Here is a 72,089-nt window from a genome sequence, read left to right as displayed (position 1 = left end):
TAAAATTTTTGGTCAATTTTAATGGGACACTTTACTTTCCAGAAAGTTATTGGTCAAGTAATCATTCTCTAGAATTATATACAGATAGCGCAGGGTCATGTAAGTTGGGATGCGGGGCGTATTTTGTTGGAAAATGGGTGTACTTTGCCTGGCCAAGACATTTGCATTTTAAAAATATTATGAGGGATATAACATGTCTAGAATTAATACCGATTTTGCTGGCAATTACATTATGGGGACCTGCATTATGCAACAAGAAAGTGCTCTTTCGAACTGACAATAAAGCATTAGTTCAAATTATTAATTCTCAAACTTCTAAATCTAAGCGCATAATGTTTTTACTAAGACCACTTATCATGAAATGCATGGAATTTAATTTCTCGTTTCGAGCGAAGTTTATTCAAGGCACAGTTAATAAAATTGCTGATTCTATTTCTCGTAAACAGTGGGGCCGTTTCCGTGGGCTAGCACCAAAGGCACAGAGATTCCCAGATCGAATTTCAAAAGAATTTCTTCAGCTGATATACGACAGGAAGTTAGCAATCTGCTGACCGCATCCATATCAAAGAACACGCAGGAAACGTACACTACGGCACTAATTAAGTTTGACAATTTTAGATTAAAACAAAACATTGAGCCTTCCTGGCCGCCAAAGTTGTCAGACATAGTAGAATTTATAGCAGCGTCATCTTTGGAGGGATTGGCGTATTCCACAATACGCACATATGTCTCAGCAATAAGTTTCAAGTGCAAGTTAAACAATTCTGATGACCCCACCCACAATTTCATTATATCTAAAATGTTAGAGGGAAAAAAGAGAATAAGCGCAAAGCCTGACTCACGTTTACCTATAACCTCAGGAATTCTTTCAACAATTATCAATGGACTTCATTTGTCTTGTAGAGATTCCTATGAAACGTTATTATTTACTTCAGCTTACACTTTGGCATTTTTTGGTTGTTTTCGTGTTGGGGAAATTGTCTCATCAAATAAACAGACTAAAGGCATTGTAGATATTAAAGATGTTAAGATCCAAAAAGATGTCTCACTTAAAATAATGTTGAAATATTGTAAAACAGACCAATGTGGGAAAGGGACAGAAGTTGTACTTTCCGCCATAGGGGGGCCCTTATGCCCAGTAGAAAATTTACATCGATATTTACTGATACGCCCTTCCTCCGCAAGGGGGCCATTGTTTTGTCATTTTGATGCTTCTCCGCTTACAAGACATCAATTTACAGCCGTACTTAAGAAAACGCTTAAGCTTTGTAACATAGAGTCAAAGCATTACAAAACACACTCATTTAGGATAGGGGGAACAACCGCATTGGCAATTGCAGGATATTCAGAAGACGTAATAAAAACATCCGGCAGGTGGAAGTCTGCAGCCTATAAGTCATATATAAGAATACCATCTACACAAATTCCTTCAATAGCATAGAATTATCTTAATTTTATTTTGTGTTTTATCTTTTATACAACACTAGCTTCTCGTGTATGGTGTGTGGGTTCTTCAATCATCAGATGGGCTTTTATGTCATCAGTATTAAGATCGGGTGGACAAAACCTTGGATTAGAAAGGTTAGGTATTCAGAAATGGTGGCAGGGATATTCAGGCCTTAGGTTAGGTACTTTAAAACAAAAACTAAGTCATATTTCACGTTTTGAAGGTATACCTGATTATCTTATTCTTCACTGTGGGGGCAACGACCTCGGAAGCAAACCACTTTATGAACTCAGAAATTTAGTTTATTCCATTGTTGAATTTATTTTGAAAAAGTTCAAGGGAACAAAACTTATCTGGTCACAAATTTTACCAAGAAACAACTGGAAATTTTCAAAAGATACTCATGCTATGGAAAGAGCTCGTATTCGGCTTAACAGTTTTGCAGCTAATTTAGTTTTGAGAAATGGGGGGATGTATATAAAATATAATGACATTAAGAAAAATCACAAGGAACTATTTAGGGAAGATGGGGTACACTTGTCAGATTTGGGTAACAGTTTATTTTTAAACACGTTACAGGGAGCTTTGGAAAAGTTTAGTCAGCGAGGGGGGCCTGTTTACCCGGATAGTTAGATACTAGGTGGGCACAGGCTAATATAAGGTGCCACTTCCCCACTTAGGTGGCGGTGGACATCAAATAGTTTAGGTTTGATGTCCATGTGGCGGATTGCGTGGCACCTTTATTATTATCAAGAAAAGAAAATGAACATTTGCAAAAAACTCTATGACATTTATCAAACTTTGACCGCCGTTTCCCGGGGTCAAGGTAACTTAGAGTAATTTACGTGAAATTGTTAATCAGCGTCCGCCGTTTCCCGGGGTTACGCTGATTAAGGTTGCTTAGTTGTTGAATAATGTTGATGTTGACTGAACAGTTGAAGTTCAGATATGTGTTGAACAGTTGAAATACAAACGTGTTGAAGTTTGTAATTTGTATTGAACAGTTGAATTTGAACATTGAGTTGATGTTGTGATGTTGATATGTTGTGGCTCGCCCAAGTTGAAATGGCAGCCAAATTTAAATTTATAATACAATGCCGTGCCCACTTATACGCCAGAGTTAGGGTATATATAATAAATTCAATAAGTATACAATGTTTTGTGTTGTTGTCTTTTCTTCGATAATGACAACATCTATTAATTTAAAAAATAGATGAGTTTATTGAAGAAAGACAACAGTGATGGTTTTACAAGCAAAGGGTGATAACTTGTACAACTAGCTTACTTAACGTCAGTCTTCGAGTAGGCGGGGAAAGGTAGTGTCATATAACGCGTTCTCAAACTAAATTTCCCTCTTTCTGATAACACACAGCCCTCGGGAAAGTTGATTTCATCACAAAGGAATTATAAAGAGAAGTAATTTAGACAAAAATCCCCCCACACCCACCCTATACAAAAGAGATGATAGACTGTAGATAAGGAATTAGATGAGTAGTCAAGGCCGTACGTATAGGTAAAAATTTCCCGCCAAATTTGGTATAACATAGGGTAGAGCAGGGGGTCGGGAAATTGATGTCCCCCTGGGGATATACGGGTAACTATGATGAGGGGTCCCTTGCATTAATTTGTTAACCCCCGGGAATTCTTGGGAGTGCAATCAATTCCCGCCATTTATACACACAGATTTTTTGAGGGTAAAAGGCTACTGGTTTCACATAAATGAAATGGAATTATGTAAATCAGGTAACTTTCGGCATATTTGGGTACCATCGTCGGAACAGGATTATTGTTTGGGGATTCAGTAAGTTCCCGCCTTTTATTCATACAGAATTATTTCGGATACTTTTGTGTGAAAATAAACAAGATTCAAACCCTAAACATTGTCAATGAGACGCATAGTAAATTAGATGTAAAGATCAGATTCTATTGTAAAACACATCGGGGAATTCATTAAATGTAAGCAATGGTGAATATTTCTTAAGTACAAAGATGTAGTATTAAGTTGGATCACTACTGGTATCCAAATAAAGAAAAAAATAATCTATCCGATGACTGCTTTAAGTATTTCAGGTATAATTGATTATAAGTGAAATGCTTTGTATTAAAGTAATTTATTTGCTAATTACATCAATTTATTTACAAAGGTTATAACTAACGTAAACTACATCCCATATGGCACTGAAACTTGTCCTTGTAACACACGTTTATCAAACACAATTTTATAGTCTTTTTCCTCGACTTTGGTGATGATGTTCAATGTTTCAGTATTTCTTGCAATTTTGTGCCGGTCAGTAACTGTTACTTTAGTGTCATTTTGGTCGTCAATGTTTCGAACCATTTGTTGGATAGTTTCAAAATTAATTTTCTGAAGATTTGCGTAACTCAGGGTGATTCCTCGTACTTTACATTGCGTAAGCTTCCCATCAGATCCGGAATTTTTCAAAGTGTATGCATAATTTTTAGGACCACCGGTCACAAACACCTCAATTTCATTGTCAGGAACTTCATTTGTTAAATCCCCAAGATAATCACCCAGTTCTGGTTCCCATTCTCCGAGTTTGGTGGTGAATACTATTGAGTCAGTGTCGGCATAAAGTACACGTCTATCAAGTTTTTCCAAGTAAGAATAAAGTTTGAGTCGAGCTTGTGCTGTTGTGTAAGCTGCGATGATAACATTCGTTCTTCCAGTGTTTTCTATAAAGTCATCGTTGTTAACCCACTGGATTCGTACCATTTCGTCATTAACAAAACTGACATCCAAAACATTTTGCTCATCACTCGTAAGTAAGTCAAAATATTTGACAGGTTCAGTGAGATACTGAGTTTTGGGTAAATTTAATCTTTGTCCAAATTTTCCCCAAAAGCTGTTTAACATTAATTTTGCAAGTGCTCGTAACCCTGGATTAAATGTGATTTTGTCGTATTCCAGTTGAATGCCCTCTTTGCAGTAATAATCATGGATATAATCCATTTTGTCTTTCTTTGTCTTGCACCAATCAGGCCAACCACTGGCTTCTTGTTTGACCTTGAGGAAAGTGTTTACATAATCTGTAAAAGTACCTCCTGTTTTCGTTTCTGGATCGTACTGAGAAATATTTTCAAAATGCCAGACCTCGTATATTTCGGTTATTTTGTACCCCTTTTCAAGCGCCTTTTTCAATTCATCTGAGACCCATGTGCCAATGAAGTATCGAGCTTCCTCCGAATGTGTACATTTGGACATATGTTTTGTTTCCATGCATGTCTTGCAAAGTCCAAATAGTAGTTTGCCATTTACTCTTGTTGGTAAAACTGGAATGAAGAGTCCCTTTGGGGGCAACACTTTACATTTAATAAGCCCTTCATAACAAGAAATGTCCTTAAAATTTTCGGTGATAATGTGCGGGTGTCCAATAGGGATTTTCCCAGTCTTGTTTATGTAAGGATAAAGTGACGTGACGTCATAGTACTTAAGAGTTGTATTTTCATCTTCCTCTGCAAACAACTGAAAGGCCTCTGTTCTTCCACCAAAGAAAGCATCCCGAGGTACAAGTGGGGGCTGTAGGTTTAGATCGGTTATTATTTTCCTCAATTCTGTATCCGTGGTAACTTTCAAATCAAAATTTTTTTCCCATTCACAGATATACGTGTATCCATGGTTTTGCAAATATTGCTGTTTATCCATAGTTTCTTGGTAGAGTTCACCCATTGTGACACCACGAACAGGATTATATGTGTCTGCTGAATAACATTCTGGATTTCCGTGCCAGAAATCCCCATGAAATTCCAAAACAACTCTTTCCCCATCCTTTTCATAGAAACCATCGACTTTATAAGGTCCTATGACCTTTTCTCCTCCATTTCGGGCATGTTGGATTTTTACATCAAGTTTATTTGTCATGTATTTTAACCACTGGATTGCCTTGATTGAGTGTTTGGATTCAGGTTTATATCCATGAGGTGGAATGATTCCTATGCAATTTTCCTCAAGGAAATGTCTTCGAAAGACTAATTGACATGCTGAAGCGATTGTAATGCAACGTTGAAAAGGGTCAATCCCTTCCTTGCCATCAACTGCTGTCATTTCTTCGAAGAGTTCTTTAAATTTTAAACAACATTTCCGAAGTATATCAACATCCGACCTGCAGTACTTCAGAAGTTCCATTTGGAATTCAAATTTGTCATCTCTGTGTTCCTCGTACCATTTTAAAAAACTTTTTCTTTTGTCAGGTTTCATTCCATCAGGATGATAATATTGTACGTCAGGTAAGTGTTCCATAACCACTGTCTGGTTTTCTGTGGTATTGAATAAATGAGGAAAGTATCCCTTCGCCATTTCTGTGAATCCAAAAGTTTTAGGCATTTTATCTAATGCCATCGGAATGAAATTGATCGAGTCAATAAATCTGATGTTGCACTTAGGTACATCAAGGCACATCAACTTTGAACCATTCATTATGACCTCGGGGAGAATTCCGTTTTCATACAAATAGTTCATGATTGGATAACTGTCGTACCCCTTAAAATTGTGACAAATGACTTTGGCATCTTTGTTGTCCTCTGAAAACAACCATTTACAAAAATTATTTCGTGTATCTGGACCATGAAAAACATGTTCATTTTTGCCACAACTTTGGCAAATGCTGTCACCATCCACTTTCTTAGTTTTGCAATCGTTGCAAACCCTTTGCACAACACAGAGATTTGGTGTGTGCTTTTTCGTTCCACACCAGGTTTGTTTACAGTTCACACAATGTTTATCTCGGAGCGACTTTAGGTGCCCTTTGCTACACTCTAAAACTTGATCCTGTGTGCACTCAAAATCAAAAAATATGTACACACTTGGATCCTCTTCATCGGAGTCATTTTCGTTGTATTCCTCTGTACTTTTAAACTCTGTGGTGTACTGGTCTTCATCCTCGTTAGGAAATTCAGTTACATCTGGTTTCATAAAACATTGATGATTTTCGTCAACATAGTCCTTACATGTGTTGCAAAATTTCTCGCCGCAAATGTGATCGCTTTTGTGAAGACTTTTGTTAATTGATCTCGTGCAATGTTGACACTTGAAGTAAGTTTCACATGTACTGCGACCTTTTACGGGTTTGACTTTGTGCAGATCAAAACACGTTTGATTTTTAAATGATCTGTTGCAATCAGGACAATACTTCCAATTTTCTGACACATCTGAATGCAGTTTATGACAACACCTGCACACGTTGTTGCAAAAATGCCTCTCTTTATGGTCATATCCTTTGTTACATTTGGTGCAAAAATAACTTCGACTTAAAAATCCTGCCACTTTTGTTACAACATCAAAATGGTCGTCATGATGGTAAAGGTATATTTTCTTTTCCGCATCGTGACCTTGGTACACCAAGGTGTTGAAGGTGTCTTTTGAAAGTACGTTTATTTGAAAATCTGGAAGAACTTTCTGAAACAGATGTAGATCTTTAACGGTACATCTTCGCAATGGTATATCAGCTTTTCTATGAAGTTTAATGGCCAGGTCTGTTTGAATTTTACAACCGTGTCGAATGCTTTCCCATTGTGCGTGTTTATCAATGCGTGCCATTGCAGTGACTATCGCTCTGGCACAACAGAGATCATCTGAATTGTTAATGCGGATGATTCCTCGTTTTTCCTTCAACATTTTAGCCAGATCTATATACTTGCATCTTTTTCCAACTCCACCAGATGGAATTCGAACGTGGATAATATCAAAATCAAGGGACTCATCTAGAACAAACTCTTCATAAGATTGTAGAACACGTTCTACTTCCGACAAGAAAGTCTCCGATGACAACTGAGATAAACGCCTGAATGGTATAGTAATGGGGAAATCCAATTCCGGAGACTGTACTGATAAACGCACTAGATCGTTTTTATCCATGTATTCAGTTATATCCTTTAAAATTGACATGAACAGAATTTTCAAACTTTTTAGAATATTTGGTAGACTTCGAATTTCCAACCCATGAAATGTGACCTTGTATCTCATGGAACGGGTATTGAACTTTGGCATGTTTTGTTCATCCACTGCTCTGATGGTGTAACTATCTCCAGGACTATCATATTTAGTAATCCGTCGTTTGACTCTTGTTGAAGGAATTTGGTCTAATTTTCTTTTGGATCCCCTTCCCTGTTGCAAATGCTGGTTTTGTTGATGTAGGTCTAAATTGTCTTTTCTCCCAAACACTTTGTTGCAAACATCACACTCATAATATATGTTGTTTCTGTGCTTTTCTCTGTGAGTTTTAAGGTTATCTTCCCGTGCAAATTTTTTGTGGCATATGTCGCATTCGTGTACATCTTGGTGACCCCATATTCGTTTGTGACTCTGCAGTTTGCTCGGTTTAGAAAATGATGCATTACATTGGCTGCATCTATATCGTCTGTCCATGTTTACTCTAATGCTGTTGACTGTAAAAAGAATACCTATGGTCTGTTAAGTCACATTTATAATACGTACTATAACATGATTGGTTAATATTTAGGAGATACTTAAAATGAGAGTATATAAGAAACAAAATATTGTATTTGAATTCATTTTCCACGAAATCAGTTGTTTGGCAACATGTTGATAACTGAGTGCCCCAATTGTAACAAGAAATTTAGCAGACGAGATGTCATGTTAAGACACTACAGAAATAAACATTTAAACTTGGAATCTACTGGGACATCCGTTGGATTGCCGCCGCCGCCCCCGCCGCCGCCGGCGGCGGCGTATGAAAGTTTATCACAGCCGCCGCCGCCACAATCACAACCGCCGCCGCCGCCGCCGCAGAAACAGCAGCAACTACAGAATGAAATAATACCGCCGCTATCTAGATCACAAGATTCAAAACTAAAACCATTTATGATTTTGCCGACAGATGACGAAATGGATTTAATTGCAAACAAGCCAAAAAATGAACAAATTGTCACTTTAATTCATCCCTTCACTATGATGGTTTCAGGTCCTACAGGATGCGGAAAAACTTTTCTTCTGAAACAGTTTTTAAGTAGAGTCCAGGATTTATGCAAACCCTCTCCTCAGCGAATTGTTTGGTTGTACAAACGATGGCAACCTCTGTATGATTTGATACTCAGTGTTGTTTTGCCAAAGGTCGAATTCATCCAAGGAATACCAATTGATCTCGATCAAGATTATTTCTTTGACACTAATGTAAACAACATGATTATTATAGACGACCTAATGTCACTTTCTTCAAAGGACCCAAGAATCACTGACTTATTTACAGAAGGAAGTCATCATAGAAACCTATCTGTAATTGTTCTAAACCAAAACTTTTATTTTGGAAAGGATCCGACCCAGAGACGAAACTGTCAGTATTTGGTGCTGTTTAATAATCCTGTTGATAAACAACCTATTTCAACACTTGCTCGACAAATGTATCCCGGAAAAGCAAGTTACTTTATGGACTTATTTCAGAGAGCGACAAATGAACCTTATGGTTACATGTTTGTGGATCTTAAACCAACTACAAAAGAAGTTCTACGATTGAGAGGAAATGTATTCACTTTGTCACGTGACTCTATGCAGTCTTACAATGGTGACGTCACTCCTGTCCCCACCAAGGATATAAAAGAAACAACAGGGATAGAAAACCGTCAGTTTCTATCCGAAAGTTCGCCTGTTAACACACCTAAACACCTATATTTTGACGACATGCCTTCTTGTGATGATTGTGGATTAGTATTTGACAACATACATGATGTACAGAGACACATCAAAGAGAACTGGTGTCCTGCTCGACAGAAACGACGGAGGGAATCAGACGATGAAGATGATGAACCTGTTTACCCAAAGAAAACTAAATGGTTAACAATGTCAGATGTTTACGATTCTGACCACACATCAGACCCAGAAGACGATGACGTTGAAATCGAGGATAACACGGCTTTCCGGGACATGTATAACAATGCTCAAAACCAGAATGAAAATTTGTGGGAGAAAAAAGCTAACAAATATGTTGAAGATGGACTGTCCGAAAAAGAAGCCAGATTGCAGGCTGATGAAGATATTCGTGACTTTGTCAGACGGGATTTCTTCAAAATGTATACCAGAGCGTTGGAACAAGAACTTTCACTGAACAACACTTTGGTCCATAGAGAAATATTATCTAAAACCAAAGACCTGATCGATCAAAACGTAAGCATTACAAAAGCCATTCGGAAAATAATTAAATCATACAAGGACGACTTTGATATCCTGTTTGACCAAGAAAATGATTCTGATGATGATGATGATGATGACACAGATGAATCAGAGCATGAAGACTAAGCTATAAATTATACATGTTTCCTTGGATGGAGACAGTAGGTTCTCATCACTTGAAGGGGCAGTATCATGAATTGGGAGCAACAGTTAGAAAATATTTACTATAATCCATCGCACCCTGCAAGTTTCAGTGGAGCCAAAAAATTGAAGTATATTTTACACAAAAATGGAACAGATGTTTAGCTCTACAAGATACAGAAATGGCTTCAACGTCAAGACACCTTCAGTTTACAAAGACAAGTCAGAAGGAAGTTTTCAAGAAGTCCCGTAATTGTGCAAGGAATCGATGACCAATGGGATGCCGACTTGATGGATATGACAAAATTTTCTAAATACAACGATGGAGTAAAATTCATATTAGTGGTTATTGACATATTTTCAAAATATATATGGCTTAGACCCATGGAAAATAAACAGGGATCGTCAGTTGAAATTGCTCTGGGAAATATTTTACAAGATGATCGTATTCCAAACAAAATTCGAACGGACAAAGGCCAGGAATTTCGGTCGAAGCGTGTGGAGTCCCTTCTGAAAAATTACAACATCAAACATCTTTTTGCTCAAAATACGGAAATCAAAGCAAATTATGCTGAAAGGGTCATAAAAACGATCAAAACCAAAATTTACCGATACTTAACTTACAAAAACAATTACAGATATATAGACAAGCTTCAAGGATTTGCTGACAGTTACAATAAAACTTTACACAGTACTATTGATGTTGAACCTATAAGTGTTACTCCAAGAAATGAAGAGGAAATTCGAGTGTCAACATTTTTGGCACGAGAAAAAAGAACACGAAAACAACTCTCTGTTATTAAACAATCTTATAAATTCAAGATTGGTGATAAAGTACGTGTGACCTACATTTCTAATCTATTTACTCGTCAGTATGACATGAGATGGTCAGGAGAGATTTTCATTATTTCGAAACGGTTCATGAGAAGTTCTTTACCGGTTTACAAACTGAAGGATTTCAATGACGAAGAAATCCAAGGAACGTTCTACCAATCGGAGCTACAAAAGGTCGATACAAGTGACGACAAATTATGGAAGATTGAAGAGATATTGAAAACAAGAGGATCCGGTCGTAACAAACAGTATTTTGTTAAATGGCTTTATTGGCCCTCTAAATTTAATTCATGGATTAAAGCAAGTGATGTTATGTCCTAAAATTTATCACACTAAATGTCTTGTTCACTTTAGTTTTTTTTTTTCATGTTAGAAATCATTTGTTTATGTATGTTTATTATTATTTTTGTAACTATATATCACCTATGATTAGTCAATAAACACCTTAAAAACAACTTATCCTTTTTATTTATTATCGTCTTATCTACAAAAAAAGCGACGTATAAATATTTCACCTGTGTTACGGTTGAGTAGTGCGCGCTACTGCATTTTTGAACAGCTGTTAAACAAGGGGGTCCTTCCCATGCTATTTCCAGGCGCTCACCTCTGAGTGCCTCAGAAAACCCCATCTTTATATAGATGACCTAAACTGACTGTAAAAATTCCTCAATTTCATTGGACAAAATAAATCACGTCACACAAATTATTTTAACGCTTGGGTCCGTCTGCAGTCAAAGGAGTCTACAGTCAAATCGTAACGTCCTAAAAATTGACACGATAGCAGCAGTCGTGACGTGGCGTTCCAAAAATAGACACAGGTTGCCGTCTACAGTCATATTCATCGACATTAGATTTCAATTCATTTATGGTTGGTTCTTCAGTACTATGCGTGATGCATTGAAGGGATTCGTTTTTCTTAATCAGTTGTAGTATTTTTCATTAAAACACAAAGTGAAACTCACACACACGCACCCTTTTTTAATTTGCTCATGGGGTGTTTTAAAGGGAGGTTACTGTGATTTATTAAAACGGTATTTTAAACAATACTGACATGCATATTCTTTAAAAATAAATTACATATCAATATGATTAAAATTGTAACTACACAATTATTTATATTATTTAAATTTTAATTTAAAATTTTTTTCACAAATATTGTTTCTTGACATTGGGTTTTTCATTTCTTTATTTATTAATTATGAAATCCATAAAAAGTTTTTAAAAGATTTATTAACAAATATCACCTTGAAAAACAAAAGAACTGATGAACAATATTATGTAAGAATTAACAAGGAATTGAAACAGTTACTGTCATTAGCTCCGCTGGGAATGCAAGAAGAATTGTTCAGATTACTAGTTCATGTTTACATTAGCGGACATCATACAAGACTCTTTATAACTATCTCAAACATCGCACATATAATGTTACGGCATTTGGTGGGAAATCATCTATACTTGTGGACTGACCCTAACTGTTATACACCGGAGTTAACCCCGCCCAATGCCCCATGTAATGGTACTCGAGTATCCCACCTGATACACTTAGTCACCTTCAACAGTGGTTAGGTCTCTGTGATATCAATAATCCTAAAAAACTACCTGAAATTGTCCACTGTGTATAAATGGCGGGAATTGATTGCACCCCCAAGATTTCCGGGGGTTAGCAAATTAATGCAAGGGACCCCTCATCATAGTTACCCGTATATCCCCAGGGGGACATCAATTTCCCGACCCCCTGCTCTACCCTATGTTATACCAAATTTGGCGGGAAATTTTTACCTATACGTACGGCCTTGACTACTTAGATGCATTGTGTTCTTTCTCTTGCTGCTGCTTCTTTGGCTCTTTGTTTCAGATGAAGTACTTGAAAGTCTGTTTTCACTATGAAGAAATTGGCACGGAACTAAAGAGACGAAAAGGATCGATTCCACTTGGACGTTTCATTATTCGTCATGGGTATTCCAGCGACTTCTATTTCTGATGATGGAATTTATTCGCACGGGATATGCGGATTGCGTGGCACCTTTATTATTATCAAGAAAAGAAAATGAACATTTGCAAAAAACTCTATGACATTTATCAAACTTTGACCGCCGTTTCCCGGGGTCAAGGTAACTTAGAGTAATTTACGTGAAATTGTTAATCAGCGTCCGCCTTTTCCCGGGGTTACGCTGATTAAGGTTGCTTAGTTGTTGAATAATGTTGATGTTGACTGAACAGTTGAAGTTCAGATATGTGTTGAACAGTTGAAATACAAACGTGTTGAAGTTTGTAATTTGTATTGAACAGTTGAATTTGAACATTGAGTTGATGTTGTGATGTTGATATGTTGTGGCTCGCCCAAGTTGAAATGGCAACCAAATTTAAATTTATAATACAATGCCGTGCCCACTTATACGCCACAGTTAGGGTATATATAATAAATTCAATAAGTATACAATGTTTTGTGTTGTTGTCTTTTCTTCGATAATGTGCATTTAAGACATCAGGCCTTCAACTTTCAGAAACAGTCATTGTCACTTGTTTGCTTTGCTGCAAATGTTAACTGTGGGACTCTGAACATGTTGAAAAATGCCATTTTTCAAACTTAAGGACGTGTTGCTATGGTAACCATGACACATAGCAACGAATTTTTGCCTGATTTGAGTTTACGGTATCAAAGACTTTTATCATAGAGAGTTTGGAGAAATTCTGAGACTATGCGTGCCACAGCTCCTATATAAAAGTTCAAGTCATTACAGAGAATGACTCTTAATTCTACAGAAATCTATTTATCGTCTTTTTTCATGCATTAAAACTAATAAAGTAAATGTATTTTAAAGAAAGATCTCCTGTTTATTTTTTTTCTTGCTTGATATTGGGGTGATGTAATCAGTTTTGTTTGAATAGAAGACTTTCAGTGACGAAAAGACACCGTATTCTACTCACAGTTGCATTTATTCTACTAATAATTAAACACAGAAGAGAATTTACCTTTCAATCTATACGTCACTTTTACATGTAGAAGATTGTTGATGAATATTAAAGCATGCATACATAAATTGTGCATTTCTTGTATATGTATGAAAACTGCTCGGATTTTGTTACATGCTTAACATTTAATGGTCCGTTCCACTATCTTGTATGTCTTAAAACCGAAAATAATCTTACATTTTACCATAGTACCTGTCATTCAGTTACTAATGGTTACTGGAAGATCACTAAAGTCTGCTTTTCAGTTTTAAACTGAAACTAGAATTTCTGAATACTCGGTAGTAAATCCTCTTCAGTTTATGTTAATCTTATCATCAGAAAAACCTCACCAAACTGTCTTTACGAAAATTATAAAGCTTCCATTGAACACAAACGAATCTAAATTCAATCATTTCTTTATCTTTCATTCATTGGCTCTTTTATTGCCTGAATTAAGCTTAATATGCTATAATAGAATAAGCCGAAAATAATAAACTATAGCTTAATAAAAGAAATATTCGTTTTTCTAAAGCATATAAAAGAATACATTTTATGTTAACAGAAGGATGGATGCACCGAAGTAGGCTATGCTGACAGGAAGACAGAAGTTTGCACATATGGTAAGGATATATATATATATATATATATATATATATATATATATATATATATATATATATATATATATATATATATATATATAGTTGTTTAGTTGTAACACGTCATTTTATTAGATAATAGATTTCGTTTATATCGTATAACATAAGTTGCCTACGTCACAATGAGTTACGTCAAAAATGTATTACTCCGCTTGACGTTACTTATAAACGCAATGCCTTTTATTTAAAGGCCCTTTCGGAAGTGCGGCACTCTTGCGATCATGCGTTCCATGGTATGAATACTCGATCGAGTGCATTTAGGCGACATCCATCAGCCACGCAATTCTAAATTTAGAGAATACAACACAGTGCTCCGATTTTTCTTATTTCTTCTAATATTGTTATCGTTTAGAATGTGCGTAATTAATTATTCACTGTATTGTTATGACAGCAAAGTGTTTCGGCGGTTTGATATCGTATTGGTGTATATATATAATTTATATGGTGTATATATATATAATATCTGCATGGCAAATTGAAGCTGATGAATCGTGCAATGATAGTAAAACGTTGCCAGATTACATAAGACAAAAAGGGCCTTAACGTGTTTTATATTCAATCCTTTATTTCGATGGTAAAAAATACTAGATACTAGACATAAGATATTAGATTTCCTTATACAAACTCACCATAATTTCCTAGTCTTTGATAGGACATTGTTTTTCATTTATCCTTTCAGATCAATGCCATGATTGCAACTGTGTATCAAATCATACTAAGAAGTCTGGAGTGTATAGCATTGTGTTGGCGGGTGATCAAAAGCATGTTTACTGCTCATTTGAAAGGGACAACTCTTGGACTGTAAGAAATAAAAAATCTTTTTTTTTAATAAAAACAAGAAAGATTCATATAGTCCAGAGCAAGGGTCACTCAGGGCCCTAATTGACCCTATAAATTTATCAACGGTTCTCAGTTTTACTGGACAAAATTATAAATTGTACCCCATAAAGGTGCATACATGTTTACATGTAATAATCATATCTCTTTATGTCGCCCGCGTGATGAAGTGGTTAGAGCGTTTGCTCTAGAGTCGAGGAATAAGTAGTTGATCCTTATGTCGCAGGTTCGAATCCCTCTGCGGGATGTGAATGAGACCGTTTAAACCGAGGTCACGTGTCGCAGTAGATGCTGGCACGAAAAAGATCCCTCACTGATCAATGACCCTGAGTGACGAGTATTGGTCTAAAATTTGCAGCAAGTGGCGGCGTCTCAATATGAGCAAAAAAAAAAAAAAAAAAAAGGGACGTTAAACAAGCAAGCAAGCAAGCAAACAAACAAACATATCTCTTTATTATCTGCAATATAACGCCATGAATTGTGTCCATGCATCAACGTTTCCATTTCATGGGATTTCTACCATATATTCGCCAAAACCATTATTATTATTATTATTATTTTTTAACAGGACAACGTCTGCTATAAAAATGCAGAAGAAGTGTGCTTGATGTTTATTTAAGACAAGAAGTTTTATATTTAAGAATGTATTCAAATATACTAATTCTTGCAATAATCATAGGGCGACGATTGATTGATGGTTGGTTGATTGTTTGGCAGGATCATTTTGTGTATAAATTTACCTATCTGCAACTCTTTGTCGGTTTATCAAACAGATTTTTTCTACAGGTTTTACAAAGACGATCAGACGGATCTGAAAATTTTTACAGGAATTGGACAGACTATGATATTGGCTTTGGGAACCTTGAATCAGAATTTTGGTTAGGTAATATTTCTATACCCCAAAACTGTTTTGCATATTCTTTTACATTTTAAAACTTATTTATTTTTTGAGTCAGTATAATGAAATATTTTCAACAACATTTTATGTGTTATAGCGAACACAAGCACAGGCAGCTCTATATACTAGCGTGTAAAAACAGAGTTAAATTCGAAATGAAATATGTACGAGGGTTGATCCAAAGGTTCGTGGAATTTCTTTCTAAAATTGTGTTGTGATGTGATAAAAGCAAACAAAGGACATATCTATAAAAAAGAGCCCATATGCAACAATTCTGGAAAATTTCACCACATTCCCATTACCAGGAAGGTCACATGAGCTTTCTAAACATGGACAACTGTAAAATCCTGGGAAGACTTTGACGTACGTAACGTCAAGTTTGGTATGTAACGTCACATTCTAGGAGCATCTCACCCTCACGTTCAAATAGTTTTAAAAATTTTGCTAAACACTGCATTCGTTTCTCCATTTCTGCCTTCGAGGAAAGCCTGGGTACCAATCTCGCACCCACTTTCTTCATATTACGTTCATTGTTCAAAATACACTCTCTTAACGTTGTTCCATATGATGTTCCGAATTCAGAAGCAATGTCAAGCACAGTGCATAAGCTATCCACGTCCTTAGGGTCCTCAATTTGCCAAGGAGGAAAGAATGACATTCCAATAAGGCAGATAGACCTTTAATCATCATTGGAACTTCCGTTTTCCTTAAATTTCTCACGGTAAAATACATCCCCTCCTCCCCCCCCCTTTCCGTGTTTCTGTTTGTTTGAATTTCATTGCCAATGCATCAAATTCTTTTGAAATAATATATTTAGACAGAAAATGACTTAATGTTGATTTACTGGGTCGAGCGAAATGCATGAAACCTGCAGAACACCTTAACAAATAGAAAAAAGTAACACTCTCTAAAATTATTTATGCACAAATAATTTAAAAATTTAGAAATAAAAAAACCCTCCTGAAAAAAGCAAATCATAACAAGGCCAATGATGTTATACATGTATCCACACAAATTTTCTGACCATGCCAAGAAATCCCGTTCATTTTCAACAGCGATGGAGTCAGTAAAAGTGTAATTGATGCAAATCACCCATATTCCCCTAACGCTGGCGAGACAATTAACGGCAGCAGATTTGAAGGGGTGGATCCTACGTTTTCCGTTTTCTTCGTAAAGGAAAAATAAACTTCTACGCCAGGAAGTAGCCTCCTATGCCCTGGAAAAAAAAGTTTCTGTCAAAAACCTTTATTTGTTTACAAAATATGTAAAATGCACCAGACACAGGTACCAAAATTGTGAAAAATAGACTGAAAGGAAATAAAAAAATCAAAAGGAAAAAAAAAATTTAATATGTATGGAACTACAGTTGAACTACAATGAATAAGTTCATTTTCATTGGTCAATTACCGGTATACCTTAATAAGGCGCGAGACTTCCACAACAACCAAGTTCATCGTGCCCGATGTTAATTTATACTAGGAAAAAATATTTGATATGGAAACACTGAAAAATTTGAAAGGCGTCTAATTTTTACTGAACAATTAATTAGTTTGCTATAATTTATTTCAATTTCTTTTTTAGTTTTTTAACATCATATACATGGACCCCCCCCCCCCCCCCCCTCCAAAAAAAAAAAAAATTAAAAACGGGAAAAAAAGGTGCAAAGGCTTCTAAAAATAAGTATTCTAGCTTTAGTTTAAAACCAGTAAAACTTAAGATCCTTCCCTCAAAACTGCTGACATTAATTGCCTCGCGCACATCTCCCTGGGGAAAAATCACAGATTAATGCTAATTCCGCTTTTATTGAGTTCGCTATAAAACTAGAATGCGTACTTTTTCTAGGCATGGTCAATTGAAAACCAGTTGCCTACTGCACTTTTGTTCTGCCTGTTCGTAAGTACATGCGTCTGAGTCGGAGTGTTCCTGAGGTTTGCACAAAACTTATTAACTGACCGAATTTCGACAAATCATCAATAGAAAAACTAAATATCTAGTAAAATCGAATAAAACTTTCACACAAAAGTTTATTAGTAATCGTAATTATGACATCATTTTCGTTTTATATGACACTTATCTCTTTTTTTTTTTTCTCAATCAGTATCAAGAATTGAAATGATAATGAACAAAAAAAAAAATGCCTCCCCCGCATTTTCAAAAATTCGTTTCTATGGCAACTGCCAAATTGTTACTATCATGAATTTTTAAAATGTTTTTTTATCAAAAAAAATTCAACAGTGTACATATTTTCACCTGTAACTTTTAATAGCTTCCATTAAATAATAAATAAAATATAAAGAAATTCCACGAACTTTTGGATCAACGCTCGTACATTCGTCAAGCAAATTCTTATGTAAAACCTTCCTAGAATTTTTTCGCTACCACACTTCCATACGATAAGGGCGCGTAGCAGTATTCCAATTATTGTGATGATCTACTCTAGAATGCCTTTGATTAAAAAGGTTTGCACTATTACACTCCCTTCTGACCGTCATAGAAGTGTAACTAACATGCAAAGTCATGTAACTTCACAAACTATAGACTGGGTCTCGTGGTCTTTGAAGAGGCAGATCAAAGTTAAAAGTGTGAGCTATGTAAAAATGATATTATCTAGTAATATTATTATTATACAGCTGGACTTGCCCCGACGGTAATGGTTGTTATGATAACATTTTTTGAAAAAAATCGTTATGTCGAATTTTGAATGTCATGGTTCAGACCAATTGTAAAGACATTACATTACTACATGTACACTAAATCGAGACTGAAGGCTCACTGAGGGTTTTGACTGGTCTACAGGGGAAATGTTCTCCTCCTAGACACATGGCTTCGGAGCCACCAACTTATAACAATCTCAACTCAAATCTCAGCCTCAAATCTTAGATTTCTGCCTCAGCTGAAATTTTTCTAAAACGCCGCGCCACCAACATTTCTAAGAATCGTCTCACGTAAGGTAAGGGTCGAAAAAAAAATTCGACTTATTTTCATTGTTATATTTAGATGTAAGAGATTTAAAAGATCATATTTTTCTTTCCTCATCACAATTGTACAACTTTAAATAGAAATGGTAAACTGAGTTTGAAATCTAGCAGGGACTATATTTTTGGCGGAATGGCGGCGTATGAAAATATCTTCTTTTCTGCCTCTCAAAATAATTATAGAAAAAATGAATTTAGTTATAATTTTTACACAATCAAAGACTTGAAGAAAATTTTAAAATGTAAGTTAAATTAATAATAAGGGACTAAAGTTTTAAAATATGTCAAATAAATACGATTTTACAAACAAACTACAATTATGTTAAATTTTAAAAGCTTCCAATCTAAGTTCAGATTTGATCCAAAAATCCGTAAAAAGTGATTTTTCTCTCTTAGTAAACGGTCAAAACTTTTTATTTTTATATCATTTTGTATCTTTATGTGACAACTTTACTATATGTGAAAATAAGAAAAATTTAAATATAGGAAGCATATAAAAATAACTAAAATATCTTAAAAATATCTTAAAATTTTAAGAAAAATAGAGAAAATTCGGATTAGCCAATACCCATTTTAGTTAAATTATTTATGTCAATTTGATAATATTACCTTATAGACCTTATATGGTTATATCTCTTTATGCAAAAAGAAAAATATTTAATTTATTGAAATAGAAGTAGACATCGCATGATTGGCAACAGTATTTTTTTTATTCTTAATGTCCAGGGAAAAGGTACTGACCTTGACCTGACCTTGCCTCTAATATAAAACGGTCAAATTTAATCTAACTGATACCATCACTTAGTGATATTGTCTTCTTGATTCTGTGAAAATTTCATTGATTTTTAAATATAAGAAATATGTATTCTTAAGAGAAGAATCCCTCCTTAAAGCCAAAAAAAGAAAAGAAAGAAAAAAAACTGAACTACAGACGTGTACAGGGAACACGTTAAATAACAGATCATGTTTCTACGATCCCCTGGGAGAAAATGTCCCTGAAATTTATTATTCTTCTTTTTAGACAGTCATACATTGCCGATGTATCGATGAATATAAATTTCGGTTTCTTTATAATTTTTAAAAATTTTCTCGTACATATCCATAAGACCCAGCCCGCCTCATAAATACTGCATAACAAGAATGATCTAGTTTTGTGAGAAATTAACATGAGACTACTTCATACCAATCTCTTTCTTAAAATCTTTTCTTAAAAATTCTTAGATTTTTTTTTATCGAGTCGGAAAAACGCTGGTGGGAAGCACGTCTGAGAAAAATCTAAGATTTGACAAAAAACTCAAAAGACAAGTCTGAGTTTGAGAAAAAAACTACTTGGTGGCACAGTTTGATGAAAAAAATACTCAAAATTTTCTGAGAAATCTCAGATTTGGGAAAATCTCAGTGTTGGTGGTCCCAAAGCTAGATCTCACCTCTGGTCTTTCCATAGCTTCGTTTTTCCCTGTTCCTGATTGATATTATTTATGTAATTGCATCCATACTTTAATTTTAACAAATTCCTTGATTTACTAATTTAACAATAAAGGAAACAAGTACATCCATCAACTGACGGCTGACGGACACACCATATTACGTATTGAACTAGAGGACCATGATGGCAATACTAGGTACGCTGAATACGGCAGCTTCAGCGTGGAAGATGCAAGTGACAGCTATAGGATTCAGGTCTCAAATTACTCCGGGACAGCTGGTAAAATACAAAATTATTTTAAATTCATGAATAAATTTAATGAGATGAAGACATGAGATTACAGAGCACGAAAATCAATAGTTAGCATACTGAGAAATTGTGATAGATGTATGTGTAAAATTGAATATACTAGTATATAATGCCTCAATTTGCATTAAACAGTGTTCCTCCGCACTTAAACTCTAAAGCTATTTTTCATTAACTTCTGACAGTGACAGAACATTTTTTATTCGATTTTGCAATCTTAAGGTGTCTGAGCCATTAAATTTCAGAAAAATCAGGCTTATTTTCTTTGTGCTCGCAAAAGATATTCGCACGCAAAGGAATTTACAGTTATACTATGATAAAGAGAAAGATCCACGTTGTGGATAACTGTGAAACACATTCACACAATGAGTCCATAGATTGTTTAATTCCTTTAAAAAATGTGAACATAAATCGTTGGAATTGTAAATACAATCAAAGATTATCAATTTTTATGGCTTAGAACATTTTTTTTCTTAACTTAATATCAGGTGACAGTTTTTCGGGAATATGTATCCTTTGTAACAATGGGATGCCTTTCACCACTTACGACAATGACAATGATAACGCACCAGGGAATTGTGCAGTAGTGTATAAAGGAGGATGGTGGCATAATATGTGTCATAAAAGTAACCTGAATGGAATTTATGGAGACAACACATACGGACAGGGTGTGATCTGGAATGAATGGAAGGGGTTAATGTATTCCCTCAAATCATCGACAATGAAACTCAAGAAAACTGAAAATTTCTAATTTTGATCCCCAAAAAGTTCAATTACTACAATAAAGCAATAAATTAAAATTTAAGAAAAAATCATATTTTGTGTATTACAGTACGAATACAAAAGGAAGAGGTTGCTTTTGGGTTTTTAAATAAAATCGTTACCCAGTCCTTCAGGACAAGCTTGATCCCCAAAATTGGAATATATCCTTTTTAGTACATATGATGCTTTTTTGTCTTAACATTATATATACTTATGAAAAATTAATTACTGTATCACATGCTGCTAGTTTCTACGTTTTACTCCAGTGTCTATATTGTATGTAAATTACTTTAGTGTGAACACTGTTTTTTAGTCTTTGAGATTAAGGGAGACGTGAAACAAATCTTCTAATGCAGTTTAAAGTCCCTTGATGTAATGATGTCATTAGAATGAGTAGAATTTTTATCCATACAGATCATTTTTGCTGTTATAGAGGGGTTTGCAGAGTTTAAACACAAAGTAATTTATCTACAAAATCATCGAAATCTTTTTATACAATCAACTTAGCTATTTTGTTGATTAAATTTTACTATCTCAGCAGAAGATCACTTTGAATCATTTTCTCCTTTATTATGTTATCCCGAATGAAGTCGAACCTACAACATATTGCTATTGTTTCACCCATCTCTCCATTGTTTCACCTATATCAGATGCATCTTAATCATCTTTTTTAATACTGTTTCTTATTCGTTAACATTTCTGAAATAATATTTAAAAATTATTAGTTATCTTCTAATTCTGTCATACATTTATATTTTCCTTTATTCCTTTTTATTTGATTCATATAAGTATATCAATATTATAATTTAGTGCATTTTTCCGTTATATTACCTGATCATGACAAGGAGCACACTGCGGGTGTGATCGGTCGGCAGGGGATGCTCACTCCTCCATGGCACCTGATCCCACCTCTGATGTTTTAGAGGTCCGTATTTGATGTGCTCCAAACTTTGTATTGTTTAATGGACTTTTGAGCTTGAATACTGTTCGTTATCTCCACATATTTCATGTAACACTATGTTGAAGAAAATGCAACGTTTTACGGTTTACTTCTTAGTAATTAATTAGCATAATTTATTCGATCGTTTATGTAAATCACACATCACCACAAGAGGCCAGACTGACCGGACCTACCTGGAGGTGGTTTTGTACACATACAGATATTTAAATTGACAAGCTCAAGAAATATCGCATACGAAATTATTAACCAAGATATATCTTTTTTACAATGTCAAATGATGATTTAATGTGATTAAAGATGTACATTTGTTCCACACGAGTTATTTAGGCTATCGTTCTTTCTTTTCGCAAAGCGTTAAAATTTCTTTTAAAGAATCAATAGGCCAATTTCATCTAATGTTTCACAAAGCATTTTTAGGTCACCTGAGTCACTCAGGTGACTTATTGCTATCTGTTTTCGTCCGTCGTCGTCCTTTGAACATTTTCAGCTTCCTCTCTAAAACCGCTTAACCAATTTCAGCCAATTTTAGCATATGGCAACTATGTGTAAAGGGGAACAAAATTTGTGAATTTCATGGTCCCTGCCCCCTGAGGCCTGAGGGGTGGGGCTAAGACCACCAAAATTAATGCAATCTTTAAAATCTTCTTCTTTACTCCTGGACATCAAGCAGTCAAACTGTTGGCATGATTGTAGTAAGCATTGAGCTCTCTACAAAAGTTGTGAAATTCATGGCCCCAGGGTCAGGACTTCTTGTGCTAGGGCGGGGCTATATAAATCATATAATGAAAGTGCATTACATGTATTTCTTTGAAAATCTTCTTCTCTACTCCTGGGTATTATTGAAACAAATTGAATACATAGTTATGATAAGCAAGGATGACTCTACCAAAATTGTGAAAATCATGGCCCTAGGGTCAGGGGTTCTTGTGCTAGGGCGGGGCTATATAGATCATATAGTTAAAGTGCATTATTTCTTTGAAAATCTTCTTCTCTACTCCTGGGTATTATTGAAACAAATAAAATACATAGTTATGATAAACAAGAGTGACTCTACCAAAATTGTGAAATTCATGGCCCCAGGGTCAGGAGTTTTTGTGATAGGGCGGGGCAATATAGATCATATAGTTAAAGTGCATTATTTCTTTAAAAATCTTCTTCTCTACTCCTGGGTATTATTGAAACAAATTGAATACATAGTTATGAAATTCATGGCCCCAGGGTCAGGGGTTCTTGTGCTAGGGCGGGGCTATATAGATCATATAGTTAAAATGCATTATTTCTTTGAAAATCTTTTTATCTTCTCCTGGGTATTATTGAAACAAATTAAATACATAGTTATGGTAAGCAAGGATGCCTCTTCCAAAATTGTGAATTTCATGGCCCCTGGATCAGGGGTTCTGGTGTTAGGGCGGGGCTCTATTTATTATATAGTGAAAATGCATTATTTCTTTAAAAGTCTTCTTCTCTGCTCCTGGGTATTATTTAAACAAACTAAGTACATTCTTATGATACGCAAGGATGCTTCTTCCAAAATTGTGAATTTCATGGCCCCAGGTTCAAGGGTTCTGGTGAAAGGGGGGGGGGGCTCTATTGGTTATAAAGTGAATAAGCAAAATTTCTTTGAAATATTCTTTTTCTCTTCTGGTTAAAAAGCAAAGAAGCTCAGTGTACATGTATGGTTATGATGAGCAAGAGTGCTTCTTTCAGAGTAGTTAATTGCTTGACCGCTGGGTCAGATGTGCTGGTGTAAGGGTAGGGCTGTTGATAATATAGTGAAAATGCATTAATTCTATTAAATAAACATGCCTGCTCCTTAGTGTTAAGCAGATAAACTAAGTGATTAGTTATAAGCAAACTTCTGGTTCTAGGGTCAAAGGCCCTGGTGTTTCTCTTGGGGGGGGGGGGGGGGGGGGCTCTATTGAAAATATAGTGAAAAAATATAGCGAATCTGTAGTTAAAATACATTATTTCTTTAAAAATCTTCTCTGCACCTGGGCATATCAGAGGCAAAAAGAGTAAAAGTTTTAATAAGGAAGGGTATTTTACCAGATTTTTGAACATCTGGACCATTTGGTCAAGTGTTCTGGTCCTGGCCAGGGCTCTATTAATTTGTATTCTACTGACAGGAGTTATTCCTCTTTGCCATTTACTTTTGATAATTTTAAAATCACTGTAAATAATGTACTTGACAGTTAAATAAAATAAGAGAATTATGCAAGAATTTTTATTGTATATTAATACAAAATTTACTTTCACAGTTTTAATGATCAGGTAGACTTGTAAGTAATAGATAAATAAAAGTGAGACAAAAATAACTTGTCTTATTAAATGTTCATCAAACACCAAGAGAGGCCAATGTAAGAGATTTTAATAAGGAATTAAAAATAGTACAGAAGCACTGATAGTTTGTTAATATACTTTATTATATACCCAACTGTTTGTCACTCAGTTTTACTGTTGAATTTATGCTTCGCGTCTCGTTTGATCTGATGATCCGCGCCTGTCAACTTGACGTGATACGGCTCTTCGGATCAAGTTACTGTTATAATAATATATATGTATAGTGATAATGATGAATGGGGAAGAGATTAGAACCTAATTTATGAACTGTTAATGAATACAAGACTAATTATTTTGTTGATCCTGATCACCCTGATCCTGATCACCCTATTTTTCTTGCATTTGGGCAACAAGGCTTCACCTTTCAGTTCATTTTATACTCTATGGATCCTCTAATAAAATTAATTGTTGTGTTATACTCAGGTGACCGTTAAGGCCCTTGGGCCTCTTGTTGTTTTTGGTGTGAAATCGAATTCAACCAATTTTTCAGAACCCCAAACAGAAACAGTTGACACAATATTGAAATTTGGTGTAAAAATTCAAATATGAACCACAATACCTGAAAGGACAAAAGATTTGATCGTTTCTTAATATGGTGAAGATTCGAGTTTATTAAGAATCTGGGGACAGGAATAGGGCCACACAATGGGTGGAATGCTTCAATGAAATATGTAGGACAATCTTTGAAGTTCGTCTCAAGAATCATTTAAAAATCATTGGACACTCCCCACCCCACCCAACCCCATCTCCCTAAAAAAAAAATAAAGGGATATACTCGTAAAATGTAAAAATCCATATGACATCATGGTGTCATCGTTATACAGTGTAGAGCTTTGACCGTCACAGTAGCTCAGTCGGTAGAGCGCTCGCTCAGTCGTCGGAGGGCTGTGGGTTCAAAGCCTGGTCGCTACTGACCTAAGTCGATAAAAAATAGGTAGTAGATGTCATTTCGCCAAGATCTTGGCACTTTAGAGTGGAAGTTGCAGGTCTTTCGGATGAAAACTAAGAAACCGATGCCCCATGTCATGGCAGGCGTTGGCACTCTAAAGATCCCTCACTTATCAAAGGCCTCTAGTGCCGAATAAAGGTCTAACTTTGAATTCCTTTCACTGGTATATGGTGAAGTCTCTATATAAGTGAAAAAAACTTCGAACGGGACGTAAAACAACATATAATCAATCAGTGCAGACTTCAGCAAGAGAGGTAAATCTTCATTTATTATTTGTATGAGAATCACAACTTAAAATACTCTAATCAGCTCTAACTCTAATCCTCATGTAGAATAAATCTGATGGCCTCATTACCCGTTGCATCAAGAAGAATTTTAATGGGGCACTGAAGTTTTACAAAGAATAAGAAAAAAAGGCACAAAATGTAACAAATTAACAGTTATGCGATGGTAAGGCCCACATGATTTCTAGTTTCATCTGTAAAAGAACAAAATGAAGAGGACTAGTAGAGGGCATTTTAAGCAATGAAGGCATACAGTATGAAATATTAAGTCTTTGTTTGCCACTAATAATATATAAAATCAATAAATGGAGAGGGTTCAAAATTTTAAAGAGAACGTTTTTCAATCAAATCAAGAAAAGCACAAAGTACATTTCTTTGTTTGAAATAGATTTTAAATAATCATGTAACGTTTTACAATATCCGCAAACAAAATAATATTGCGTAATAATTAACAATTAATGTAATTACATGAGATACATCAGCTGCTGTATTTGATAAAATCGGCAATAAAGATCTTCTCCTTAAAGCACCTGTTTATTTCTCATTTTTTATTGTCTTCTTTTATAAGCACTATTAGATTTTACTCCTTTTTTTTTCTTTTCTCCTCTTACAAGAATGGTCTTATTTTACTTTTACGAATTAACAATAGCAAATGTGTTTTATTCCGTCGTGTGAAAAATTAAACGTTACAATATTTAACTTAAACGAAATCCTTGTTTGTTTCGAAAAAAAAAATATTATTCAGGATTTATTTTTTGACAAACTTAAGTATTTTGGAAAAATTAACAGATAACAAAACCATTTCTTAATTCAATATAATTGTAATTATCAGTTTATATGGTCTTGTTTCTTCAGTCTTTATGACCTGAATGCCCCAAGTTATGACACCATTTTTTTTAATAACACCATCAAAATCAAGGTTGATCGGTGCGGAAAAAGTAATTAATCTGATAAAATACGTGTTAATGAGTTAAACATGTTGTATATTTTATTCAATTATGTTGAAGCAAACCTCCAGCAATCATAATGATCTACATGTATTATTCTAGATTTTGGCAATTCAATTTAAAAAAAAATCCAAAGAATGTTCACTGGCTGTTTTGTGGTTCGATGACACTTTAATACGATGAAGTACTTTTGTCTACAATTTATCATCGCATGTCACGTAAATAATTGTTTACTTAATACTTTTTCACATATCAAATTTATTAGTTATGAAACAAATTAAAATTTTTAGTTATGAAACATATTCAAAAATGCTAGGTCAAGGAGACAAAATGCAGAAGTTCTCAACAACATAAGCTATTTATATATTGGAATTTAACCGGCAACTTTGGGAAAGATTCCAAATAAATCCAATAGTTTGTATGAAATGGGATTTTAATTTTATATTTGGCAAAAACAAAGATTGATTATGATTTATGTTTTCTGATTAAAACGACACCGTAACGCAAAACAGTAAATTGAAAAAGATGGAATTTTTGCATAACACGTGCAAATCTTTCTTAATTTGCAATTCTTGAGAGCATAAGATTTCTGAAAATTACAGGTTTCAAAACCTAAATAAACTGCTTTTTTGGGAGAAAAATTGGTTTGCCATAATACAAAAATATTGCTTAATTTCTTTCTCGTAATTGTATGCGTGCGCATAAAAGTTAAGTAACCATGGTCTCAAGTCCCAAAAGTGAATGTCGGTGGATCAAGGATTTTGAAACAATCTTCAAAAAGATTGAAAGAACATATTCCCCACCAATTCAATGTTGTTTTCACATTGCCATGGACGATACAATCTGTGTTTTGCCGGCGCTTATATCTGGCATTTTCCCTTGCTTTTCAGTTCAGAGGAACTTTTCAAAACTCCGTTTAGCTCAAATGTTTCATAAATCTTTCGCTTTATGACACAAATATCTTTGAAACAAAAAACATTTTTTATGTAACTTGTGTAACTGAATTCAACTTACACATCAATACTTCATTCAATACAATACAAATTCTATCATTAAATTAAATGTCAATTTGAAGGCAATCTCAGATTATGAAGAAGTATGTGCATTTTAAAGTTATATATATATATATATATATATATATATATATATATATATATATATATATATATATATATATATATATATATATATATATATATATACGAGGGCCGTTCAAAAATTACGCGGACTCTGCTATTATTTACTCTTATAGACGTCATATAGAATTGAAATTTTACAGGAACATGTTTCTTCAAAATTCCAATAAATTCTTGGTAAATTTTTTTGATTTTATTTAATATCTCATAAAATTATTGCCGTTTTGATACTGCTGATGGTGATATACGGAGCACGACAAAAATGTTGAAAACCAAACATTCGGTATCCAAAATTTTATTCATTTATTTTCTATATTTCACGATATTATTCAACAATTTTCTCTAAAATTTCTTTTTATTGTTTTATTATTAAGTATTTAGATTTCTGGCGTAATATTTGAAGTACTAACAGAAATATTGTAATTTTTCTCCGATGTGACCCCTACGAAATCAACTGCAAAAATGACGTCTCGTGATTTGACGGAGCAGCGCACTTTTATCAAATCATGAATCATGCTGGGAAAACGCAAATAGAGACCCAAAATAATCCTAATGAAACATGTAGTAAACCAGAGGAATATCCAACACATCTCTACAAAATGTAAAAAAAGAATTTTAGACTGTTAGACCTCGGTCAAAAGGCAATCCGGGAGGGATGGAAGAAGTTCATCGACAAAACACTGATCTGGGCTGTTAAGAATATGATTGAGATCGACTGACGTCAAACTTTACTTCAGAAATATCTGCAGTTATGGGGTTTAACACAAACTAAAAGACACAATAATAGTTTTATAGTTTTTAAGCTGAATCGGAAATGGTATATGGATATTTATTCTGAGTGGATAAGGTAACCCAAACTATACAGTATCAAATACTAAGGGAAAATATTGAGAAAATGAAAGCTCCCATTTTTAAAAAGGCCCGTAACGTTCAAAGTTTACTACGCCGTGACTTCATGACATGTCCTGTTAAATCACTTGAAATTGATACCAATTTACAATATTTTTATATGAAATTTTGATGATCATATCTGAAAAGATTCTTTTATATTATTTATGACTTTTTGCTTGATTATGTCGTCAAATATATTTTCTGTGCAACAAGTCCGCGTAATTTTTGAACGGCCCTCGTATATATATAATTATATATATATATGTCCAAATAACTGTATCTCACTTCCATTCTCAATGACCGTGTAGTGTAGGACAGCGCCGCGAGAATTCCATCGGCATCGAAAGCAAGTTTTTTAAACTTGCCTAGATGGCCGAGCGGTCTAGCGCGCTGTTCCTGTACTGCTAGGAGACAGATTCCGTAGGTCGAGAGTTCAACCCCGGGCTGGGGCGGAAGTGGGTATCCTTATAAAAGTGAATTTCTTTGTGCTTTCTGTATTAATGTTTCTTCACTTAGGGCAGTTATGTTAGTTTAAGAGTTGGTGTAAAATGTGCTTTATATATATATATATATATATATATATATATATATATATATATATATATATATATATATAGTTTGTATATCAGAATACAATCTAAGCGGACATCTTGATATTTGTGGCCGGGAACAATTTTCTGATTTTTCTGTTTTACCATCTTTACACAGACAAAGTAGTACAAAGCCAAAGACAAGAAAAAGAAATACTTTATCGAACTGTTAAAACCGTCATTTAATAGTTCACTATAGACACTTTCATATTTAATGTATAACATTTGTATGCAGCTACATTGCTATGTTCCTTTGACTTATTTAATAGTTTCCTCTATAAGTATTGTGTCGTCATTGCATTGTTAACGTTACCACCAGGCAACTGCCTTTTTATATATACTAACTTACTTATGACGACATAAGTTGTAATGAATATGGCAGATAAAATTTCTGAACTTTCTGTGTGTTTCTATTCATTTTCAGGAGTTCTAACAAATCTCTAAATACAAATAACAAGAATAAATTACTACATCCTATTATCCAAAAAATATTGCAATGTCAGAATATTTGCAGGATGCAGCCTTAATTTACCATGGTATGGTTTTAAATGCATTTTTACGAAAACAAAAGTCGCCCGCATGGCACAGTGGTTAGAGCGTTAGCTCTAGAGACGTGATGTATGGAGTAGATCCTTGCGTCGCGGGTTCAAGTATGCATTAGATCCTTGCGTCGCGGGTTCAAATCCACTGCGGGACGTGGAGGCCGGTCCTTCGGATGAGATTGTATAAACCGAGGTCCCGTGTCGCAGTAGGTGCTGGCAACGAAAAAGATCCCTCACTGCTCAATGGCTCTGAGTGCCGAGTATAGTTCAAAAATTTGCAGCCCTCCACCGGCAAGTGATGTCGTCTCCAAATGAGTGATAAATTCTTGAGACGGACATTAAACAACAAACGAAAAAAAAATTTAAATAGCCATGCAAAATAACTGATCATTCATTTACATTAAAAGTCAAAATATAGAATTATCACTCTACTTTTTTTTTATCATGTATAACTGAGCAGTGTTTTGACAGAATTGCACAGAAATTCCTTTTTTTGGTAAACATGGCAACATCATTTATCAAATTGAAAAGAAATCTTTAACCTGAATTCTGTATCTTAACATTGTCTACTTATTTGAAAAGTGTTTTCATAATCAAATTAAAATTATAGATCTGAAGTACCATTTTGCAAATAGAACAGAGAGGCGGATGGACATTTCTCCATCGCATAACCTCTTCGAATCTTTGAAAACTAAAGCTGAAATTTCATATAATTTATTAGGAACTGATCTTGCAATCAAAATTCATATATCAACGAGCAAACCGTACGAGACAAGCTACTGATAGAGAAAATTGATGACACAGGGATTTCACAAAGGGATTTCAACAACCTTAAAGTCAGCATTTCGTATATTCTCATTGTACATGTAATGACATTGCTAGCAAACCCAACTCTGTGTTGTATTTTGACTGACATATCTCATAACAATTGTTAGGCCTTTGTTTTAACTACATTTGACTACGGAATGTTCCGTAGTCACCACCTTCCAATTGAAACAGGTAGATGGAATGGTACTCAAAGAAGTGAAAGATTCTGTAGCTTATGTGATAGTAATCAGATAGGAGATGAATATCATTATATTTTAGAATGTAGTGCTTTAAACCAAGCGAGGAAAATTTTTTTGAACCCAACATTTTGTTCTAAGCCAAACACTATGAAGTTTTGTGAAGTTATGTGCCAAAATGATGTTGATTCTTTGAAAAAATTATGTACATTTATTACTAAGATTAATAGTATGGTCTGTTCTCCCTAGCTAGCTTAATTAATCTCACCTTTTGCTTGACCCACTGTATTATATGTATATATGTTTTATATGTTTATGTACCTCATGTAACCATTTACATGGTTTTTGAGTGAATAAATTGAATTGAATTGAATTGAGTCACCTGATAATAACAAAGGGCTCGCGGCGAGTGTGACCGGTGGACATGGGATGCTCCCTCCTTCTAAGCACCTAATCCCACCTGCAGAATTTTCAGTCCATGTTTTATGCCCTGTTCAAATTTTATTGTTTATAGTTTTTTTAAGATGGATCTCTGTTATCTTCACTTTGTTCGTTCCCCTTCGTATTTCATGTATTTTTCTCTCCATCTTTTCTTGCAGTATGCTTCAAAACCAACAGTTGAAAATCAAAAAGCTCATCTGTTTACTTTTGGGATCCATAACTTGAAAAATATAAGCACTTATATATTTATATTATTGTGTAATTTGAAGATATTGTTCATCATAATATTTTAAATAGTTTATCAATTTGACATTACTCATACTATTATAATGTCATGTATGTGTTACATTCATATATGACATGCATGTACTTTTAGCTTTTCTTACATAAGGGAAACAAAAAATGCATTCATTTGTAAATAAAAGCGAAGTAAAACAAAAGTCCTGATTAGTAGCAGTAATGCTAATTTATGTTATTTTTGCATAAGAAATAAAACAATTACATATTATTTATTGAATAATACTGAAAGAGTAATGTTGCAAACAACTCTTCAATGTTTTCAATGAATGTATAGAAAAAGATTACTTAATATAATAAGCGTTATATACACAAATACATAACAATAATTATAAAGCACACAAACAAAACAAAATCACTTTTAAAAATGAAAAATCAAATGAAATAATGAAAAATCCGCAAAAAGTGAAAAGATTAACAGGTATTAAGTTTTTATACTGATATATGTATCAAATAATAAAGAAACAAAAATATTCTATTCATTCTCAATCAATATTAAGGAGAAACAAGAGGCCCATGGGCCACATCGCTCACCTGAGCACAGTGGATAGGCAAAAGCACAAATCAGTTCAGTATTGAAAAGATTCGGGGGGGGGGGCTTGAAATTTAAACTACCTGATGATGCTTCCATGTCAAAATAACAAATGGCTTTGTTGTACTTAAGAAGATTTTAAAAAATTTTTCTGATATATTCCTTTGTAAAAATTTGATCCCCCCTGGCTCCTCCCTATCCCAGGGGTCATCATTTGAACAAACTGGAATCTACACTACCTGAGGATGCTTCCATATCAATATGACTAAACATAGCTTTTCTGTTCTTGAGAAGAAATATTTTTTCTCTATGTTCTTATGTAACATTCGATCCTCCATTGTGGCCCCGTCCTACTCTCGGGGGTCATCATTTGAACAAACTTGAATCTACACTACCTGAAGATGCTTCCATATCAATATGACTAAACATAGCTTTTCTGTTCTTGAGAAGAAATATTTTTTCTATGTGTTCTTATGTAAAACTTTCTATCCCCCTTTTGGGCCCCACCCTACCCTCGGGGGTCATCATTTGAACAAAATTGAATTTACACTACCTGATGATGCTTCCATATCAAAATGAGTAATCATGGCTTTGCAGTTCTTCATCAGAAGAAATCTTCCTACATATTTCTATTTCAGACTTTGATCCTCCATTGTGGCCCCACCCAACCCCAGGGGGGCAACATTTGAACAAACTTGAATCTACACTACCTGAGTACACTTCCACATAAATATGATCAATCAGGGCTTTGCTGTTCTTGAGAAGAAGATTTTTAAAGATTTTTCCCATATATCTCTATGTAAAACTTTTATCCTCCTTTGGGGCCCCACCCTACCCCCAGGGGTCATGATTTGGACATACTTAAATCTACACTACCTTAGGATGCTTCCATATCAATATGATCAATTAGGGCTTTGCTGTTATTGAGAAGAAGATTTTTAAAGATTTTTTCTATATATTTCTATGTAAAACTTTGATCCTCCATTGTGGCCCCGCCCTACCCCCGGGGGTCATGATTTGAACAAACTTGAATCTACACTACCTGAGGATGCTTCCATATAAATATGACTCATCATGGCTTTGCTGTTCTTGAGAAGAAGATTTTTAAAGGTTTTTCCCATATATTTCTATGTAAAACTTTGATCCTCCTGATTTGAACAAACTTGAATCTACACTACCTGAGGATGCTTTTATATAAATATGACTCATCATGGCTTTGCTGTTCTTGAGAAGAAGATTTTTAAAGGTTTTTCCCCATATATTTCTATGTAAAACTTTGATCCTCCATTTTGGCCCCACCCTACCCCCGGGGGTCATGATTTGAACAAACTTGAATCTACACTACCTGAGGATGCTTCCACATGAGTTTCATCTTCCCTGGCTTTGTGGTTCTTGGGAAGAAGATTTTTAAAAGATGCTATTAATTTTTCACTAATTCTTTATTATCTCCCCTTGAAAGAGGGCGTGGCCCTTCATTTGAACAAACTTGAATCCCCTTCACCCAAGGATACTTTGTGGCAAGTTTGGTTGAAATTGGCCCAGTGGTTCTTGAGAAGAAGTCGAAAATGTGAAAAGTTTACAGACAGACGGACGGACAGACGGACAGACGGACTACAGACAAAATGAGATCAGAAAAGCTCACTTGAGCCTTCGGCTCAGGTGAGCTAAAAATATGAATTATCAAACTTCAATAAGAAATGTGATACTTTCTTAATCAGTATTTTTTTCTTTACATTGTTGATTAACAGAAATAAGGACTTATTTCATGTACATGTACATAACATCATTAGAATATTTTTAAAAATAAAACAAGCAGCTCTTCTAAACTCAAATATGTATTTGTAGAAAAATATCATAATGTCATTATGAGAACAGTTTAAGAAGGCATATATAATTAATTAATTTGTTTTTTTATTTGCACAATAGATTGGATTTTTCAACAGTGGACTTACAATTAAACCAAACATTAAAAAAACCTTCGCTATACTTCGTATTCTCTCAGTAGATAATACTGCAAGAATATCTAAATGTAAACACAATGGAAGACTAGAAACATCAGATTATAGGTAAGACAGATCTAAAACATGCAAAAACAAGTGAACAAGTCCACACATATAGAGGTATATGCAGATAGAAAAGTTAACAGCTACATAAATGTCAGGATACTGCAGATTATAAAAGTAAGAAATCGTAAAAAAAAATTATTTTAGAGACAAATTGTCCACACAAATATATAGCACTAAAATCTTTTCACACACTTTTCCCACCGATACTTCTGCATGATTCTTCATCACTATAAAAATTTTCATCTGGATCTACATTTTCATTATCATATTTCGCTGTCTGAGTACTTTCAAACCAACCATTTTGAAAGTTAATTGAAATCATTTTTTCCACAAGCACCTCACTAGAATCATCTGTGGGATCTATCACGCTAGGAGGGTGGAATGTAGGATCACTATGATCCTCTGGACTTGGACAAGGTCTAGGACCTGGATAATCATCTGTTTCGGAGTCACCGTAGTATCCAATGACTTCTGTTATACTGTCGCCCTTAACTTCACTTTGGTAGTTCTCCTCGTACATTTTTCTTATCGTCTGCTTGTCATTTTCAGGCAGGCTTTCAGCACTGTCCAGCCCAGAATCATTTGAACTCTCTGAGTCCATCCTTCTTGGAAATCTTGCTTCGTGTGCTTTAGCTTTCTGTATCTTCTCATCTAGCGCTGCTCCCTCAACTAACTGTTTAAAGTCATTTACAAATGCCAATCCGACATCCTCCATTTTGGTCTTATGCTGCCCCAATTGGTGGATGTGACATAGGAATTCTTGAAGATGCTTCATCAGTACATATTCTCCCCCAGAATTAAGTTCCGTAATGGTGTGTTCTTTTTGTGTGTATTCAAAACGGACCATTATGAATTTTCTGTATTCCGACGGATTGTTTAAGCGAATACAAGTCTGATTTAATATTGGTATAAACAAATCTGCTAATGGACTCCCTTGAAAAATCTTACTGTGTTTAATATCATTGGATTTCCAGTGTTGAAATTGTTGGTAGGCTGTAAAAGAATTAACAACCACAGTGTAGTCTGCCTGGTCCATGGAATTAATCACCCACCGGAATTTGTCCTGCATGATTTCCGACATGCGCCACGGTGCGAAGATGACATTACAGCGACAGTGTTTCTCCATGAAGGATGCAAATGCTTTGACGACTTCTTTGTGGCATTCATGATCCTCAGCATACGCCAGAAACACCGTCTTAAGCGGCAAAACACGTCCATTGACTGTCAAAAAAGTATTTGTATTTTCATATTAAACAACATTACAGAAGAATATAGTCTGATTTCCATTAAGGAAAGGAGTTCAAAATAAACATTGGCTAAAAATTCCAATTGTAAGCCTAAATGATATTTGTGGCACTGTTTTTTTTTTTAAAAAAAGGTTGCGTGCAAAATATAAATTGCGCATATTATTGTAAAATTTCTTTCTTAAAGTTATTTGTATGAAGCAGTTAATGGTAACTATGTTAAATAAATATTGCGACTTTTACCTTTATTAATTTATAAAATATGGACAAATACAAATGGTGTCCCCGTTTTTTATGTATATCTTGTTTATTCATTCTTAATTGTAATAATCGTGTGCATGAAAGAAAAAAATAATTGAAAGACAGTAATTGGAATAAACTGTACAATCCCTTTCACAAAATAGATATTGCTACATTAATGGAAAATCTTAATGCTATTTTTAGAATGATTGAAATTAGTAAATGATCTTTTTCTGGAAACTGTATTGTTTTTATCAATTTATTCCGCGTAAAAAATAATCTTGGAAATAAAAAATATACTTTCATCCCCGCCAGCTTGGTGTAATTATATAGGAAAGTGATTCAGAGATACTGAAACCGTAAAATATTTTGAAAAGCTTATGAAGGATGAATGATGGACACTCGGCAGCAGCACGAAGAATAAAGCCACTAAGATAATTTGTCATTGAATGTACCTCTAAGAATTTCGTAGTTATCCTTTCTGAAAGTAGGGTTATCGTTGCCATTGATATGTTGTGGTTGCAAGTTTGTATATATTTTTTCAGTGGTTTCAGTATTTCCTCCTACAATAAAAAAAAACAGAATTCACTACATGTATTACAAATAGAAATATCGCACAAAATCAAGGTATTAATTCCAAAAATTTAAATGGCACAATGTTTAAATTTTATTCTCCTTTAGCACCTGTCAAATACAACCAGAGACACCTGTCGTTTACAACTGTAGAAAGACGTCTGATCTATGGTGATGTATAATACATAAAATTGAAACGCTCTAAATCAGAATTAAATTGTTGATTTCCTTTTCATCCAAAATTGTTATTGACAGATTTGTGTTTGTATGTAACAGGTGTCCATGCTTAGTTCATTTCAAATTGCTACAGGATTTTGATATTATCAGTGACTTGTGAAGAAGATCACGTTTTATTCTAATAATTTGAATAATCAATGTAGTCTATATATGCTTTAATGAAAAAAAATATCATTTTAACACAAAAAGTATCCTTTTGATCTGATATATTATCTATCCAAATTATACTACTTTCTTAATGCCTATCGAAATAATAACATCATTCAAATAGAGAAAAAAAATATATTTTTTAACATCATCTTTACAAACAGACACACTCTACATACCTGTATATTTCTTTCTCCATTGGATTGTAAAGAAAGCAATGATAAGAACAAGGATAAGGCCTAACACTGATCCGAGGACAGCTGCAAGTACAGCATTATCATCCGAACTTGGTGTTATTGCTGTGGATTCAGTATCTGTTAAGGGAATAGATTCTGTTGTGACTGATGGAGCCTGTACAGCTACAGAGAGAGCTGATAAGAAAGCTTTAGATAGAAAGAAAGTTCAAGTGCAAGCACAACTTTTATGAACGTAATCAAAGATAGTTAAACAATCATTTTTCTTATTAATTCTTTACATATCATGTCCATCAACAAAAACGACGAAATGATTGATTTCAAAGTTCTTGGTAACGATCAATGAACACAATCAAACCAAATAACAGATACTTATCAATCGATGTTTCAATTACTGTTGTTCGATAATGAGAAGTATCTTGGAATTTTAATAGATTCAAATAATGTTGATTATTTCAAAAATTCAGTGGAATAAGATGTTAAGGGCCACAATATGTTAATGGTCTTTTTTTAAAACGAAAACTAGATATGGTAAACCTCATTCAGTGAAAATATGACAAAAATTCAAGGTTATCAGTTATGTGTCTGCATCTCACTTTCCCATGAAGAATATAAAGCAGAATTAAATTGTTGATTTCCTTTTCATCCAAAATTGTTATTGACAGGTTTGTGTTTGTATGTAACAGGTGTCCATGCTTAGTTCATTTCAAATTACAACAGGATTTTGATATTATCAGTCATTTGTGAAGAATATCACGTTTTATTTCAATGATTTGAATAATCAGTGTGATGTATATATATGCTTTTATGAAAAATTATCATTCTGACACAAAATGAAAATATCCTTTTAATCTGATATATTTATATGATATATGATTGGCAATACTTGTAATCAAATTAATTCGGAGGAAAGGAATATACAGACATGTGAGGACATAACTTTTTATAGAAATTGAAAATAAAATTACTTACTATGTCCCAGAGTAATTTCCTTTGTTACTGTGGTGGTGCAGGCTAAACAGGCTTGAAATTCATTTCTGCACAGACATAGATTCCTATCGTTGAAGTGTTTATCGTATGGTATAACCTGTTTTACAAATATATGAAAAAAATCAGTTCTGGACCCGATGGCATATTTTGAATTCTATAGAGTTTTGCAAATACCAAATCTGGTGTTTGTGCCTGTCTAGTATGTAAAAGTTGATATTTTCCTTTATGGCTTGCAAATTCATCTATCTGATTGTTAATTATAAGATTTTTGTAAATTGCTCAACATGTACCTCGAAAGAGATTCGAACACCAATTAACTAATATATCAAACGTAAACAATTCTTTGGGAAAATATCTTTTGAGTTCTTTATTAACATGATGTAAAATACATTATGCCACTAACAGGACAAATTACAGTGTAGATAAAAAGTACATGTACGACTTAGATCTTTACTATAGACCCTTGTTTCAATAAACATTATCTGGTAAATACCTATTTTAATTTTATGTATCAAGTATAATTACATGTTTTTTTTCTTACTTTAAATATTATATGTATGGGCAGGGTTAACTTGTGGGAAAATGAGAAAAACAATCACAGACCAAATACCCCTTACCTCAAAAAAAAAAAAAAAAAAAAAAAAAAAAAAAAAAAAAAAAAAATTCAGACATACTTCTTTTACTGCAAGTTTTGAATGTATTCTGATCGTTATAATGCCCTTTTTATAGTTCGGTCGTATTCTGACTGTTATGATTCTTATCAGACGCTAGGCTACTGTTTTATATTAAGTTTGACTACATATTATTAAGTTTGCCTGATTATTCTAGAAGGCTCATGTCAGGTATGACCCGGTCGAGAGGGGATGCTTACTCCTCCTAATTCACTTCAGGTGTCTCTAGGGGGTCAGAATTTTTGCCATCTATGATTTGTATTGTTTACAGGATTAATGAAATTGATCACTGTTCATTATTTCTCAATTTTTCATTAATATGTAACACTCTGTATGACTAACCTTAACTAAGAAAATTCAAAGTCAGCGCGAACTTATCATTAATATGGAGACTAACAGGCATGGACTTCTCAGTACTGCTTACCTTTATTACATATTTTCCAGGTGAAAGTCCTTTAAACACATGGTGTGGTCTCTATAATAATAAAAAAGAAATCACATTCTCAATTACAAATTTCATTTTTTTCCGGTACAAAATTTAAATTTATTGCCTTTAAGACAAATTTTCAAGACTAAGCTGACTTACTTCCTTGGGTAAGTTGAGAGCAATAATAGGTTTGGAGTTATTGACTTTATGTAAGCTGACAGTGTACTCATTAAAATTGTACTCCGGGGGTCCCAAAGCAAAACTCATCTCAAGGTTATTGAAAGGTCCTGAGCTGTTTGTAGTCGTTTTGTAAAATATTGTTGTTACCCATTGACTTGATGGTGTTACAACGCTACCTGAAGTAAGTAATATAAATTGCGGATTTGAAATACAAATGTATGCCTTTGTATACAAACTGAAAGCAAAGGCGTACTGACAGACAGATTGAGAGAAAAGCTTAGTTTGAAAATTTGTTATACATTACCAAATCGCATATTAATGAAATTTAAAATACCGCATCCTCCATTGGGAACACAGACGCTAAACTCCCCGTTTTGGACATTTTCGGTTACGTTGAGGTATCGGTCATACTGGGAAGGTGCAGGGGGAAGGCTTCTACTGACCAGAAAAACAATGGGCGGATCTGCTGGGGACATTGGCCAAATCTCAGTCCAAAACCCAGTCTAAATTTTAATGCAAGATTTTATCAAAAAAGGTTACTTGCTTCTCTCCAAAGCATTTTATTTACAATTCAAAGCACAAAAGGAATGGTTATTTTAATATCTTGTTATATTAAAATTTTGCATGGTTACATTCTTGTCTGTGAGTGTTCAATTTATAATATATATTAGAGACAGAAATACAAGCGGTTTTTATTATACTCTCAATCATGCATCAATGTTAATATATCGATAAAAAAATACTTGATTTTTACTTGCCTTAACCACATCATTATATGTCAATTTCTGTGCAGACAAGTCAAATATCAAACAGCCGTATTTCATATCTGTATTATATGTGTAGATAAGTTCAAATCCTTTCAAAACATCAAAGCTTCCTGAAAGTTCCAACAGAACATAAATATTAATTGATCAAGAGGAAAATGAATCACATCGCTCACCTGGGTCATTAGGGTCCTGCTGTTTTTCATCGGCCGATTTATTCACTATATATTCCTGTGTAAAACTTTGATCGGCTATTTTGGCCCAAAACTACCTCAGACGGCAACGATTTGAACAAAACCTAGGAAGCTTCCATATCAATATAATCATACCATGCCTTTGCTGTTTTTGAAAAGATTTTAAAGATTGTTTTTTTTTTTTTTTTTTTTTATAAATTCCTATGTAAAACTTTGATCATCCATTGTGGCCAAATCCCATGGGTTCATGATTTGAACAAATTTGAATCTACACTACCTGAGGATGCTTCCATATCAGTATGACTAATCATGCTTCTACCGTTCTTGAGAAGGTGTTTCTTTTATATTCCTATGAAAAATTTTGATAGCAAATTGTGGCACCGGGTGTCATGATTTGAACATTAAATTTTGAATCTACACTTACTGAGGATGCTTCCATATCAATATGATTAATTATGCCTTTGCTACTCTTGAAAAGATTTTTCCCCCTTTGTATTAAAATTTTGATTGTACACAGTGGCCCCATCCTATTTGATGATTTGAATTTGCCATGATTTGAATTAAGCAAATTTGAATCTACACTACCTGAAGATGCTTCCATATCAATACGATTAATCATATCTTTGCCTTCCTTGATAAGAATATTTTTAAGGATTTTTTTCCTATATATTCCTATTAAAAAAAATGGCCTGTCCCTTGTTTTTCAATCCTACCCTCAGGGGTCATGATTTGAACAAACTTAAAATTACACGATGAAATGAAAATTTCAAGTAAGTTTCAACTGTTCTGGCCCAGTGCTAGTTGTTCTTGGTTCTTGAGAAGAAGATTTTTAAAGTCTTTTCTTATAAACCTATATAAAACTTTGATTACCTATTGTTGTTCCATCCTACCCCTTGGGATCATGATTTGAACAAACTTTCATCTGCACTATGTAATGAAGGTTCTTAGGATGAAGATTTTTAAAAGATGTCATTAAATTTTCACCAATTCTTGATTATCGCCCATTGAAAAAGGTTCTACCCTCCATTTGAAAAAGAAATTGAATCATCTTAACCCACAAATACTTTGTAGCAAGTTTGGTTGAAATTGGCCAAGCGGTTCTGGTGAAGTAGATGAAAATGTGAAAAAGTTTACAACTACGAGGACGCCAACAACAAAGGGAAACTTTCGATCAGAAAATGCTCGTTTAAGCCTTCGACTCAGGTGAGTTAAAATCAATATTTTTTTTTTTAATTCAGAAAAGTATAATGTTAATTTTGCTAAACTGTCTCTACTATGAGTAATGATTATATAATTTACTTGACGACTTAGTGATGAATAAAAAAAAGTGAATTTTATTTTCAACGTTGTATTGAAAACAAGAGGCCCAAGGGCCTTAACGGTCACCTGAGCATAATACAACAATTCAGAAGTTAAATACACTGATAGATGAAGCTTTGTTGCCCTAAAGCAAGAGAAGTAGGAAGATCAGGATCAACAAAATAATTAGTCTAGTATTCAGTATCAACTCATAAATTAAGTTCTAATCTGTCCCCCACTTAACACCATCACCATGCAGACTATTAACAAACTATTAGTGCTTCTGTACTATTTTTAAACCCATATTAAGACCTCTAGCATTGACCTCTCTTATGGTCTTTGAAGAACTTTTAGTAAGATAAGTTATTTTTGTCTCAGTTTTATTTATCCATTACTTACAGGTCTACCTGATTATGAAAACTAAGAAAGTACTTTTTGAATTATACGATAAACATTCTTGCATAATTATTTTATTCTATTAACCTTTCAAATACATTATTTACAGTGATTAATTATCAAAGGTGAATGGAAAAGGGGAATAACTTCCGTCAGTAGAATACAAATTAATAGAGCCCGCCCAGAACCAGAATGCTTAGACAAATGGTCCAGATGTTCAAAAATCTGGTAGAAATACGCTTACTTATATCATTTAAACTTTTACTCAGTTTGCTTACGATATGCCCAGAAGCCGAGAAGAATTTCACAGGTACAATGCATTTTCACTACAGATTCAACAAAGCCTTACCCTAACACAAGAATCCAAGACCAAGGGTCAAGAAATTTACAGATTTGGAAGAGTTACCCTCACCATCATAACTATGGACTTCAAAGAATTAACACTTTTCTACTATATTATCACCCCCCCCCCCCCTTGTTATGCCAGAACCCCTGACCCTAGGACCACAAGATTTAAAAATTCTGTTCGAAGCTACCATTTTCATTATAGCTAAGCAATTTATTTATCAGCTCAACACTAAGGAGCAGACAGGATTAATTAATGATTAATTAATAGAATTAATGCTTTTTCACTATATAATCAATAGAGCCCCCCCCCCCCTCAAGAACCCCAAAAACTGAGGCCATATATTTAACAATTTTCGAAGAGGCATCCTTGCCTATCATAATCATGCACTTAGTTTGTTTAAATAATCTCCAGTAGCAGAGAAGAAAATTTTCAAAGAATCAATGCATTTTCACTATATTTAATCAATAGAGCCCCCACCCTAACACCAGAACCCCTGACCCTGGGGCTAAGGAATTCACAATTTTTGAAAAGGCATCCTTATGCATCATGACCATGCCCTTAGTTTGTTTAAATAAAACCCAAGAGCAGAGAAGAAGATTTTCAAAGAATTAATGCATTTTCACTATATAATCAATAGAGCCCCATCCTTACACCAGAACCCCTGACCCTGGGGCCATGAATTTCACAATTTTGGAAGAAGCACTCTTGCTCATTATAACTATGTACTTAGTTACTTTATTTAATACCCAGGAGCAGAGAAGATTTTCAAAGAATTAATGCTTTTTCACTATATACATGTAATCTATAGAGCCCCGCCCTAACACCAGAACCCCTTACCCATTGGCCATGAATTTCACAATTTTGGTAGAAGCACTCTTGCTCATTATAACTATGTACTTAGTTACTTTATTTAATACCCAGGAGCAGAGAAGATTTTCAAAGAATTAATGCATTTTCACTCTATAATCAATAGAGCCCCACCCTTACACCAGAACCCCTGACCCTGGGGCCATGATTTTCACAATTTTGGAAGAGGCTCTCTTGCTCATTATAACTATGTACTTAGTTAGTTTATTTAATACCCAGGAGCAAAGAAGAAGATTTTCAAAGAATTAATGCATTTTCACTATATAATCAATAGAGCCCCATCCTTACACCAGAACCCCTGACCCTGGGGCCATGAATTTCACAATTTTGGAAGAGGCACTCTTGCTCTTCATAACTATATACTTAGTTACTTTATTTAATACCCAGGAGCAGAGAAGAAGATTTTCAAAGAAATAATGCACTTTCACTATAGGATCTATATAGCCCCACCCTGGGGCCAGAACCCCTGACCCTGGGGCCATGAATTTCACAATTTTGGTAGAGGGCTCAATGCTTATTACAATGATGCCAACAGTTTGAATGTCCAGGAGTAAAGAAGAAGATTTTTAAAGATTGCATTATTTTTGGTGGTTTTAGCCCCATCCCTCAGGCCCCAGGGGGGCAGGGACCATGAAATTCACAATTTTTGTTTCCCTTTACCCATAGATGCTATATGCCAAATTTGGTTGAAATTGGTTAAGCGGTTTCAGAGAAGAAGCTAAAAATGTTCAAATGTTGACACATGACGAACGCCGACGGACGAGAACGGATAGCAATAGGTCACCTGAGTGACTTAGGTGACCTAAAAAAAAAAACAAAACAATAAACCGTTTTAAAGGAATGAAATATTTTACATATGAATCATCGACCTCTATGGAATTCATTATTTTTCCCTTATGTAGTTGTTTGAAACTTGGTGCAAACTTTAATACCCACACACCTGTGACTGGTGACATTAGTGTCACTCTAAGTCCTGTGTAATATTTCCTATTTCCGATGAATTCTCTGCTAAACACTTGAGTTTCCATTGATGCTGGCTTCTCTGGGAATCGGTTATCCTCTGATACCCTGTACAGGTGTGGAAACGCTGTGGCGGCTTTTGCAGAACAACCTTTTAAAAATTTGGAAATACTTTAATTTTGTATTAAAAAAATACATTCGACCAATATCTATCCCCTATTTTATTGATTTTAGATTCGAAGTTAAAAAGAAACAATACACATTCTCATTTTAAAGTCAAAATAAATCATAATGGGGGGGGGGGAGATTTTAATAATTGATAAACACAATCTTTATGAAAGATTTCTAACAAGCTTAGCATTGTTAAACATTAAGGGTGCAACGATAAACCGTTTGACGGTATAAAGCGGTATATTTTTCCGGTAGACAGACATCTCGGCCCAACGACACTTCGGCCCTAGACGTCTGACACCTCGGCCCTGACAGGTCGGCCTAAGATTATTGACACGTCGGCCCATATAAAAGACACCTCGGCCCAAGTGAAATTTTATGATAGAAAAAATTAATCGAGTGTCTAAATTGTTAATTATTATTATCGATGTAATTATTCTTTCTGACAGTTAATTAAAAGATTTTTTAAAAAAAGTCAGGGGGGGGGGTCTATAATAGAAAATTTGTTAACTTCCCTAAGCAAATCAGATCAGCACGTCCTTAACTAACATCTATCTCTTGTGAAACATCCCTAATATATACACTTATGTGGAACTATAATATATATCAACATTCTTAAGATCTTGACTTTCTATAAGAATTGCCGGAAATTTATCGTAACATTTTGCATTATTTCTCTGACGATCTGAAACATCTGATTTCATTGTTTATACTTATATCAGTATAAATAATCGCATAAAAAATAGTTTCAGTATCTAAAATTATCGCATTATTGCTCTGAACTTCATCGTATGTTTCATCATGTTCACAGTCATTGATTTAAAATCATAGTTTGCTACAGATACTAAAAATTAAAATAAAAAAAATCAGGGCTCGAACTAGTTTTTAATGTAAGTGGAATTCTTCAGAAATATTTTACGGGATGAATTTGTCCGTCAAATTCTGATTCTGGGCCAACCGTGAGTTTTCCTCTTATTGTTGAACCCAGATTCATAAAACCTCCAATAAGCCAACACGCGTTATAGTTTTAGTACTTTTATATAGAATCAGCATGGAATAAACTTTTACATGAGTTTGGGAACCATCAGCACCGAAGGTCTGATTCCAACTGACTATAATTTTTAACAACAAAACATATATACTGAACAAAGAAAGAGTAAAATAATAGGATTAACAAAAAGTATAAAGAAATCAAGTATCAAACGGTTATTGAGAGCTAGAATGGTGACATATTAGCAGCATGTATATAATAGAATAAAAGTAGATGAAAGATTAAGTGTCAATAAATATAAATAGAAGTCAATTAGGAGATTAACTGTCCATCTTTGACTATGCCTCAGGTAGGATTAGGGCTGTGCGGAATTTATAGAATTTGTCACATTTGCCGAAATATACGAAAAGTTTATATAACAATTTATGCAAAGTCCGAAAAGTTAATTAACACACTAATATACAATAAGTCCGAAAAGTCGTATTTTACACCGTAACAAATACATGCTTGTAAATGTTCTCAATTAACCTTGCTCGAAATTATTCCCTCATTGTCGCCAACATTGTGGCCAATATTATTATGACACGCACTGAAGGCTCCAAAGGATGTGCCGCGGCATCTTGTTTGTTAGCACTTTTAAAATTATTATTGTCTTTTTATTCCTTGATAATCGTCAATCATGCAGCTTGTGGAAGGTCTTTTTATAACTAAAAATAATCATGATCGTTTACTTTTTTCCAGTCAAAATTTTATTGAAGTCGCAGATTGAAAATATATAATACTTCCTAATAAAACTTTGCTTGGGCCGAGGTGTCTTATGTATGGGCCGAGGTGTTTAAATTTTGAGCCGACCAGTCGAGGCCGAGGTGTCATTGGGCCGAGATGTCAATGGGCCGAGGTGTCGTTGGGCAGAGGTGTCCGACATTCATTTTTCCACGGTTCAATTCACGATACGCTAAACTGATACCGCGGTTCGGTTCAATCGGTCCAGAATTATCCGAATCGTCCGTTTTGTTTCCTTTTTTACAATTTCAAAATGGCTTCCGCGCTAAACGTGAGGTCGCCGATAACGCATTTATAACGTAAGTTAAACTCATCTCCAGCATCTTACAGACCTCAGTTTTAACACGGAGAAGGACTTATATTATATGATTATGATTATAAGTTATAGATGTTAAGACAAATGATAAACCCAATCGATCTAAACGTATTCTTTGGTAATACCAGAGACATATGGTTTTTATATGTCTCTGGTAATACACAATATTTCATCACGTGTGTATTTCGATGAAAATTCACTGTCTTGTTGACTAAAATGTGTTAACACGAGAAATATGACAACTGGTTTTCTACGTAAATAAAAGGAATAAAAGAATGAATGTCTTCCTTTTTCATTCCAATTTAAAAGGAAGATTATTAGGAAAGGTCCCCGTAGTTCCCTGTAAATGTTCATCATTGGTTTAGAATATTGTCAAAACTCAAAGATCTACCTAACAATCCAATTCAAGTGTTAACAAAATTTTATTTTAATTATTAAAAATATGAACATTTTATATAACCCTGTCAAGTTTTAAAAAATATGATGACAAACTTGAAAGACTTTTTAACCTTGTCATGTATCGTGATACGTATCGTATCGTGAACTGAATACCGTGATACGTATCGTATCGTGAGGTTAGTGTATCGTTGCACCCTTATTAAACATTGCGTCTTTAAAATTGTATATGAACTTTTGTGCAAGCCTGTAAATCCAAGAATTAAAATATTTTTCGTGTGTATTGACCTCGAGGTCAGGTGAACCCGGAAGAAAATGGACTTGGCCGGGTGCCGATTTCAGACGCCTACTTACCTAGGTATGTCGTAAATATTAAAAAAAAAAACAGTGAAGAAGGCAATTAATTATTGATAAGAAGGAGAATAAATTTTAAAAAAGTAATACCTGACGTGAAATATTTCAGTTGCTTATAGATTCAAATACCCTCAATTTAACGGGTTCAACAAACATGCTCTCTCTCTCTCTCTCTCTCTCTCTCTGCGATACTTACCACTCTTACTTATAAAATATACGAAGCAGGTGATATTGGGCTGCAAATAAATAAATATATAAATTTAACAACTAATTAATTAAAAGTATAAGAAATAAATATATAAATAAAAAAATATGAATAAATTATATAAATATTAATACATGCAAAATTAGTTATGCATGATACCTGTATACCTATGAAAAGTGTATTATTTCTACATGCATCTATCATCTATGATATATTCATTAGGCAAAAAAGAAAATTGATCCATACATTCTTAAGATTTAGTAGGAGTGTTTTATTATAAATGTCAAATGCCATGGTACTAACTTCATATTTGTTTCATCCTATCATTACCAATGACAAGAAATGTTGAAGCAGTTTATTTTTTATTAAATGTATTCTGCTTGAAACATTTATTTTTTTTTTTTTTTACAATACTCAGCCTATATATATATATATACTATGGTAATGAAATAAATCACTACCAGTATTACTGAAATAGATCTCTTTCATTTAATTATTAATAAAATATTTTGCTGAGTGGTTATAGAGATATCCATGGAGCACAAAATGATGTTCTTAAAAATCGCCGAAATAAATAAATACAACGAAACAAAAACAAAGAAACAAACAAATAATTCTGAGAGACATTGTGTTTTTATTTTGATTTTTTTTAACTAATTCAGTAAATTCTCATTGACATGAAGTAGACGTTGAATTGATAATTTGTGAATTTAACTATTATGCACATATGTCCTGAATTGACAGAATTTGAGCGTGTGTATCCAAGAAAACTCAAGTTTTCTTGTGATGCATCATTTGTTTTAACTAAGAAAACCATTTTACTAACTAATGAAAATGTAGGAAAGTCCTTAAAGGTATAATTATTTTTTTCAAATAAGGAAGAACTATTTTTCCACAGTTCTCTTGTACTTATAAATGTTATCCACTGAACTTCACAGTATTTTGTGCATACTTCAGTAACTTTTTGAAAGTACTCAGACACTTAAAAAGATGCGCTGACTCGTGGCTACATATCTGTACCGAGAAAAGTGTGCTCAGTTTGCGGTTAAGATCAAGTAGTCATATCAAGTGAGAAAAATTAAAATTGCAAATAGCTTGTATATGATGGTAATGTAAATATTATGTCATATTGTGTCGGTGAAAATGAAGTGGAGAGTATTAATTTGGTACAAATGAGGTTGAAATATTGTCTTCGTTCAGATGGTTATGATTATGTAAATGGAGGGTTTATGACAAATTATTAATTATCAATGGCTATTTCTATGACAATTATTTATCAATCTATATTTCTGCGTATTTGTTCAATTCATTTCATTGTTACTGAACAGACACAAATTCTTTAGAAATAAACCCGCTCTCCAACTGAACAAAAATCTAAGAATTATTCTACCTGGATCCAAAATGTTTTACTCTAATTTTCATTCGAGCAGAAGAAACATTTTTGAAATAACAGACTGAGAAAGTTTTTTTTCTTTAGTTTTTTGATTTCAAAATGAAAACACATTTTCCTCTTTAGAATATGACAGAAAATGGACACACTCCAAGCCATTTTTAATTTAAAACTAGGACACCACTTCTTATATCTCTTTGTGTTTGTCGTTTTTGCAAAATGGTGTATTTTTTCTCGCACTCTTCAATTTTAAGTATGCTGGAATACTTACACGAGGAAGTCATTAGAAGAACTTTGAAATGAGCAAACCAGGCGAGTTCTGGCTATACATTATCTGTGTCACATAAGAGAACCCAAGTCCTCATTTCTGATTCATCTCCAAAGCTTATATTTCTACTTGATAAGTAAATTATTTCTTTTGATGAGTCTTCCTTATTGTTTTGTGTTTACGCTTCAGTATTCTGGGTTTTAGTTAATTCTTATAACATTTCTTTGTAGTACCAGTTAAAAAAGAGGAGAAAAAAAAATCAATTTTTTCCCAAATGAATACGGACACAATCAAAATAAAGCTTTTCAAAAGATTAAATCCGTATACATCTAACAATAATCCAGGGTTACACCTGAGCTCTAATGGAGACGGAAAATTTAAACAGGGTGTAAAATGCAAAGCAGAAGAAAAACCAAAATCAATTTACAGGTTTTTAAAACTGGTAGTCACGTTTCATACAGTGGAAAATAGGGACATGTGTATATATAAATTCATAGTGTTTAAACTGCTGGGGCTATCGATCTCTGTCAGAGATTATTTTTGAAAATTTAAATTTAACCGTCTTTCCATCTCTTCAAAATCTATTACAAAGTCACCTATAGTCAGAGACCTTGTTGACGGTTTGGGAAATCTACTAGATAGAGATAACAAGCAGTTGTGCTTAGTGACTTTATATAAATGCTTATCTGAGACTTCGTTGAAACTTAATGCGTTTTATAAACTGATACATTACACGAGATAATATTTTACCGAACCCTCGGGCTGAGGGCCTTTAAAATGACATCTTATGGAATGTAACTGTCAAATTAAGGTTAAATCCATGTTTTTGTAAACACTCATAAAATTCAAAAACATGTACAGTACAGCGGTTTCCTTAACTTAAGAATTTGAGAATAATTATTAGTTCTTTTTCTTCCGTGGAGGAAGATTTCATACTTGATGCACAGACATTATCAGAGACAATATATATATATATATTTTAATGCTACATACTTAATCTAAATCAAACGTAAATTTCAAGTTCAATTTTTCACACATGAATTAACAGAACAAATTAAGAGCTGACAGAAGGATGAAAAGTTGCTCTACTTAACATTAAAATCCATTACACTTGGTCGAGGTCATAGAGCTTAACAAAAAATGTTAAAATTTCGTTTTTAAGAAATTAATTTCACTGAATGATTTTTGATAATAGAGCATGCAGGTATCTTTATAATTAAATTAACTTTTTATCACATGAAAAGTTGACTCTTAAAACTAATTTCATTTATACATGTTTCAAATTCTAACCACATATTATTTTTACCATAACCACAGGTAAATATTTCACCTCATTCATTTAAGCGCATGTGCTCTCTCTCTCTCTCTCTCTCTCTCTCTCTCTCCATACAAATATACTTACATTAGAAGAACAGGTCTTGTTAAACCCGATTGTGACTCCATTAACTTCCAAACTTTCGGTTCCTGATTTTGTTAGTATCAACGTAACACTTAAATAGGCCACAAGAAGTGCTAGTTCAAATTTATTTCGCATTGTAGACATCAATGGTTTCTAAGCCTTTAAAAACTGAAGTTTTAGATTTCAAATTCCCTACAGCGAATTTGATATCAGCATGCTAGTCACGGTAAGGTAAAATACTTCTTATCACCCTGTAACGTGTTTATGTCTTTCCGAACTGTCCCGTGTTCTTCGTCATGTTGTCAATTTGTAAACAAAGAGTACTCGTTCCTTATAACGTTAAAGGTACGGGCGCTTACGAAATTTCCTGTGCGGAAATCTACACTTAAGGGCATTCGTTTTCATAAACTACACATGACATTTTCATGAATGAAAGCTATAAAAGGATTGAATCATTCAATATTGACTTCTTTTCAATCATTTCTGTTCATTATCTTTGTGATTTTGATTAATGGTTTTATTCTATTAAAGTGCAGTGTAATTGATCTTGATGCTCTTTGTACAAGGATGTTATTGATATGGGATATATTTCATATGAAACAAATGAACAATCTTTATAATTCTCTACAATAATAACTGTGTAATTCAGTGTAACATCCATATTTTAATTATTCCTTTAATTGAATATTATAATCAATTGTAATTGAAGGATTTAGAAGGATATTTCTACATGACTGTCAGTTTATATCACGAAATTTCAAGTAGCAAACACAACCAGTCTCCGGTAATCGGAAACAAATTTAAATAATGTCAGTATAAGATAGCAATCGATGCACGCTATGATTTATTGATAAGCACTAAACATATGCACACAGACTACATACACACATTAAGTGAAACGTAGTTTTTCATTGGGAAAGCAAATCGAAGCTATGTTCAAATCTTTATTGATAAATATGGAACAAACGTACTATAGATAAAAATTTTGTCAAGCAATGTAAACACAATATGTTCCAGGGACGTAGCATCGTTTTTGAAAGTTGGGGGGGGGGGGGCGGGGGGCAGAGAAAAAAATTCAACTTACCTGAAAAAACTTGATCAGCCAAAAAAAAAAAAAGGAAAATTGAAAGTTCTCCAAACTCGAAAATCCTATTTCGTGGGGGGTGGGGTGGGGTAGTTTCCAGCTTCTTTCAGTACCAAATTTTATTTATACACTACTACAACTTATTTGACTTATTTGACTATTCTACAACAAAAAGTGGGGGGGGGGGGGGGGCAACCGGCCTTTCAATTAATATTTCAAATAGTAAAAAAAAAGTCTTCGGAAAAAAGTGGGGGGCCAGCCCCCCCCCCCCCATATATATATATAGAACATACCCGGTAAAACGTAAACATTAACAATAACATAGCTCGTGCCCTGTTTACAAAAACAGTTTACGTTTCATCGGGGGTGTTCAATTTGTTAAACTCTGCACACATCACTAAGCACGGACTGATAATACTGGTGAGTTGGTTTTGCTTTCTTACATTTTCTATAGAAATAGATTAAAGTTTTAATATTTTTCATTAATACACAACAAAATTTCTACTTTTCTTAAGCATTAAGGATACAGTTTATTTTGTGAAAGTGCAAGGATGTGTCAATCGAAAACGTCCCGAAATTCGTAGTTTCAATAATTTCCAGATAAAATAATTTTCTTATTATATTTTGGTGTGAAATGCTATAGCAACATATAACTCATTATCTTATATAGAAAATTTGAGAAAATATTAACTTCAAATCTGTGTCCAGGCCCCTTTAAAGTATAGCTATTGGATCTTTATTATAGATAAACACTTTTGAATAAAGAATAAATTGTAAAATGTTCTAATGTTAAAATCTAGGGTATTGCTTCAGATCTGAACTCTCGTTTTCAAGCTATAGTATTATTAGACATTTTTAAATATCTAATTCTCAAGTTATTTAAGGAATAAATTTAAAAGCTACCCAAGTTATACGGTATAACCTGGGTTGGGACAGTTTACGCTCACAGGTTATAGGATATAAACTAATTTTCTTAACCAATCAAATAACGCATTACAACCAAATTAAATTATATCTCTGTAACATATCATAATGTGGGCTGCATTTTTGAGAAATTTAATTTGCTGTTAAAATGTGTTATTATGATAAATTTGTATGTAATTTAAAACTTTTTGATCAATTAGACGGAAATAAAGTATCAAATTGTTTCAGAATAAAGGATTCTATACAATCAAATGTATAGTATTATATAAGAAATCAGTATTGTACAGGACGACAACAATGTAATTTTGCTTCAATCAAAGCTTATAAATAGTTCTTCATCTCAAATATGAACAACAGAAGTTTACCAATGTTCTTCTTTCTGTCATTGAAATAGTTAATTACAATTTTGCAACAAAAATTTCTGACATCAAAAATGCAGCTCATATTTCGACATCTTTCTAAATTGTGTTTTCTAAACATAACTTTAAAGAGGTTCGCTCCTCAGCTTTTCAGCAGAGTTTTGTCTTGACCTCTATTTAAAAAAATCTACATAATGTTTTACCTCTTACAATAAATTTGTATTCTACAATGCTAATTAAACTATATTCAATTAAAAACCCCATGACTAAATTCCATACCGAAAACATTAAGTGAGGAACTACATGTATATTTTGTGGCGGAAGATTTTTTAAAAAAGAAAATGATCAATTTTTCTCTTTCGAAGTGTTTACAGTATTGTTAAGTTTGGATTCCCTTTTATACATGCAGCCTGCACACAGTGTTATTTTGTGCAGTGAAATGTTTAATGCTGGTCATAAAATATATTAGATTAACTGTCATGAATTCTAGCATCATATTTGACAAATATAGCAAAATATGTTGTGAAAGTCCTGGGAAAAAAGTAGCCCAATTTAAGCTTAAAATTAACACTATATTAGTAATATCTAAAAATTAACATCACAGACCCCCACTTTTTATTTTCTTTTCTGAATATATAAGATGATTTTAACCATTCTGCTTAAAATCAGAAAAATATCATTACTTTCAAATGATTTTATTGCTTGTTAAATTTTCAATGCCAGAAAAATGACATTTTTTAAGTGCAGAAGGTCAACTATGCGAAGTAATTTGAATTTTATTTTTGTTGTCACAAATTTTAATGTGACCATTCAAGATGAAAAAAAAAAACTGTGTCTGTTCCCATAATTTATTTGGATAAAAAATGTTAGCAGGAAAAACTTTGAAAATTGACTTATGTCTTAACTTAATTACAGTGCAAAAAGGTCATATTAAAGGCTCCGTAGCTCCAAAAAGGTGCATTGACCCCAATTTTTTGTTTTGATTTTTAATTAAGCTATGTGTGTAGATTCTAAAAAATATACTTGATAAAAAATTCTCAACACTTTTGATAACAGGATATAACCTCCTTAAGGTCTAAAAGAAAAGGACAAGATAGGCTAAGACCCTTTTTGGCTCCTGGTTTGGGATGTCTTTTAGAATGATGCAACAGTTTATCGATAAAAACCTGTTGTTACCCCTGCCACAAAATGAGTATTGGTTCTAAGTTATGGGATACACAGAGGTCACAGGAAGGTCAGAAAATATGTCAATTTCCAAATTTTCTCATTTTTATGCAAATTTTCATCGTTTTTACAGCACATTTTGTTTCAGATAACATAGAGCACAAGCTTGCATATCTACCATATTTATACATTTTATACACTAGCATCAGATGCATCTTGTATATAAAAATCTCAGATAGGCAAGCGTGTGCTCTATGTTTCCCGAAGTGAAAAGTATCTCAAATTTGACAAAATTTCACCAGAATTGAGGAATTCGGGAAAATGTTCCACTTCTGCACCCGCTTGTGGCCTCTATCAAAGCTTTGAATCAAAATTAGTGCTGGTTTTAAAACAAGCATCATTTTAAGTCTTAACTACAAACTATCACAGTTTTAACTGTGTTCTAATTTTTACATCAAATAAGGTGCCAGATTCGGCAATTACCATACCTTGTCCTTTGTTTTTGTAAAGAATTTTTGAAAGGAAAAACAGTTAGGTTTCCGACACTGACGTTATAACTTATGAATTTTTGTATGTGGTGTTGAATATGACATATATATTGATCTATGTTTCACTAATAGTTATGTTTTTTAACGTCAATATTTAAATTCAAAACTACATTTACAGGAAAAAAGTTTTAATGAACTATTTACGAGGCACTTAAACTTTTTATATTACATGAAAAGTAAAAAAGAAAAATAAAAAAAGATGATGAAATGAAATTTATCAGGGAAAAAATAAGTATTTTAATTTTTTTTTTCTTACAGAATTTTTCTCGAAATGGACATGAAACAATCAATCAATTTCAAATATGTTGTGGTACAGTACTCCTGAAGTTTCCTATGCACTGCAGTTAATATTTTCGTGAGTAATGAAGAGAATTGGTAGAACAACTGGAGTCCGTTATGTATCTTTGTTTTTTTGTGAGGATTTCCATAAAGTTTCAAAACTTAATATAGGTATAGTATAATGTTGAAACTCTTATGTACATTTCAGAAACGACTTTTATAAAGTGTACAGCAAAATGAATATAAAAATATAATAGCATATTGACTCCCAAGCCCACGATAACTATTTGAACAACCAACCCCAAGAAAAGAGTATATTTGTGCATTTAAATGAATTACAAGATTAAATGACTAAATCGAAATTTGAAAATCAAGAGATTGCTGTAATTTCTTACTTGCAATATACAATTGATAACAAAATCATATAATTTCCTTGGATTACAATGTCTGTAATTAGGATGACTGACAGCAGAAATAACATTTTATCTTACTTTAACTTATATTACCGATAAATCGCTTCACTAGGTTTTGTGCAAACAAGACATGTTTGTGAAACACTTATCCCCCCCCCCCCCCACACACACAAAATATTGGAATTTTCCTAATTCCAAGGGGCATAACTCTGTCAAAAATCGCTCTATCGTACCAAAAACAGAACCTGACCTAGATATTTTTATAATAAATCTGTATACCAAATTTCATTTCAGTATGTGCAATATCTGCAAAGATTGATTGATTGTATGTTGTTTAACGTCCCTCTCGAGACTTTTTCACTCATATGGAGACGCCACCACTTGCCGGTGGAGAGCTGCAAATTTTGTTTTAACTCGGCACTTACGGCCATTGAATGAGGGATCTTTCTCGTGTCAGCACCTACTGCGACACGGGACCTCGGTTTATACGGTCTCCACGTCCCACAGTGGGATTCGAACCCGCGACGTAAGGATCAGCTCCTTTCTCCGCGACTCTAGAGCAAACGCTCTAACCACTGCGCCACGCGGGCGACTATCTGCAAAGAAAATGACCAGAAACTGCAAATAATTGGAATTTTTCTACGTCCAAGGGGCATAAGTCTGTCAAAAATTGCTCGATTGTACCCAAAACAGAACTTGACCTAGATATTCTTACGATAAATCTGTATACCAAATTCCATTTCAGTATGTGCAACCTCTGCGAAGAAAATGAACGGAAACTATTGGTGGACCGACAGACAGACAGACCAACCGACAGACAGCAGCAAAGTTATATGGCCTCTCTTCTTCGAAGGGGGGCATAATAAAGGACAAAAATATATAAAGGTAGTTAAGGCTAAAACACTTGCTGTATAAGAACTTTTAACTGTCCTATCTTGATATCTTGATATACAACTTAGGGCATGGTCGTTGTGGTATTATGACTCAGTTTTTAAGAGGTACATGTATTAGAAACTGTAATCGTAAGCGCCACTTCTTATAATAATTTTGATCTATAAAGATTAGTAGAGTGTTGTTTAGTATAGTGATAAACATTTTACTAGTATCTGCCACTGAGTGTCTTTGGTGTTAATATGTGTGCATTTTAAAAAAAAATTAATGGATGATATTTATCTTAACTGCTGGTATTAAAGTTGATGATAAAAAGATGCTTAAGTTTCTCATCGACAGTATTTATGAAGTCTTTGAGCGAAGACCTTCCAACAATCCGTTGGAATTCCCAAGGCTTGTAATCGTGCTCCTTTATAAGCAGACCTGCTTTTGTTCTCTTATGGAGCATAATTTACTTGAAAACTTCTACATGAAAAGATGTCTTGCTGTGGCCTTCAGTTCGATATTAAGAGATCGACGACGATTTATCAATTAACAATTTTCATTTTCATTCCTACGTTGTTGATTCGATATATCCCACAGAAATCGAATATAAAAAAAACAATAGAACTTGATTCCTGTTCGTTATCTTTACAGTTCATACTATCTGCAAGATATTACCATATACGTATGTGAAGGATTTAAAGGCAATATACGATGTACAAATGCTATGTTTGAAGGGGACAAGAATTAATCCTATTTTAATATTCTGTTCAGCAGTTAGGAAAATCAGATAAAATATATATTATACTTTTTACAATTACTTAAATAATATTATTTCTTTAGAAGAAAAATAAAATCACTTGATATCATGTAAATTTAATGAATTTTGTACATGCATGGATCCATCAAAGTATGATTAAACCATGCATACATATTTCATATTTTTTACTACAATTTTGGTTACCATTTCCCTATGGAATATCACTTAATATGTAATTATAAACATTCAAATTCCTATCAGTTCCTCAGTGTTTCAATACTTAGAGAGTGCAAATAAGAATCAAAGATATTCTTCTTTCAATCGAAACCATCAATCGAAACCAGGAAGCAGTGATGAAACACTTCAGCCTTGAAGGTCAAAAGGTAAGCGTGGGAAGACATCTTGTAACTGATTATTATTCACATTCATATTTGAACGGATGTGAAGAGAATGCTTACAAAAGTTCAGTGTACATGGACAGGCCGAAGAAGCTTTCCTATTTATGCTATTTATAAAGCACTTGACGCATAGGGTGAATTCACCATGCATCGGACACCCTCGTACTTCAACAAGTTCTAGCGATATCGCTACCGACCGAATATTATCAAAATGGAACTTAACATGTAGTATGTGGTTAAAATATAATTTTTTGACACAACATAGTGCCCTATTTATTGAGAAAATATCATTAAAAACCGATTTTTTTCGAAATAAGTCAGAATTCACCATGGATCGGACAATATTCACCATGCACCGTGCTTTAAAATAAGTATTATCGAAACATTTTTATCTTTTATTTAAAAATTAACCTTCTAATTAAATTTGAATGACTATTTCGATCCACAAATGTGAAGAGATTTTAGTTGCATCACATCGCCTTAGAAAGACTTTACAATGCTAATTATATGGCAACTCGCGTCTTTGTCGCGTGGGTTATCGTCATCTAGTTTAAAGAAATAAATAGAGTCCACTTCTAGTCGTCATATGTCGATAATTTGTATTTTCATTGAAAATTTTGAGTTTCTATTTTCCATTTCCGTAAAAAACAGCTGTCATTTGGGTTTTATATGAAAGTGGAAGTTATTACCCATGCATGGGAAAGTGTCCGATGCATTGTTAATTTGTGTCCGATGTACGGTGATATAAACATACTAATTAAAAACAACTCTTAAAAATATTATACAAACACTGAAGTAAAATTTTTGAAAAATTTCTGTAAAATTATCAATCATTGATAAATTTTACCAAGGTCCGACCCGTTCCGTTGATGTCTATTTAAAAGAACGACAACTCTAAAAATTGCAAAATCGTAAAATTCTGGTTACTCCCCTTTGATTATGCAAAATATGACGTAATTTCAAGGCCATTCTTGTGGTATTTTTATCACAACATGAAAATATTAAAAAGTTTAAATCTTCACCTTTAAGACCGAAACAAGTAAAAACACGGGGAAACTCGGGTTCAATGAAAGTGTATTGCTTAAAGTTGTCCGAAGCAAGGTATGTGTCCGATGCATGGTTAACTCACCCTAAACCATACCGAGTTAAAAATTGCATTCAACAAGTACAACAGTGTCATATGCATTTCATTATCGTCAGAAATGAGGTTAACCCAAAAGGGAGAAAAAAAAGGTTCCATTAAGACTACAGTGCTTATTAGATGACTTTTTCCCCTCAAACTCTCGTTTCTTAATCTTTTTTTTAATTGTCAATAGACACTCGGATAGCCTTGTGTTTATTGACAATTAAAAAAGATTAGACAAGATTTGGAGAAAAATCAAGCTTTGGAACCATTATATCTTTTCTAATGTAACCACATGTTATTTCTCTTTGGATGCAAATCTTTAAGATTATTTCTTTTGTTTGCCTTTAAATTCCTTAAAATACGCTTCACAATTTTGTTGATGACAATCCTAATTTGCATGTTGTAATTAATTAACTCATCTGCAAATTTTGCAATTAATAATGTGTACCTACTGTCCTACTGACCAGATATGCTCTGGATTAATCTACAGTCTAGATGGAATCATAAGTCGATATTCGAGAAGGTCAAGTAAAAATGTTACGATACTTAAATATACAGACTGCAATTATTAAATTGTTGTTATAGTAAAGATTATCATTAAATATTTTGCTTCACCTAGCCTTGGTATAATAAAAGTAAATTATTGATAAAAAAAAGAAAGAAAGAAAATAAATTAAATGTCTAAAAAAAAAACAGTACTTAAAAACTGCATAAGTTGTGTATTTTCAGATTTATTAGAAAACACATTATATGGATTTTAAAACTCCTTTTACCCCTTTGTCCCTCTGTCCACTTCAACTGATGAGTTTCGTAACTCTCTTAACCACAAGGTTGTCTAAAAACTATCACAGAAACACTTTTAAATTGCTATAGTGAAAATCTTTCCTTGAGAAAAAGGTGTTCAATTAAAGAATTGAGAACCATGTAAAAGCAATTTTGTATAAGCAAAAATTCTAAAGTTTTAAAAGAATATTCTTTCAGAAACAAATGGAGCGAAGACTTATTAAATGTACATGTATATAGAAAAATTCTTATTGTATGAAGAAATGATTATTTTGCCCTATTTGTTCTGTGTATGCTATTTCATAGAGTTATTTTAACATTTGTGAAATTGTTGCAAATTTCGGATATTGATATTGTTGAAAATTTTGGAGACTTTACATAAAATATACATTAATATTAACTGAAATGTAAAAAAAAAAAACATTTAATAATGGAATTTTATTTTTTCACTTTCTTATTTGTCAAACTATATGCATTCTTTTCGGCTTGTTCGCCCATCTTCCTTAGGAAAAAGTTTAAAACAAACTACAAAGATTCTGTAGTATCAATTGTAATATATATTGAATATACATGTAAAAAAAAAAGGACAGAGAATGATACATGCATGTTTCCACGATGTCATCCCCTTGGGTTAAAAAGGTTTGCTAAATGATTTTTTCTCACACACTTAAGATGAGCATTGTATATTTACTAGGAAGTAATTAAGAGTTTTGATATCAGCAAATCAGAAGCCTTTTTTTTTAATTGTGTCAAATACTCATTGTCACAACAAAGAACTTAATTACAAACAACAATGACATATTTTTCCTGCTTTCAGTTAATAAATACTTGCGTTAGTTTTCTCCTTCCTTTTCGCAGTTGTTATGGCAATATCAGATTTACCAGGGGTTATTAAAATTCGTGGACTGAAGCTATGAAATAAATACTGCGCAATGTATTTTGGTTAAATTTGGATAATAAATAAACGAAGTTTTGACATTGTACTAAAAATTATATTAACTTATTCTTATATTTTTTAAATAGTATAAAATTATAAAAATTACTTAAGCAATAGTTTGTTTATATGGCATTTTCTTATGACAGTGAGTACCAAATAAAATAATTTTTTTTTGTCCATTTAGCATCTTATTTTCATATAACTTTTATTGTTCAACTGTGATGTACTGTTTTAAAATTTAACGTCAATTTGTTAGTTTTTCGGAATTTAATTGCTATTTTCTGAAGAATGTTCATAAATTTTAAAGAAAAGAATAATGCCATTTGACAACACCATCATACATTGGCATATAGTCCTGAATACAATAAACAATTAACATAGATAAAAAAATCCCAGTGACGGAGCATATCAGTTACGTAGAAGTTTTTCTTTTCTAATATCAATGCACTTTTCAGAAAGTTACATACTCTTCTAGCAATTTTAATACTTGGGGGGGGGGGGGGTGATAATGTCAATAATAGGGTTTTCCTTCATGTACATTTGTAACATTACATTGAGCATTAGGTATAGAACAATATTGTAATCTACACTGATCATAACTACATGTTGGAACGTAAAGTACAAATTGTATTTCATTTTCAATAAAAAGTTTACTAGTTTTTGTTCTGAACTCGAAAAAAAAAAAAAACTGTAACAGAGTCACGGAAAATTTTTCAGCAGGCAGACCTCTGTCTAGAGCATGTTTTAATGACACGAAAGATTCTGGGGCAGTAAAGATTCCTGTAATGAAGATTGTCCAAAGTCTGTCACCATGGAAATTAACGTTATTCATGTGCGGAATAAATTAGACACAGATAAATGGATTACTTTCAACGGTTCACGTAGTTAATACTTACAGATGACCTACGAGAGCGAAAATTTATTTATACAACAGGACCGAAGACAGCAGTAAAGCAAATCTCGTGTCTTATAAACTTTCTGGGTGCAACGTCATGAAAAGTGCATTGAAGCAGAGGGAGATTATTTTAAAACATGTGACGTAGGGACATCAGTTGACGTCAAAGTACGTAACCGGCTACAATGACCATAAATTCATTTCAATGATAAAAAATGATACTTTTTCATAATGTTGTGTTGAAATTTTCAGAATCTCTGGACCTTTTGCTTTTTATGTTGACATTTAACATCACTGATACAACTTACATAACATTAATTTGATGGAATCAGTTCACAATCTGTGTTCGCGAGACATGACATTTAAAATGCCAGTTCTAAATGAATCTTAAGTTCATCAAATTTTAAAGCTGTAAAGGTTTTATAAGAAAATATACCCCTGGTATAGACATTGATACTAGCAACCTTTGGAGAAGGTAAACAGTTAATGAAAAAGATATTACATGAAATCAACATTGCAAAAATACCTTATATATTTCTTTTCACAAAGATTATTTTGTTGCTTTAAATTAATGAAGTAAGGAGGAATGGACACGAAAGTCTACAAAAAATGATGAAATATGTGACAATTTCTGAAGTAGAGGGAAATTTATTTTTTAAAAAAGCAGTGCACCAGGAATGATTTACTTTTATTTTAAGAAAAATAAGATTCAAATATTTTATGAAAAACGCGAATGTGTGCTTAGTAGTAGTACTGAAAGAAAATTTCTCCTTTAAAGTTGATAATTAAATATCTGACACAAATAAATAAGACTGTTAATGAACGTATGATTTATACAAAGTCTTCTCATTATCAATATTATCAAAAGGTATGATTTTCAAAACTTTAAACAATCATTCTCCATAATAAATCTAAGACCCTGCCTGTTGACATCATTGCCAACTGCTTCTTCAATAAAAAAAAAAAAAAAGGAACAAGGAAACTTCTGCATGTTGTTGTTGGCCATCCACAATACTTACTTTCTTACAAGTGATTCTGATTCTTCACTCAAGTACTCTGAAATTAAACTTATTTTTACAATATTTTAGATAATATTTGTATAGTATTCTGAGATCAGGTCTTCTGATGAAATTCTGATGGATACAAATTGTGCTTATTTATTTGCAAACATGGCTTTGTATTCTTCCGAAGAAAAAAATATGCCCTTGGAAATTCCAGCAGATTGTGGGAAAACTTGATCTCCGACAACTAGATAGATATTTTGAATCAGAAACTGAAGCATCTTTTTTAATCAACTTCAAAATATGTGCTTGTAGAATCAAAATATTTATAGCAAAATAAGTTTGCAAATGTCCAATGACAAAGTATGCAACGAGTTTTATTCTTTTGGAAGAAACAGTTGTCTATGATGTCAAAATGTCTGGTCTTTGATTTATCGTGGAGAATGGTTGCATAAAGTGTTGAAGTCTTAATATTTGATGTTATTGATTTAATGAAATTTTGTATTTTCCTATTTTCTTAAAGATCCTAGGAGTTTTAAGTATCAACATTTGATTAACACCATTTTGCGAATATGTTGCAAAACTCCTACAGTTTTTCCTTCACTGTTGTTATCAATTTGGTGAGGAGTAAAGAAAGAGGCTTTGTAAAACATTTACTGGAACCCGCTATGTATAAAATTTTTATGTAGTTCAGGAATCCAAGTATAGGTATGGTAATTCAAATTCAATTATTTGATTTTTGTTGTTGTTTGATTTATTTGTAAGATTAAAAATACTTAAAACTGCTTAATTTTGTAGAATTTTATCTAAGAAAGGGAATTATGAATAAAAGTTAGATTACCACTTGCAGTATTAAATTCAAGTTCCTCTAAAATACAATAAAAATAATGAACCTTAAAAGCGATGTTGTTGTCTGATTTTTCACTTCCGAATTTCTGAAGACAGAAGGATAGATTGTTTTCATATTGCCCCTAAATCGTTTAATGCGAGATTTCAACATCCATCTGATACTTTAAATTCATTCTGACAAAGTGTCAAGATCCTCTTGTTTATGTTTGGCCCATTGCCCGACGTAATTTTTCACAGAATTCGTAACATTTCTGAAATTTTAACGCAAGTTGAAAGATTGGGGCTCGCTTAATTTTGGATCTTTTAAAAAGGAGAGATTTAATGCCTAAACTGTTTTAACGTCACCGGTAATGACGTGTCAAGCAGGACTATAGTTGTAGGATGAAGAAGAACATGAACATGTAGTAAGATTATGTTGCAGATATTCGAAATTTAGGCACTTTTTTGTAATTAAAAAGTTTGAAAGCAATTGTCGATGAATATTTGTAAGAAGTACAAGGTGTGGACTTTAACTTGGCGGAATATAACACTGGATAACTTTTGTGATTATGATTATTACTTATATTTACTGCGTCAATTATTTTGCTTGCAGAGTGAAGTTTGAGGAACATACAGGTTACTTGAGCAGTATAAATATTCTCTTGTATAAGCGGCGTTTCAAAAAGGCTGTGATTTGCAATATCAATTATCATATATCCGAACCTGTATTTTTTTTCTAAGAATCCAAATATGAACTTTCCTTGGCCTTTTCAAATAGACCATTCAAAACTTTTAAAGGAAGAGAGTAAAGTTTGGTGCGAATGTGTTGAAGACCTTTCTGTTTGTATACATACGGTATTAGTGAATCAAACGAGGCATCGTGTATAATAGGCTTATTGTCAGACCGATGTCCATGACTTTGCTAAGTAATTGTGTATTGACAAAGAGCGTTTAATATAACTTTATACTAGATAAAATTGCTAAAGCACTATTCAGATTTCCCATACGTAAGGAGAGCAGAGTAAGTCTAATATGCCATCTTGCCAAATGCAGTCAAATTTTCTGATGACATTGTGTCAAATGGCCTTCTTATCTACAAAAACAATTTTAAGAGGCCGTTTGCTCAATATCTTTTGCACTGAAATGAAGGTGGCAGTTAAGGATGATAGTCAGTGTGGATGCAACAAAGCTGGCGTCGCCTTTTCTTAATTGCTAAAAAAGTTATACAAGTATGTCTATAATATTGCCTAAATGTTACCCAATGCTTTTGGGTTCGTATCTGGTCCACTACATTTCAGAGTGTCATAGATTTGCGGTACAATCCTGCAATAGTCGTGTGTTGTATATTGAATGCCATGACAACATTAAAAGACATTTTTATATTTGTTAATCTAGCCGCAGCATTCTTTACTAGATGAATGAAAACTTTAAACCTCTTTAATTTTATATACAAACCTATCCAAAGGAATACCACGGAGAAACCATACTGACTGAACCTACTAGGCTCTTCTATGGTCAAACACAGCATATGGTGTCAGTTTTTTTTCTGAGTTTTTAAAAATGCAAATCTCAAATCACGGAATTAAGAAAACAGAAAAGTTGCCCTCCATAAAGAATGAGCACGATTTTCAGGCATTTTTATGAAATAGCAATGCTTGAATAACAAGTTTAAAAACTGCAACTGGAAATGAAGTGGATTGGTCACATTATCATGATTTGATACGTACCAACTCATTTCATTTCTCATTTAAGTTTTTATACTTGTTATTTATATCTTATATATAAATTTGAGACAGTTAATCTTATATAAAAAATGCAATAACTGCCTGTTGTAGATTTTGAAGGCGTAAATCGGCTTGGAAAGCGGTTACGCTTTGAATAGGGTTTTATGTTTAGAATCGAATATACTGCGAAAAGTAGGTCGCCCGCGTTGCGCAGTGGTTAGAGCGTTTGCTCTAGAGTCGCGGAGTAAGGAGTTGATCCTTACGTCGCGGGTTCGAATCCCACTGTGGGACATGGAGACCGGTCCTTCGGCTGAGACCCTATAAACCGAGGTCCCGTGTCGCAGTAGGTGCTGGCACGAAAAGATTTCTCACTGCTCAATGGCCCTGAATGCTGAGTATAGGTCAAAATTTGCAGCTCTCCACCGGCAAATGGTGGCGTCTCCAAATGAGTAGAAAAATGTGTGAAAAATTCTCGAGAGGGAAGTTAAACAACATGCAAACAAACACACAAACGCAAAAAGTAACTTGTGATCAAAAATGAATAGCAGATTATTGTCCAAGATTCTTTTTTTCCACGAAAAGCGGTATTTCATGGTTAAAAAGACACAAGAAACACGTTTAAATTTGATGTTGGATATTAGGAAGTTCGAGGAATTTCGGTTGGATAAAGTATGATTGCGCCATCCACTTCATTTCATAATTCACTTTAGAAATCAAACATTACCTTTTATATAATCAAACGAGAAATTTTATGATTTCATTGAGATGCATGCACTGACGATTTTTTTCTTCTTTTTTTAGACAGTCACATAATGCTCTTGTCGATGGACTTGCTCATGTGTTAACCGAAATATTTCTGGCAAAGATCCATTGATATTTTTGAGCAGACTTGCGAAATGGTTGATGGGGGAAAATACATACTGAATACTATACAGCGTTTAATGCCTACAGGAAAAAAGAAAATATTAAGATTATTTTTTTTTATTTCACTATTTTTTTTACGCTGCAGTCATTAAATAAAAAAGCAGTTATTTATTCTGGTTGTAGAATCGCCAAAGGACGGGATTAAAACATACATGTATTTTTATTTGATAGAACAATCATTTTTTTTTTGAGGTCTTGTACACGAGACTATTGAAATATGCAATAAGTAGGCTAGTCACTATTTTTTTTTTTTTAGATATTATTGCGCCGTATGATAAGTTCATATAATGACCTATGACCTTTGGAAACTTCATATTGGAATGCAGATTTTTGCTCTCTGCATATTCATATAACAGAGAGATACCAAAAAATCTACATATTGATTAATCAGCATGGGCACTTAAACTATGATAATAAATTTATTTATCAAATTTATTATAAATAAGTTTTAAAAAGGTAATTATTAATTTTCTTTAAGTCGCCCGCGTGGCACAGTGGTTAGAGCATCTGCTCTGGAGTCGCGGAGTAAGGAGTTGATCCTTACATCGCGGGTTCGAATCCCACTTTGGGACTTGGATACCGGTCCTTCGGATGAGACCCTATAAACCGAGGTCCCGTGTCGCAGTAGGTGCTGGCACGAAAAAGATCCCTCACTTCTCAATGGTCCTGAGTGCCGAGTATAGGTAAACAATTTGCAGCTTTCCACCGGCAAGTGATGGCGTCTCCAAATGAGTGAAAAATTTTCGAGAGGGACGTTAAACAACAAACAAAAAACTAATTTTCCTTAGGGTACATTAGAAATTTGTCAAGTGCATAAAAATTTATTCGCAGGTGTGTTAAGGAAGCACTAAGATAATCTGACTTGACTAAATCAGTGATACAATATGACGTCATAGTAAGCGAGATGACGTCAAGTTTAGAACACAAGTTTTCCTAATATTGCTATTTAGAGATATGATATGACACCTGAAAATGAATAGAAATTTGCAAATATTAACAAAAATAAAATGTTTTTATTTTGTTATGCTGTATCTGTCACTTGAATTAAAATCTCCGACCAATGACGTCATAACTGTTCAACAAGTAACTTGAGAATCGATCATGTTGTGTAACGAGAATTTGGCCAAAAGGGCATGTAAAAAGATACGTAAAAGGAGGTTTAGAAGCAAATACCGTGAATATTGTGTGTTATTCCTGTGAAGTTAAAGTATGTTAAACAGGTATGTTGATTTATTTTCATCGATTATATCTTCTATTGAAGACAGCTATTTACGTATCCTGGTTGGCCTTTCCTCTGTCATTCGTGACAACAATAATGCAAAAGAACAACACTAAGCTGGATACTTAAAACATAAGATTTGTACATATCGAAAGCTTGTGTTCTATAATACTTGGAAAGTGCTGCTAGAATCGTGAGGTAAACATGGTTTGTAGAAATATCTCGGGTTATATGCATAAAATGCAAAACATCGGGTAAGGTTTCGTACATATATGTGGAATAATTATTTTCCCGATAGGACAGTGGGATTCTAGCAGCACTTTTTAGGCATAAGAGATGTTTTTCAACTATGTTACTTACTTAAAGAAATTATTTAACCCCGGGGTAGTGTTGTTCTGTGAAGTTTTCCATTAAGGAATATTTTGCTATTAATAGCGGTCACGTGATGACGTCGAGGTGGTGCACTACTTGGCCTCGGACACTCCGTGTCTTTATGTAATAGTTAATAATAGTTTATGTTTTATCGGAGACTTTGATGAATTATTAATCTTAATTTTCTTAAAAAAGTCTAAATTTCCCGAGAAATAATTTGTATGCTTCCTTAACATACCCGCGTTTGTTTAAGAATCCATAAAAGTAATTTTTACCGGTAATAGAAATTTCTTTTTTCAGATGCATTTGACATTTAAAAAACACACATGGACGTCAAAGCTAGCTTCAATAAATATTACTTACACATTATCATGGCATTATATGTGTTCATCTATTATGTTATTTTCTCTCATCATTGCATCAATTTTTCAGCATATGGCTTGATTTTTGCTCTTTACTTCTGTGTATTATGTCCCCTCATCTGTCATCAAAATTAATGTTAAGGTGTTTTTGTATACCTGCTGGAAATGATTGTCTATTTGGAAAAGAGAAACAAATCAAGTACACTGGTACTCTTTAGGCATGAGAGTACTGAAAAAGGAAAAGACTAATCTGCATTTTATTCAGATTCAGAAGTTTAAAACTTTAAATCTATTCGAAGAGCAAATCGAATGAATGAAAATCAAACAGGAAAATGGTTTTTTCAGCAATCCTAAACGTCAAATGTAGATGACCAATTGACAATAGGGAACTATTATATTTACTCGGATGTAAATACTTGTCTATATTTGCTTCCTTAACATGTATTGATGACTGGTGGAAGCTTTTGTAAGCTTTGTACACGTATTGCTACTTATCCTTTCTTTGTTTACTGCACTTTGTTTACTCAAAATATATACTTAAAATTATACAAAAATAAGCCTTTAAATATCTGTTAAATTTAAGGAAGTATTTATGCCCCCGTATCGAAGATTCGGGGGTATATAGTTTTTGCCCTGTCCGTCCGTCTGTCTAGCTGTCTGTCTGTTTATCCATTTGTCTGTTTGTCCGCAAAAACTTTAACATTGCCCATATTTTTTGATTGGTTGAAGCTATGGCTTTCATATTTCACATGTGTATTTCTTGTGACAAGACTTTTCCTTGGGTACCATCATATTTGACTTTTTGACCTTGACCTTGGAGTTAGACCCAGTTTTACAAAATTTTATCCAACTTTAACCTTGGCTATAACTTTTGAAGAGTTGGTGCTAGGGCTTTCATACTTCATATGTGTACTTCCTGTGACAAGTCCTTCCTTTATATACCAACAACTTTGACCTTTTGACCCTGACCTATGAGTTTGACCTACATTTGAAAAACTTTAGCCTTGGCCATAACTTTTGAACGGTTGGAGCTACGGCTTTCATACATCACATATGTAGTCCTTTTTACAAGACCTTACTTTGGATACCAACAACTTTGACATTTTGACCTTGACCTTGGAGTTACTTTTGATAATCTTTAAACTTGGTCATATTTTTTGAACAGTTGGTGCTAGGGCTTTAATATTCCACTTGTGTATTTCTTGTGAGAAGGCCATTCCTTGGGCACCATTTATTTTGACCATTTGGCCTTGACCTTGATGTTTGACTTACCTTTGAAATTTTTTTTTTACATTTTCCATATCTTTCAAATGGTTGCTGCTAGGGCTTTCATATTTCACAGATATATTCCACGGGACAAGAACTTACTTTGGGTACCAACATATTTGATTTGTATTTGAGAAAGTATAACCTTCTCTATAAGTTGCCATAAGGGGCATCCGTGTTTCACAAACACATCTTGTTTGTCATAGAAATAATACAGTAAACTTTTGTTCAATATGTACTGTTAACAAAGCTATAAATGTACTTAACTCATGCATTACATATAATTTATTTATATCTTAAACCTTGACAAAAGATATTCTGAATTTCTAATGATCGCCTTAAAAGAAAAATGTTTTGATGCCGACATTTTATGCCAATTCCCTCTATTCATCAATAAACCCGTTCTTTTACTTACCAATGTAGTTTTAAAGGGATGAAATATATGGAGATAACGAACAGTATTCAAGCTCAAAAGTCCATTAAACAATACAAAATAGGAGCAGAGCAAACACGGACCTCCAAAACATCAGAGGTGGGATCAGGTTTCGACAATTCAGTGTGTAAATAATGGCCTAATAATTAGTATCAAAAATGTCAGTCAGCATTTGACTCAATGATAAAATATATTTGCTGACAAGGTCATTGTATCGACCATAGAACTTACGAAATGATGACTTTAAGCGAGACTACTGATATTCTTGTTTCATCAACTTGTTTGTCAATAATTTACTTCGTTTTAGAAATTGTACATACGTAGAACTTGCTCTTGCGTATCGAATCAACTAAGAGATATAAACCCCGTATGCAGGTGATGAAGGTATATTTCTCCATAAGTAAGGGAAGTTGACGATTGAAAAGTTAAAGTCATCACGTTTATCATAAAGCTTGGTTGTTAGATTACTATTACGTCTTTTTCAAGTAAAATATCCAAATATGAAACAGAGGTGTAAGAATCTGTGGTATCTTTTATCTCAAGCTCACCGGGATATGTTGTATCGACATAAGAATGGAAATAACCATTGTTAATTGGCAATATGTCTTCGATATATCTAAATGGCCAGTTGAAGGCCACAGCAAGTAAGATTTTGGACAAATTCTGCTTCATATGAATACAAAAAAGGTCTGTTAGTAACGGGGCTCAATTGGTACTCATGGGAATTCCAACAGATTATTGGAAGACTTGGTCTCCAAAAACCACATAGATATTGTAAACTCAAGCATCTTTTTAATGTCAACTTCAGAGTACTTGTGTGTACAATCAGAATGTTCTTTAACAAAATAATTTTGCAAATGACCAATGACGAGGGAAGTAAAGTTACGAGTTACATTTCTATTGAAAAAGCAGCTGTCGATGATATCAAAAAGCCGGACTTTAATTTATCGTGGTGAATGGGTGTGTATAAAGTTGAAAGTCGTAAGTTTATTTTGGTAAAATCTTGTGATTTCAAATTTTCTAAAAGTTCCTTGGAATTTTTAAGCATCCACATCTGATTTACACCACTTCTCGAATATATTGTTGCTCAGTACTCTTGAGGATAAAATGTTCCATGTTATATACACTGTAGAAGCTCTGTTAATTTAGAGAACGTCAATAATTTAAAAATGGTTGTAACAGGCCATTTGATTGGATAGAAAAAATCATTTATATTGTATGACCTTTATTTCCTACGTACGTCACAATGACATACGTAAAACACGTAGCAATTCTCTTGACGTTACATTTAAAATCTGATGAATATGAAAGCCTTTTTGAAGGAAAATTATTATTTTTTACACTTACTGATAGAAAACTAAATTATAAGAAAGAAATATAAAAGCCAACCAAGTTATACTTTTATAAACTAGGTTGGAAAAACATTTTTATAAACCGCTTCGCTGCCCCGACCCAACCAGCTTATACAGTAGAACTTGGGTAGTTATTAAATTCATTCCTTAAATTCATTGATCAAATTTAATTTTGAAAATTTTGAACACAACTCAATCAGAAGTCTTTATCATTTTAACCCCCCCCCCCCCCCGCCCTGCCTTTCATTAAAAACTACACATTATTTTTTTTTTCACAATCTTTTATATTTATATTCTTCTTAACAAGTTTATATTTCTGTACGAGTGTTAGAAACAAACAGCAATCATAGCCGAAAAGGTTGTCGTTCATAGCGATGTGAATGCAACAGCTGAGTGCAGGTTCATAAAGGGCGGAGACAGAGAGTGTGCAAATATACTGCGCTGTAAGGTCAGTTTCAGGCTAATATCAAAACATGGCTATGATGATCGCACAGATGATGGCCAAATTTTCCCAGCACATTGAAATACCCTGAAACAACATACATGTAGAACTGATTTGATGTTTATTTTTTAAATTTTTCTCCTATATTTTTCTCTGTAAATGAGTTGTCAAATGCAATACAGTATAAAAAAAATTACCATATATATATAGAGTAGATCTGGATATCACAATCATTTACAGCATAACCCCCGTTTTGGCTCTTTGTAAATTCGATCATAATACGCAAACCATATTTCTCGATTCTGCCTGCACCCTGTTTGCAGCCAATTTCAAATTAAAATTATATATATATATATATATATATATATATATATATATATATATATATATATATATATATATATATATATATATATATATATATATATATATATATATATATATATAGAGGGTATGATTTGAACAAGCTTAAATATGACACATAATGGCATTGCTGTTTTTATTGATATATCCTATATATTCCTTTGTATACCTATGATCCCCTGTTACCTCTCTATTCTCCTGGGGAGGGGGGGGGGGCATTTTTGAACAAATTTAAATCTTCATTACTTTTTCGGACGCTTTTATATGTTTATGAGCAATTATGGCTTTGTTGTTCTTGTGAAAAATTTTAAAGAGTTTTTCTATGTATTCATATGTTAAACTTTGATCACCAATTGTGGCCCCACCCTAACCCCGGGGGTCAGGATTTGAGCAAGCTGTAATCTACACTACCTGAGGTTGCTTCTATATAAATATGTCTAATCATGGCTTTGCTGTTCTTGAGAAGAAGATTTTTAAAAGGTTTTCCAAATGTATTCTAATGTAAAACTTTGATCGCCCATTGTGACCCACCCTAACCTCGGAGGTCGCGATTTGGACAAACTTAAATTTACACTACCTGAGGATGTTTCCATATAAATATGACTAATCATGGCTTTGCTGTTCTTGAGAAGAGGAATTTTAAAGTTTTTTCTTATGTTTTCCTATGTTAAACTTTGATCCCCCATTGGGGCCCCACCCTACCCCTTGGGGTCATGATTTGTATAAATTTGAATCAACACAACCTCACGATGATTCCACGTTAGTTTCATTTTTTCAAGCACAGTGGTTCTTGAGAAGAAGGTTTTTAAATGATACCATTAATTTTTCACGAAATCATAAGTATCTCCCCTTGGGAAAAGGCGTAGCCCTTCATTTGAACAAATTTGAATCCCCTTTA

At 33.5% G+C, this 72,089-nt stretch overlaps 2 protein-coding genes across 2 annotated transcripts in view; one reads left to right on the top strand and one right to left on the bottom strand.

Annotated features, from left to right (window-relative positions):
- LOC133188051 (fibrinogen-like protein 1) overlaps positions 1-21,366 on the top strand; it is a 26,812-nt gene extending 5,446 nt beyond the window's left edge. The window contains exons 3-5 of the mRNA XM_061323441.1: positions 15,797-15,893; positions 20,424-20,588; positions 21,104-21,366. Of these exons, the coding sequence (XP_061179425.1) occupies positions 15,797-15,893; positions 20,424-20,588; positions 21,104-21,366 (525 nt within the window). The remainder of the gene's footprint in view (positions 1-15,796; positions 15,894-20,423; positions 20,589-21,103) is intronic.
- A 13,044-nt stretch (positions 21,367-34,410) lies between these two features.
- On the bottom strand, positions 34,411-50,548 carry LOC133187469 (uncharacterized). Its single transcript, XM_061322859.1, has 11 exons — positions 50,366-50,548; positions 47,297-47,336; positions 44,070-44,240; positions 40,019-40,137; positions 39,595-39,763; positions 39,240-39,436; positions 39,078-39,128; positions 37,965-38,079; positions 36,978-37,169; positions 36,297-36,404; positions 34,411-35,578 (listed from the first exon to the last, which is right to left on the bottom strand). The coding sequence occupies exons 1-11, from the start codon at positions 50,504-50,506 to the stop codon at positions 34,542-34,544; spliced, it is 2,340 nt and encodes a 779-aa protein (XP_061178843.1). The 5' UTR covers positions 50,507-50,548; the 3' UTR covers positions 34,411-34,541.
- Positions 50,549-72,089: the final 21,541 nt, after the last annotated feature.

The sequence above is a fragment of the Saccostrea echinata genome, unplaced genomic scaffold (assembly GCF_033153115.1).
Source record: "Saccostrea echinata isolate AGI-Se365-2 ecotype Australia unplaced genomic scaffold, CSIRO_AGI_Sech_v1 ptg000015l, whole genome shotgun sequence".
Taxonomy (NCBI): domain Eukaryota; kingdom Metazoa; phylum Mollusca; class Bivalvia; order Ostreida; family Ostreidae; genus Saccostrea; species Saccostrea echinata.
This window is presented reverse-complemented; position numbering and strand designations above follow the sequence as displayed.

Excerpts from the sequence above, each read along its gene's own strand:
- LOC133187469 (XM_061322859.1), bottom strand. The coding sequence starts at position 50,506 with ATGTCTACAATGCGAAATAAATTTGAACTAGCACTTCTTGTGGCCTAT. Across the intron at positions 44,241-47,296 it reads ATATTTTATAAGTAAGAGTG|GTTGTTCTGCAAAAGCCGCC; the intron begins GTAAGTATCGCA and ends AATTTTTAAAAG. Across the intron at positions 35,579-36,296 it reads TAACTACGAAATTCTTAGAG|TCAATGGACGTGTTTTGCCG; the intron begins GTACATTCAATG and ends CTTTTTTGACAG.